This window comes from Lepidothrix coronata, unplaced genomic scaffold, assembly GCF_001604755.1.
Source record: "Lepidothrix coronata isolate B3197 unplaced genomic scaffold, Lepidothrix_coronata-1.0 Scaffold66, whole genome shotgun sequence".
NCBI classification, from domain to species: domain Eukaryota; kingdom Metazoa; phylum Chordata; class Aves; order Passeriformes; family Pipridae; genus Lepidothrix; species Lepidothrix coronata.
In genome coordinates, this window is record NW_016690246.1 from 3,393,679 (window position 1) to 3,465,767 (window position 72,089).

The window sequence follows — 72,089 nt, forward strand, 5'->3', positions numbered from 1 at the left end:
CTTTTCACCTTCTAGTTTCTAAATCATAATTTCCCACAATGATCACTACTTCTTCGCACAGGAAAGTATTGTCAGAGATAGTCTAGCATCTTCATTACTCTTACACAAGAAGTCACTTTCTTTAACACTGTTACTTATACTCTATTTTCTAGGTCTTCATCTCCCTGTTCTCTGATCTGTTCCTTATTTTTCCTTTGCAGTTCTATTTAATCATCATTTACACTGTGTACAGCCACTGGATTCTTTTCCCCCAGCTGTATCATTTCTGCAGGAGGAAGCTATTTCTGCTGCAGCTATCCCTGAAAGGAACCCTCCTTCTACATTGAAATGTCAGTCTCTTTTAGCAACTTAATTAAACTGGAACATTTCTGCCAACAGCACTTAAGGTTTCTGCAAGGGGACATCTTACATTGCATGCAAGTGATAACTTGCTAGAAAAGCTTAATTAAAAATAAGAGAAAACAAAACCTCAGATCTGGCTCTTCTCCCTCCTTCAGCAAGATGAAAGTTATTCTCATTTTGCCTGAGGAAAAGACAGGAGGATATGGCCCCCGATGTGCCAGTAGAGCCTGTAGATCACCTGCACATATACTGGAACACATTTGTTGAGTACTGCAGTTGTAAGTAGTTTCAATTTCCAAACAACTGAGAAAACTGGACATCCGTGTTCCCCTCTCCCCTTTTTCCCACTAGTACTCACTAACAAATGCATCCAGTCATGAGTGCAGGAGCAACTGTCCAGTCCTTTCATTAACATGGTGGGCACACTCAGCCATGTGTATGACTCAGCAATCAGGAGTCTCTGTTTGTGTCAGAAATGTTTCCTTGCTTTTACAGAACATCTCTTTTGCCCAGGATGAATTTTGGTCCTTCACCAGTTTTCATTTATTTTGTTTTAAAGGAGAAGAATGTATTTTGGTAAAAGGCAACATCCTGGATAATGTGGTATGACTTGTCAGAAGCAAGTCAGTTTGCAATCAGATTGGGACTGTGTAGCAGCGGGGATTTTTGTAGTCAGCAAACTGATTACACTAAATTTAAGTTGGGAATAACTACTTAAGAATACATTGGCTACAGTGGGATGAAGCAAGGGAAGTCATGGGCTCTAGAATGAATTAACAGACTGTGATTCCCCTCTAACCATGAGTTGACATAATTGTGTGGCTGCTACTGTCATCACTATTTGCCTCCCATATCAGTAGGTTTGATTTTGTATCTCACAGCAAAATTGACTTTTAGAACGGTATTTCATGTGCTTATGTGTTCACGTAAGCATATCAGTATCTTCATGATTGTTATCACAAATTGAGATCAATTAAAGTCTAAAGCATGTACAAGATTAAGAACTATAGCACCTGACAATAATAGGCATCTTCTGAACTAGGGCCAGAGTCCAGAAATACTTTCTGTTTAACAACCTAGCAAGGTGTAAGTTGAATGAGCAGGTCTTTGGATATCACCCCTCAAAATTTTAGGAAAGTATCAGGTGAGCTGACACTTGAGGTCAGCTGTATTTTTTCAAAATTATTCTCTTATTCTTCATATTAAATTTTAGCAACATAGTTGTTTATTCAATCTTACTTCTTTTATTATAGAAAAACATGGTGTATTTTGAATTTCTTTACAGAACAGCAGACATCTACAAGGAATGTGTAAAATGCAAATCACAGTGTTCAATACCAATAATTCATGGAAGAAACCTAAATCAAAGTTAATTTTAAGGCTGCATCTTTATCTTACATGTTTCTTAAAACTGACTTAGTTCTTCTTCACTCTGCTAAAAATAACTGATGACATGGCAAGTCTCCAGATTTTGTGATTTGTATTTTAGAATATTCTCCGGATACCAACCTTGGCCTGGCTATAAGCCAGACAAATTTCTTTGTGTTTCTTTTCTTTCATTCAGCCTTTTAAAAAATGCTTTGTCTGTAAGTTTTCTGCTAGAGCTGTAAAAAGGCAACTTGATAGAACAGAAATGTCAGGATATGATGTGATTCATAGGAGATATACCAAATTTGAAAAGAACTTTCAGTCTGGACCTTTAACATCTTCAATTAAAAACTATGTTTGAGCCCAAACAAATGGATCATCCTCAAAGATGCTTGAACTCTAAAGCTGGAGAGGCAACTTCTTCAAGAATGCATGCCAAGCTGTATTTTCTTTCTAAATTTAGAGGTTAAAGGCAGCATTTACCAGAGAAGTAGATCATTGGGAGCAGGGAGTAAGATCATACTAATCAACCAGTTGTGATTACCTTGCCTCTGAAGGGCAGAGACTGTCTGTGTCCTCTAAATTCAAATTATTTTACTGGATTCAGAAGAAACTAGAACCTTTTGCCTTCCATAGATGAATTTTCAAATTGCGGAATTTCCCGACACTGTCCCAAACTTCCCTATGGGCCATTCAAAATAGGCTCCTGTGTCACAAGTTGTTGACCACTGGCCTTTGATATTATCAAAGGTAATTGAATTATCACTGCCTAAGTAAGAGGAGTCTTTGCGTGCATAATCGATAAGACAAAATTTAACATTAACTCTTGATTTCAAATGCCAAACACTGTGAAGCATAGGAATGGTGGGTTTATCCTTTTTATGATTCTGTTGTACATTCTACATGTCCCTTTCACCCCCAGCACCAGTGAAAACAAAGTCAAACTTGCACAGATTCCAGTTCAGCACTGGGCAGCAGGCTGAATCCTATGTCCAGGCTCTCATTGGCCTCCAGCAATAGGGATTTGTAACAACTGCTGATGACTCCTTACCAGGGAGTGAAGGGAGAAAGGGAAAATAAGAAAAGCTGCTGAAAGGATGATCATCATTTGTCCTCCAGAGTTTCTTTTTGGGCATTGATTATCCTTTTCGCAATGCTTGCACCAGAAAGCCATGGCCAAGGTGCAGCATAGTTGTGATGAACTTTAATAATGGCACAGTACAGCTGACAGGGTGCGAGACCTCAGCGTGGATTTTGGCTACACAAGGACACGCCAGGTTGAAGTAAAAAATTCCTCAAGTGATGCAAGGGAATTCTTCTTCTGAGAACTTTTATTGCATGTCTGAATTACTACTCATGTTGCCTATGCAAACTTCATAGGTTGCTCATGCTGAGTGAATATCTATTTCAAAAAGCAAGATTACTCTTAAATGCTTGATTTTCTGTGCACTGCTTGAAATCCCAAATTGTTATTCAGGGACAGCAAGCATATTTCCAGCAATAAAAACAACTCAGTGGGAAGTTTAACTATTTTATCCCTGCCTTCACTGTCTACAAATGAGACAAGGTTTCTTCTTTTCAAGACATTGCTCTAATTCAACATGCCTGCAAACTTTTTGATAAGGTGCCTGTATTTTAAATGCTACACAGATCTCAGTGCATCAGAGATCAGAAGTGTTAAAACACAAATTATGCTGCTTTTTAGAGATGCAAAGGAAAGGTAATTGATAATAAAAGCCAAAAATAATAAATTAGTCCTATAGAAGACATTAGTTAAAATAAAACTTATCTTGGTTAAGATATGGCAGGAATAATTTTTAAAATACATAATTTAAAAAATACATTTGAAGAGCAGTATGAAGAGCAGAGGTTTGGCTCTCACTTGCAATTAACTGCCTTTTGGTCCTGGTGTGTGTACTTTCTTGAAACTACAGCACCCAAGCTACTGCTTGTGAACTGCAGTGTTCAGAATGACACAAGTATCAGTTGTCTGACAGCCATGACATGAGTGATTATACAAACATGACGATAAGCAGATGTTTTTACCAGTCCAGCCATGCTGGAAGTTTCCTGATTGCTTTGATCTTTCACTCCCTGCCTTTCTCACAGTTTGATAAAGATGTACAGGCAATAGCATGTGACATAGTCCAAAGATTTATAAGCAGCTTGAGCTCATACAGTATTTTTTCAATTATTTATGTACTTCAGAATGAAGTTCTTAAAAAATTAAGAAAATTTAAAACATGAAAACATTTGTGACTCAATCAAATGAAAGTCTTGATCCTTGCTTGTGCTAATCAAGCTTCATACGCCTCCTGGGAAGCTGAACTCATCAGCAGTTCCATGGTAGAATTCCTGTGACAGTTATGATCCTGCTTATAGAATCGTGCTCACTTCAGCCTGTCATACATAGAATGTCCCGTCAAGACGCACCTACTGACACCATCTCTTCGGGCAGTTCTGCATCTAAAAGTTGCAGCATCTCTAATTGCCCCATCCCTCCAAATGGCCACTGCCTGCTATAGTTTGTCTGCTAGAAAATTGTGTTGGGTGAGTAAGGGGAGTTATCATCCAGTCTGCTACAGTGGTTATCAACCTTCCTCTAGATGAAGGTTATGTGAAAAAAAACAGTGGTGTTCTGCCCCTGTATGAGCCAGATCTCTGTTATTGCCTCCCTATGCTCAGCCATCTCCTCCAGCAGTGTCCATCTCCTCCAGACTATCACTCCTGGCTCAGAGCACACTTCTTACCTATGCTTATCCCACTTCCTCCTGCTCACTCTGAACATGCTTCCCAGTGAACAGGCACTGAAACCAGGCTAGTGAGCTTACCTGAACCTGGCTAATCCACTTCAGAGACTCTCAGTCCTTTCAGTGCTCTCAACGCATGCTCAAAGCACCCAAGGCACACTGCAAAAACAGTTCAGTTACTCTTAAGCTCTCCACTGAGCCACAGCACTGTCCTTGCACCCCTGCAGTGAAGTCTTTCTTGCTTGTTGCATCCCCTTGCAGGTTCAGCAAGACAGCCTGGACATGCCATGTACATTCAGGTGTTACAATGACGGCATGAGCTGCTTCTTGACAGAGAAACAAGGAAGTGAAAGGAGAGAAAAACCAATCACACAAAAAACAAACCAAACAAAACCTGACAAAACAAACTAACAAAATAAAAACAAACAAACAAACAAAAACAAAACAAACCCCTCAGACTTGGAAAAAAAATTGAAGTTTCCTGGCTCAGATGCATAGCTTAATGCAATTGCTTTATGCAAAAGCTTGTCAAATATGAGTACCAAAAAATTTTGTTTAATCAAGTATAGCATACTGTACCATAATATTAGTCTTGGCTGTGCTTGTGTCAGGCATGTTCATATGACTTGTTATGTTTTGTTTAAAGACTTATGGTGAGCAGCTCAGAGTGAGAAACATGTTCTTGCTATCTCAGGAATGTTGTCATTTCTATGATTTAGGCTTCAAGAGAGAAAGTCTCTAAAACTGATATAGAAGTTGGATTCCACGCCTTGATGTGCCCCTACATCCCATGAGATCTTTGCTTGCTTGAAAATTTCCTATGTATTGAAAGTCAGTGTAAAGCTAGATGGATTGTTGCAATAACACTGACCTGTGCCTGGATGGGGATTTAGTCCCTGGCCCATTCATATGATATGTGCCAAGGTTACTGAAAAATCAGACACTGTCAGTAGAGAGGATTTTCTGTCCACAGATCCCTGAGGCCTCTTCTGCCATATATCTTTCTTTTGTTTAAAAAAAAAAAAGAAAGTAAACAAAACCTAGGGACAAAACCCAGCAAGTCAAAACAGCCAATTAATAAAAGAAATAAGTACTCTAGGTCAAGGAAGATGAACTAACCTCTCTCTCCTGACAGACTACTCAGCTGCTAGAATAGTTATCTCAAAGCTTATGCATGACCCAATCACTTTTTGTTTTGAAAACATTTCCTGCTACAATAGACTGTTTGGCCCTGGAGCCTTTGTTTTCTGTGTTTTTCACTGTCAGAAAGTGCATGGATTTGCATTACTTGTATCAGCACACCAGCAGTCAGCAATATTTTAAATATCATCAAGGCACAGGGAGTCAATGGCATCAGTTCTGACTGACTAGAAAATTATTTTTGTTAGCAACTTTTGCAAAGTGCATTTTCTTGAAAAATGCTACGCATTCCTGTACTCAAGTGTCTACTCAGCATAACTGTTACCTGTGAATACCTGGGCTTCTTCTGAATAAGACTCAGTAGCGTGGAGTTCCACATCTGCTAACTAGCCCCACCTTTTCTGTACTGTTTGCTCATCTGCTTTTACTCCATACACAGTGTGCAACACAGATAGGCCCCTCTGGATAAGCTTCCACAGTGAACTGTATCATGGGTTGGCAGCAGCAGCTGTAGGGCTTTAAGATCGCAGTTCACAATACATCCTAGCAACCAAAGCAGGCACAACCAGATATACCAAGGCAATAAAAACTGACTTAGTGTCACATTCTTCATTGTTTGATCTCTCCCTAGAAGCCCATCTTACTCTTCCCTTCCATGCCAGCAAGAGCATGAACCCTTCCAGACTGAAGAACTGAATCCGGACCATGTCACTGTACAGGAGCCAGGGAGTGACTCAACATCAGGGGGACATTCATGGCATGGGGTGAAGGTTGTACCCCTTGACATAGCATAAGGTCTCCTTGAGCAGACTAGGGTCTAAAAATTATGCTTTCATCAAGTGTATCCATTGAGCAATATCTCTGGAATACGTGCTCTAGGTGGTTATGTAGAATCAAAGTTCTCCTTTCGTCTCTTTGACCTGTTCATTCCCCATCCATGAGGACCTTAAGTCTGGAGTTATACGGGTGCAGCAGTGCTCTTAACTCCTTTGTTTGAAGCAAGTCCATTTTGCAAACAAGAAAGAAGTATTCACCAAGAAAAAGAGATAAAATTATTTTAAATTAAAAAAAAAATTGTCCTTGAAGACTTGATTAAGGCAACAGTTGTAATCCAGGCCTGCTACACAACTGAAGAGCAGCTTACTTACCCTCCTGCTTCTTTGATCTTTAAATTCTGTCAGTACAAAACACTACACATTCTGCTGTAGGAAGAGTACTTTCTTCTTCCTGTCCCATCCTGATCCATTTGTACTTCCCTTCCTAGTCCCCTACACATTGGAAAGCAGGGACTGGGACAGTCTTAGACAGTGGGCAGAAATCTAGGATTCAAACAGTAAGTTTGAAGGAAGAATTTAAATCATACTTCTCACTCCTATATGAGTTCTCCAAACACTGAAGTCTTCTATAGGAAAGTGTCTGTTTCTCCTAGTATTAGAAGAAAGAAATTACTTTTTCAGTAACACTTGCTATATACTTAATCCCTGTGGTACTTTGGTACGTAGCTCTTCCTATTGTATTCTTCTTCAGAGGATGAGCACATAAAGGTTTTAGGCATTAGAAAAAGAGAAAGCCTTTTTAAGTATCTGGACTAAACAAACTAAATGGTTTGTATAATCCCTTAGGATGTTTGTGGGAGCACAAGAACTGAATCCACATTTCTTAAAATCTGAGCAACTGTTGAGGTTGGTGAACACCCTTCCTCTTTCTGGCTGTACTGGATGTATCTGCTTGCTATGTGAATTGCCTGGGGCCACGTGTGGCTTCTGGTAAACGAGAGCAAAAGAGCCAGGATCCAAGATGTTCTAAAGGCTGCTTATCTATAGTGATAACTGAAGCTATGATTGCCTTCTCATTATGACTGAGAGTGGGACAGCTGCTATGTTAACGGATCACCAAGCACTTGCAGAGGTATGGAGTATTTTACTTTCTGAAGCCACCTGTCCCATACTTTGCCAAGTTACCTGCCAAAAAGAGAAATAGCAGTCCTTTCACTTGCTCTGTTTTCATCCAATTTATTTATAATTAAAAAACTATTTCTATTTCATAAAAACAGATTTATCTTTAATTTCCTTTCCAGCTTCGATGGGAAAAAAAGGGGGGGGGGAGAAGAAAGCAATAACCTGTCTTCAGTTACTAGTTACTGTTTTTGAGAATTTAGCAACCCCTACAAAAAGGCTTTAAAATCGTGGAAAGCTATTACCTGTGTGCCTTTGCATTACTTCAGAAAATTCACCATAATGACTTCTGGTCACAACATTTCCTGATTGCAGGATTGAAACTTACTTCTGTACAAGGGAGTGCAAAAATACAGTGTTTGTGGTTGGGTTGCCCAGGAAAGCTGCACCTGCAGGGAAAGGCATGGAGCATGTGATTGCTTTCCGGAACATTAGAGCCATTAGCTTTGTGGCAAAGGCCTAGAGCTGGAAAGATTGTGTTCATTGTGTTGGGGGCATTGTTTGTTTGACTGCTGAAGCTTGCCATATCTGTGAAACATTTGTCTGCTTTCCTCTCTGTGATTACAGTTGTTTCATTAAATAAAGAGGGAAAGCTACAACATTTACAGTGTAAGCATTCTCATCTGTGGCCATTTCCTCTTAAACCATCATCTGTCCTATTCCTTCAGCAAAGGGTCACCACTTTATCCAAAAGGCCTAATGAAACTGATATTTCTGTCTAAGCTACAATTTTATGAATTTGTACCTCAGAAAGCAAATGTGAACCTTGGTTAAGGTTTTGTTATTGTTATTTTTCTTTGCTTGTTGAACAAATATTGCTTAACTGTTATATAATTCAGATTGAGCTATGGTTACTGCAGAACTCATGAATGGAAAGCAGGTTACTGAGCCCAATCTCAATAATTTTGTTCCCCATGCCTTCTTAACAATGAGCCTTGCAGGCTATTCACACATACATACTACCACAGCTTGCACTACAGAGGGGAAATCCTCTGCTAGGCAGATCCCTATAGCCATATAGCCTGGATTTTTCAGCAGAAGGGTGAAAAGTAGACATAAGGGACTAAAGAGATCGTGCAGAATCCAGTAGGTCAAACCTCTGCATTCTAGGTAAGCTAATGAGAGAGAATGCATGATCAACACCGCAGTGAGGACTAATGCAAACCAACCCAGCTGTCCTCAGCTTCTTCTTGTCGTCTTCTTTGCCATATGGGACTGTGGGAAACATCTTCAAGGCTTATTTTGGTCTAAGATACAGGAAAGAAAGAAAGGAAACAATGAACAAAAATGTTCACACTACTGGGATGAATATCAAGGAAAGGAATGTCCGGGAATAATTAGGGATAGTTCTTCTCCCTGTTAAAGCAGACCTACTGATAGCTATGCATACATGACTATAGAAGGAAATAACTGAAAATAGGGTACTTTTGAAAGAGAATCCAGCCTTTTTATCTTTAATTTTTAACAAAAAAAACATTTACTGGTCTGCACAGGTTTTTACATAGCTGTGAAGATCTGAGCTCTGTTGTAATTAAGTTTTGTAGTGCAGTATGAATTTGACGTACAGTGAGTCACTGGACAGTGGGTTTATGGTTCACAAAGAACTCCTTCTTGTGCTGTTTCATGTCTCTATGTCATGATTTAGCTTTCCCTTTCCTTTGTCATTTGGTCTTTTGCTTGTGTGACTTGTAATAGGAAAGTCACTGTACTGGGAAGGAATCTCACAAGTTAAGTCTGTGCTCCCCCGTCATCAAATATTGCTACAACGATCGCAGTTGTTGCAAAACTGTGCAGTATGAATGCTTTGATGGTGTCCAGTCTTAACAAATGGTTATCATTTGTGGAGTGAGAGTCCTGCCAGCTGAAATGAAGCTAGAATCCTCAACTGGAAATGAGGAAAAAGGAGAAGCCAGCTGAATAAAACTAAAAAGTCCTTATCACATTGCAGCTGGTGCAATGTGAGAAAACCACTTTTCTGGGAGGTAAAAAAGTTTCAAAAGGCTGGACGCTTGTAAAAAAATCAACTGCTCCACACACATAAGGAGTGCGTGAGTTCTAGTAGCTAATGACATAATTTATTGATTTTCTGAGACTAAAGGAGCTACTCTATAGCTGGCAATTTCTATAAGTCAGCACACAAAATAGTGCTGAGATTTAATGACTTTTCAGGATCACCTGTCCACAAAGCCATCAGTGACTGCAAGGCTCTTCTGCTGCCACAGCAGAATCAAACAGAAAGTACCTTATTTTTCCAGCATGCAGCTGGATTAAGAGTTTGATGGGACATAATGAGTTTAGCAATTCATCATACCGAAGCAAGGGGCAGAAAATGCAGCAGGAGTAACGTGGGCTCTTTTCAATGGTGCACAGCACCAGATGATACAGAACCAGACTCTGAGAACTGTGGCGTATCTCGAGGGAGATATCAATGACATTCACAGGTACTGGGATCTCACTGGGTTCAAAACCCAGTAGTCTCTGTTTAAAGACAAAACATGATCACTCCACTGAGCTCCTGCTCACATGTGTGTTATCTAAATTGGAGGAAAAAACAGTCGAGCACAGGCCTTTGGATTGCTGCTAATCCTACTTTCAAAATATATGTTAGTGTGGGAAAACAAACTGAAGCAACTCCAGACACTGATTTCAGCCTCAAAAATACATTAATAATTGCTGAGTCATGGAAGAGACCTGGTAAAGCTGCCAGGTAGGTGCAACAGCATCACATAGAAAAACAAGATACAGATCAGACACAAGGAGTAAATGGACATTCTGCAAGGGCATCCATTAGGTTAAGGAGATAGGAAAGAACTTGAATTTAACAATACATAACAAAACCCACTTTCAAATGAAGTTTAATTCCAAGTTTGCTGCATCTATATTTCAAAGCAGGAAAAGTTGTGAAAACCAGTAAAAGAAGAAAAGTTAGAGAAAACCTGGTGTTTCTAAAACCTCTACTGGGAAAAGCATTCTACAGAACTTTCTAGGAGAAGAATTAGCTAAAACTGATACAATATTTGCTAAACCTCTATGTTATGAAATGAAGGGATAAAGATTGGTGGAGACAATTGGTTTCAATGGTCATGCTTACAATCAATCCAAGGTTTTAAAAAAATATTAGGCTCTATCCCAAAGTGAAAATTGATGATACTGCTGGACAAGGCAGTTGGATGATGTCCTTCAGATGGAAACTGGTATAGGTTGGAACAGATGAAACCAAAACATACTTGAAGAAAAGGCTTCTTAAAAACTCGTCCACTGTTTCACACTACTGCAAAAAAGAGACAGACCACTAGATGCATAAAGGCAGCTAACTAGTGTAAGATGGAACCTGTTACTGTGGCAGTAATAAAAGCTGGGCTCACACCCATCTCTGTAATTATTTCAAGACATAAAGAGCTCAATAGACTTAATCTGAATGCTGCCACAGACACACTTGACATCTAGAAATAACACTGGGGAAAACAGAGATGCCAAGGAAAGGCCAGAGATGAGCACTGGCAAAGCACAAGTATATATTGGCAGTTTACAAACTAGTATAACTTTTCTGATAAGGCCTGTGAAAATTAATTACTTATTAATTGGCACATAGTAAGTTTGTGATGGCAAATGTAACACCTGTAACTCAATGACCTGTCTGGGAAGTAGCCTCCAGTCTTACGTTGTTCATCACTGTGACAACCTTTCCTTGAAAACTCTTCAACACAATTCCCTTCACCTTCTGTGTGGTTACATGCTTGCTGCAGTTAGGATCTGTCTCACTTATTCCTTGCAACTGCTAATAACCCCACTCCTTTTCAGGGCCTCTTATCTTACTGTGATTGAATATTCCCTTTGTTAAGTTCCAGTTTATAAAAAGGACATTAAAGGGCTTAAATCCTTAGGTTCAAGTCTCTCAATTAGTTGTTCCTTAAAAGCACCTTATATCTGCCATTGCTTTTATTCATTGATTTAACTGTGCAAGTCAGATACAATTATATAAAACAGGTAAACTGAGGCAATGTCTGATATTTATTTCTGAAATATTAGTAGATGTATATCATATGTCTACACAACTCTACATACAAAGGTTTATGGCTTTATTTGTTCTAGGAGGGCAATACATATATAAAAAGGTTGCTTAAGCTGTGGGCACTGCTTATGTAGCTCAGTTCATAAGAACTCCCATAAGTACAAGAAAAACAAAGGAGTAATAAGCTACTCTTTCACAGCATAGAGACTATGTAGGTTCATTAATAGAACTATGATTAGACTTCAGTAGGTACATGGTCGATACAGCCTGAAAGAGACAATGTGCATCAAACACATCCTGAATTATGATGAAACTGTGAAAACTTGTCCTCCTTTATGTATGGCAGGTTCTGAACAGAATGTGGATCACACAGATCACAGTTTTTATCCAAATGGCTGTTTGGAATTATTTGAACAACATCATATTATTGTCCTACCATCCTGCCATAATAATAACAGAAAGTTTGATCCAGATATTTAGCAAGCAAGGTATATTGTGAGTTCAAATGTGCCAAATAACAGCCTGCTAAGCCACACAACAGTCATTTCCCTGGGTAACAGCCTGCCAAGCCACACAACAGCCATTTCCTTGGGTTTATCAAGCCCCTGTGAAGCTCCAGTGGAGGGCACGCCGCCATCAGGTCCATTACTGTCCACACTGCTCAACATCTGCGGTGTAATTTGTCAACAGTCACATTGCAACCACTGTTTGAAGCCTTGCTGACACATTTACTTTGAGAAACCACAAGCATATTCAGCCGAGTCCAAAGACAAGTTACTAAGTCAAAACCAAGAAGGTGACATCAAAATATCAGTGAGAAAGAAAATGTTATTGAAGCAGAAATTCCATTTTTCACCTTAGTGGAATAGCCCACTGTGCACTGGAGTCATGCTGGTGGAACAAAATACCCTTGCAGATGGGTTGGAGACATTCATATACAATAGAACAACTGAATTTGTACCATTTTTCTCAAACAACCTGAGTTGCATCCTCACAATATGTCAAATAATGACTGAAAAACACAGCTATGAAGAAGGATACAGTATTTTCAGTAGGACAAGGTTGAATGTAACTGCTTTATGGGAAATGAACAGCACCAGATTGAAGTACAAAATTCTGTAGATGAGTAGCAGATGGCAAATGAAGGCATGCAAATACATGCATCTCATACTAAGTCAGGCTGATAATTTACTGAAGATGTCTGTTCTGCTTTTACAAGGTTTTGCATTGGTAACAATTTCCTGTAGATGTTCATAAAGAGTTAAAGCTGAATCAGATATTGGTCTCATATTGTTCTCCCTTAACTGCAAATATTTGCATATTTTTAAAGCACCCTATTACTTCAAAGCTCACAAGAATCAGGCAGAGCATCCCTACAGATGTAGGTGCAAGTTTGTACACACCTACAACCCCACAGTATTCAGAAGTCCTGTAAGAAACAACTTCTCTTCATATTGACTTTGTGGGCAAAATAAGCACAATTTTAGCCAGATTGACATAAATATTTTTGGATTGTGATTACAGGAATTCATGATTAGGAATGCAAAGCCATTTTAAAGATTCCATGGTGTTTTCTTTGGAGCTAAAAGAGACAGCACAATAGTCAATTAAACAGTCTTCCTTGAGTGTAATTTCATATATGCATCAGAAAAGCACAGAGTTTGGTGTAAGTGGGCTCTTACATCTGCATTGGCTTTTATCAAAGAAATTTACAACTGATGTTTATTCAGGACATAAATCCAAATTAATGCATTTGGAACAATGTGTTCTTGCTCCCATTCACATAATGAAATTTGCCTTTTACTTCAATGGGAGCAGTGCTCGGCTCTCCAAAGCTACTGATTATACATGTCAATATTAGACTGTGTTTGAGTGATGCTGTATTATGCATAAGAATAAAGCATCATGGAATTGTTGTGAGATAGCAAGCAGCATAATTACATGAATTGCAAGTGAAATACAAAGCAAAATATAGCACTATATATTAATAGCCCATCTCAGCCTTCTCTCATAACTGGACCTTTGTTTACTTAATTAGGAATTATTATAAATTAAATCTCTATTTGTTTTTCTGATGATGGCCTTGCTCTGAATGTACGTACACTGAGAAGCCCTACTTGACATGACTCAGCAGGATATTTATTTTATTAAATTTACTTTGGAGACTTCTGACACCAATTGCTAGCATGTCTGCAGTCCTAATAGCATTGAAAATCTAATAGCAACATGATCTTAGATTAATACCAATATGTTGTTCCTGCTTGAAGAAACCACTCCTACCCTGTTCTGGTAGACTACAAGAGGCCAAGATACTATGACTTGCTATCTCACTGTAATTTCAGGTAAGAGAGACTGATCTTTTGGCAGAACTACATTCCTTTAACAGGATATTAGAAAATATCGCCCACCTTGTATCCATGGGAGTATGAAAGGAATATGTGAAAAATGTTTTTATCAATGTCTGCAAATAATAATCACAGCTAGTACAAGTGCTATTGCTATCTGAGGGATTATCAATCTTATATACTTATCCTTAAAATAAGGAAACAGTCCTAGTCTTAGTTCATCAATGTGGAAAACTGGCACAAAGATACCTAGTGACCATCCCAATTCTGCGTAGAATGGAGAAGAAACAAAGCCCCAGCTCTGAACTCAAACTATATTAGAATCTCTCTTCTCATAAAGAATAAAAACCTATTCTTGCCATGTAATTATTAGGATATAAGCCAGGTTTTACAAGTCCTTAATCAATAGCAGAATTTCTCATCTGATTTCATAGCTCATCACGGGTTCTTTCATGATCAAGCTTGAGATTCAAAATCAGTAACTAAATTTTAACAGCTTGCTCCAATGCAAGATCCTTCATGTTCTCACAAGATATAAAAAGTTTCTCCAGTTTAAATATCTAAGCTGTAACGGGACATAATAGTCTCAGGCTGGAGCAGATCATCTGAGTCAACCTTGATGTTCTAGAAGGCTTCTAAATAGGTATTTGGCAGCAAAGAGTGCTAAAAGCCGAAAAAAAGAGATACTATCTCACAGGCATGTGCAACAAGTGTCTTGTGATTCGGTAACAAAGATACAGGGTCTCTGGCAAAGCAAGCTCGTGGAAACTACATATTAGGACTAGCTAATGATTGACTTGCTATTTACAGAAGGCTTCATTAAGCCTTTCCTGCTGCCTGTACTTTGTCTTTTCTGTCGTTATAAAGTGACAGCTTTCCTATGTTATAAATACATATTCGTAGATGTAGTTTCAGAAATTCACAAGAACCTGCAAATAAAACTAGCACCATAGCTAATTACCACAATGTTTTATTATTTACAGAAATGTATATAACATTCCAGTATAAATGTTTATTTTATAAATATATTATATATTTATTAAAATATTTTCAAAAGAAAGTGGCACAGGAAGCACCTTCACAACATTGTCACCTTTAGTTTACTATTGTTAACTTCAGTGGACATGGTGAAATCTATTAATGGGCATCTCTAAGTTCAAAATGAAGTCTGAAGCAGATATAGTGACAGAATCAAGGTGACTCATCCTAAAATCTCACTGATACTTGGCAGATTTTAGTCAGAGCTACCCTGCATTTACAGCAGTTGCATTGAGAACAGTCTGAACTCTGATCTGCAAACAGTCTATGTTTTCCAAAGTCTTTTTTAAATCAGTGCCAGGTTTACAATAATACGATTATGTTTTCAAGCAGGAAATTATATGTTTTCAGTACTAAGGTGGCATTTTCTTTCTTTGAGTTTTCATGTGTATTGTTAATATGAAAGTTGCAACTTTTAAACTGCATTATGTACTAAATTTGTGATTCCTAAATTGGAAATCAAAACAGAGGTAGAGAGAGAATAAATGAGAATTTAAAGGAGCCGGGAGGAGGTTAGCAAAGATGTGCAAGCAATATATCAAACAAAAAAAGGAAATAAAATCATAGAATATAATGAGTTGGAAGGGACCCATGAGGATCATCAAGTCCAACTCAAAAAAAAAAGTGGAATGAGGAATAACTGGAAAGTAGTAACTCACAAGTGGCTAAAATAATAAATTCCTTTGTTTTCATTGAGGGGTTTTTTGAGAATAATCTGGGGTTTGACTATGCAATGTAAGAACAGCCAGAATAGAAAGGTAGTGCCCTGCCACAGAGTTTTCTTCCTCCTACAGAGGGACTGTAGGGGCATGGCCTCCTCATGTCTGCATTCAGGGCTCACTCACCAGGCACGAGGCTCACACAGCTGATCCTCCCTCACAAGGCTGCCTGGTGTCTCAGCCTGCCCCGCTGCAGCACACGGGCCTCCCTCCCATGCTGTGATGCCATATGCGAAAGGCAGTGAATCCTGCTGCCCCCTGCCCTCCAGCCATCAGCACTTGGCTTGGTGAGGAGCTGTCACAGAGGCTGCGAGCAGGGCAGGATGGGAAGGGGTGTGCAGTGTCCACACCAGTTTTATGGCCTCTCAATGTCAATGGGGAGCCCCAGCAAGCCTCAGGCTCAGTTTTATGTAACAGTATTTCATGTACAGGCAATGAAAGTTCCTAAAGAGGCAATGTACGTACAGAGGAAGCTGTGACCTTATCTCTTCTTTATGTCTTCATACCTCATCAGAGTGCACTCACTGTCCCCGTCCCCCCCACCTCCTCTCTCTCCCCCCCCTCACGCTCACAGACTTAGCCAACCTGTAAAACTGCAACTAAAAGCAAGAATGCAGCTGACAAGGGAGCTGCCTCTTCCTCTTTCTCATGCATCTTCACGGAGCTGGCAAAGATGGATGAGCTGCCTCTGCCATGGGAGGAACAGCTGTCAGGGCTTGCTTTATGGGACACTTCTGGAGATCTGTAACCTGCCTAGCTCTGACACAACTCAAATCTGCTGTCCTCCATCCTTGGTGTTTTCCGTTATCTCCCTCACTACATGTGATAGAACACCATATATGTAGTATCCAATAAAAGAAAGATAACAAGCGCAATCTGAGAGTCATGATTGCAATACAAATAACTGACAGAAGCTCACAGAAGGCAGAAAATTGACAGCAATAGTAAATGTCAACCAGACAGAAAATTAACTCCTGTGGAAATTGCATGATTAAAAGCTTGGGCAAATATGGACAGACTAAACTTTCAAAGATCATGGCTGCAGTTAGAAAGAAATAATCTAATACACCAAAACATCTATAGAGATCAAGTTTAATAAGTCAGCAAGTAGAATAATTTGCTTCATTTGGCACTGGAAATTATTTGGGGCTGCTTACTTTAGGTATGAGGAAGGTGGGGGATGGCAATGACAGAAATATTTCTTCTTGGCTTGGTGTAGAGTGACTGCACTCTTATTCAGTTTTTACAACTCAAAATGGTGGTGCTGAGAAAAATAAGATAAAATAATGGGGTTTTTTATTTTTCACACTTGCCACTTCGTTCAAGTATTATGCCCTCAGCACAGAAATTCAGTTGGGACCAAGAAGCAGCCCAAAGAGGATTGGAGAGGTCTGCTGCACTAGAGCAGGGTAGAAGTGAGAACTAGGCTACAGCTTTAGGAGCACTTAGTACCATTTGAGCGGATGGCTGCGGATAAATGGCTGTAGTAGCATCATTCATGTATTTTTTAATTTAGTTATATTTTAATTTAGTTACTTAGAGGTGGTCAAAGAAGTATAAGAAGTTATGTAAGGAAATAATACATTTTAAAATAGTATACTGGTAACATTGCAGTAGTGCTGTAATGATTCCAGAGATGGTTGAGATATTGTATAAGGTACACTTCGGAGAATAAAAAAAGAAGTCAGAGAACCTTTAACTTTAACTGGTGCATGAGTTTTGGAGTTTTAAAGTTTTCAAGATTGTTTGTTATCTTGAGGGGTCAAGTCTTCTTTGATGAAAAGGGAGAAGACTCAAATGAGGAGTGGGAATCAGCATGTGGGAGTCAATGTTGTAAGGGGAAATTGTAGGCACCAGAGGACTCCCAGTAAATGCCAGACCTGCCCGGGGCTCCCTCAGTGAGCGGGGGCCGCGCTGGCCCCGCAGGCCATGCCCGGGCTGAGAGCCCAGCGCAGGGTCACCGCCGCTGGCGCTGCAGCTCGAGGTGGAGGGGGGAGCCTGACGGGCCGAGGGGGAGCTTCAGGTGGCCTTGGCAAAGTCAGAAAGGTGTCAGCAAAGCTTCAGAAAGCCTGAGAGATGCCAGGGGAAGGGCCGGCTGACCGCGGGGAGCAGAGGCGGCGGCGCGGGCCCTTCCCGCGCGTCCGGGCAGGGGCGGCCGATGCGGTGCAGCCGCCGCTCCGGGCCATCACCGCCCCAGCTGCGGTGCTCCGGGTCAGGATCGGCGCTTCGCCACTCCCCGCACGCCCCGGGCGGCCCGGCGGGAGGACACCAGGTGCCGCCCCGGGGCTCCTGGGCCTGTGCGCCGAGCGCCCCTCGCCCCCTCCCGGGCTTCCCCGGCCCCGGCCGCTGCCCCCACCCCCTCGGCCTCCGCCTTCCCCTCCCCTTCCCCTCCCGGTCCCTCCTCCCCGCCGGCGCCAGCCGTGCTCGCCTCGGCTGAGTGGCGGGTACCGCTGCTGTTGCCGCTGCCGGCGGCGGCTCCGGGAAAATGTCCGAGCGCGGCGGCTTCTACCGGCAGGAGCTGAACAAGACGGTGTGGGAGGTGCCCCAGCGCTACCAGAACCTCACCCCCGTCGGCTCCGGCGCCTACGGCTCCGTGTGGTAGGTGCGGGGCGGCGGCAGCGGGGCCGGGAGCCGGCAGGTGCAGCCGGCGGGCGGCGGGGCCGGACAATGCTGGGCTGGCGGGAGGCTCCGTGCCCCGCCGGGGGTCGTGTGCGGGGAGGGGGGAGCTCGGCGGCGGCGGCGGGCGGGGGCGTGTCCGCCGGGCACCGGTGTGAGCGGCGCCGGGGCTCCCGCTCCCCGCCGCGGCCCCGCGGGGCCGGGAATGCCTCGCCGTAACCCGGGGCAACCGCGCCCGCCGCCGCCCCGGGGCGGCCCCTGCCCGTCCTTCTGCCGCTGCCCCGGGGCCGCTCCTCCGGAGCCTCTCCCCGGGCTATGAGGGGCCCCCGCGGCCGGCAGCGCCGAGTGACCGCCCGCCGCGGGGCCGCTGCCGCCGGGTGCTGCTCCTGCCGGAGTGGGAATTGCCCCGAAGCCGGGAATCCTGCGCAGTCATGGCGGGTCCTAGCGGAGGGGACGGGGAGGCAGCGTTGGGGCGCGAGGAAGCGCTGTCGGAGCGGCGTCCACCCGCGGCCCTTTCAGCCGGGGGGTGAGCGGGACATCCCGCGGGGCCCGGGGCATCCACGGCGAAATGGGGGAGTTCTGTCCGCCGAGACAATGGGGGCAGCCCCTGGAGCGGGGCAGGCTGAGGGAGGACACAGGGGGCTCACCCAGTGGTTTCGGGGGATCGCAGATTAGGGCAGAATGCCGCCCAAGGGCTTCGGGATCTTAAGGTTGTATAAGGGTTTACCACATCTTATCCTAAAACGTATCCCTTTCTTTGATAATTCCTACGTCAGGTTTACGCTCTCGGGAACTCCCAGTGCAGATTGGGCTGTTACTTTAGTATTTGATGCACAATTTACTACACTTATAAAAGCTTTGAATCAATTTTTTGAAATACTAGTGATGTTTAAGGGGTTTCTGAAAAAGAGTTGTGTTTCTTTTGTAAACTGGGTAAGTGAAATTATGTAAAACAATTCATAATGGGCCTTTAAAAAGAAGTACTAAAAAAAAAATTTGTAGAACTTTACTTTTTTCGTGCTCTAAATTCATGCAATAGTTCTCTTTCTCTCTTCATACTCTTCGTAATTGGATAACAGAGAACATTTATGGAGTTTTATATTTGTTGTTTCATTCCCTAGCTCTGTGAAATGTCCCAGTTACATGTGAGCTAGAAATATGCATTTAAAAAACCTCCAACAATCAGCAGAAACACTCAGGACTAGTGTGAAGTATCTTTGAATTCTTCTCTTTTTTTATTATTTTTGATTTATGCTTGCACCAGGGAAATCTAGGCAAATACCATGTGAGTGTTGGTACCTGCCATTGTAGTTAAGCATAGAGTCCTCTGACAGTGTGCTGTGAATAGTCTCACAAGGACCTAATTTATTTAGACTATAAAAATCTTAGTTTGTGCAATAAAAGAAGAGAAAGTAAACTAAGATATACAGTAACAGAGTAACTACTTTTGTGTTCCAATTGAAACTGCATTTCTGCTTATTTTTCCTATTTATGCTGACATAATTTTAAGGGGAAGACCAACTTCGCTGAATTTTGTAATGAGATGTCAAGACTTTTGAGAAATTGCAATGGAAATAAAAGCTTGTCATGGTTCACTTGCAGCACAGCTGGTGCTTTGGTTTTTGAAACTGTCTGCAGAGACAAGGAAATCCTAGTATTTTTATCAATTGCAAAGTATAGGAAGTGGGATATAAAATGGAGACTGGAAGATGCTGTGGGAAAGGTTTGCTCTAAAATAGACATTTAAAAATAAAATATAGCATTAAATTATTGCTCTATATTAATAGCCTCGTTAACATCAATGAACTGTAAACCCAAAGAGAAGCTTGAATATGAGGAAAAGGTAAGCATCTCTCTGAGAAAAGCCATCTATTTTTAGTGTCTATTGAAATTGATTTTTTTTCTGTCTGTGTGCATGTGCTTTACCCAGGAGACCCACAAGACACAACTGTTCCCTTGAGTAATATGCTATATTTCTTCTGTGAATAATTGTACTCCTATTCAGTAAAATGTCTAAAAACATACTCAAGTCTTACAGAAACCACTGGAATTAAACAAATTCTTAAGTGGTTTGATGAATAGAAGCCAAGGTCCTGAACTCTAAACAGTGACTTTAAAACAGGAACAGTTGTAACAAATTTTTTCTGCCTCAGTGGAACTGTTCTCTAGTTCTACCCTTTTTTTTTTTTAAACAGTAAGTTATCAGTCATGTCCAATAGACTTGGGTAACTGAATTGATAACTGATAATAAGAAACATATTGTAAATACTTGCATTTAAGCATCCTTTGCTTGCAGCTCAAAATCAATAGGAGAGTTTGTGTCGGGAGGCTGTGTTTTGGCCCAATTTATTGATATTTTGTAAGTCTGGTAGAATTAGTGTTTGAGTTAATTGCAGATGCATCAAGCATGCTACTGAGATAGATATTAGCAGTTTAAAACAGATTCATTTTCAGAGAGTTATCTATACCAAGCACAGTGCTTTCACATTTGTTTTTCTTAGTTTTTATTTAGATGTGGAATATGCATAAAACCAAAATCTTCCTTAGCATTAAGAGCTCTACTGCTTTTCTCACTCTTTTAATGACATATCACAAAGAACTTTTTTTTTTTGGAAATCCTCCAGACTCAACCACAATGCTAAGATGTGTTGCACTTCAGCATCTACGTGAACGGCAGAGAGACCTCTGAGGTCTGTCCCTCAAGGTCTTCTCCCTTACAGAACTTTTTATGTTACTCATGTTTTTTAACTCCATGGAAGGCTTCCTCTTACTTGAGCTCTTTCCTATGACCATTCAAGCTCATGGATGTTCTGTCATTTGCCACTGTCAGATCTGACTTTTTCTAATTTTTTAGGAAAAAAATTAACATCCTGTGGAAGTGTGAGCGGTGTGTGGTAGTTTAGTTACATGTAAAAGTATCAACGGCATCTTCAAGGTTACATTTTGGTTAATTTCACTCTTCTCTGGGTGTTTGTTTGTTTGTTTTGTTAGAAAATTTACACATAGAACTTGTTTGTTTTGGAGTGGTTTTCTTTTTGTGCTATAGCTTTTCTTATCAAGTTGAGTTTTTTTATTATTAGAAAATTATTTTAACTCTTTCTCAAGCCAAAACTCGGTTAAAGTTTTTTTGAAAAGTGCGTTTTCAGTGTCTATCCTCAAATTTGGATTTACCTCTCACAGAAGTCAAAGAGCTGGTTGACTCTTAACAGACCAGGCACCAAACCTTCTAATTGAGAGTTTTGAAAACCTTCTGATGTCAAGTGCAGCATTTAAGATAAATTAAGGCATTTAGATGGGAAGCAAGCTAGCTTACTTTAGGAGCAATCATCTTCATCTACAACCATTTTGTTTCAGTTCTAGAGAAAAGAGACATATTACATCTCAGGTCAAACTGCATTTTAAACTCTCGTTCCTCCAGAATTCTGCCTTTTAAATAAGAATTCTGACTGTGTTTGAGTCTTCCGACTGTCCCAGTGATATTGCTTATAAACTGGGCCTTTAGCCTGAAGCATCTCTGCCTCTCTGTTGTATTGTGGTGGGTCCGCTATGGTTTGGTACATGGCCACCTTTTACTCTGGGAGCTGGCATTGCTACCTGCCTTGAGAAAGAGCTTCTTCTTTTTTAAAGACTACTTATTGTACCACAAATTATGTAATGTGGACAGATTTTTGGTTTGCTGTTGTTTGGGGTTTTTTTAAAGCCTGTATGCTTCTTTTTATGCAGCTTTTGTAAACTGTGTTCTAACCTACTTAGTCCTATTTTTACCTGGGAGGGATTGACAGCATTCTGCAGCATGCTGTCTCTGATCTCTCCAACAGGTTGTTTCACATTAGCATATTGCAGTCTCTGTGTTCTGCCTTCTTTGGAAAGAACAGACGTTGCAAGATGAACCAAAGTGAGTCCAGATCTTCTTCACAACCAGAAACTCCAGCACTGTTTCCTCAGAGGCTGTTTGCATCAATAGCACTTACACTCACTCTCTTTTGATTTTGAGTATACAATGCCTAACACCAACTTAGATGGCATAACACATTTGTAAAAAGAGGCCTGCTAAGTCAGAGTGTAATGGCACGGGCCTCAGTTCAAGAAAAGCAGGAAAGCAAAGCCTGCCTTAAGTCATTTAGACAATGCAACATGTCAGTATTTCTCTATCCTGTTAACTTTACGTGCATGCTTAAGATTCACTAAGTTTGTGTCCTGGCTAATTTTGGGTAGAAACAGGACAAGGTGGATGCTGTTTAGGCTATTGTTTTGCTTCGAAGAAGTACAAGTGGAAAAATAGAAGCAGAAGACTCTATTCTTGAAGTTTAACCCCTTCTTTCCTTTCATCCACTCTGTTCTGTGCTTCTGGTTAGATTGTACTCAAAAGTGTTTTGAAGGGCAGTAGCTTGCAATACTGGAACATAGCATTGCTGATGCTGTCCTTTTCACGTCAAGAACCTCTAAGGAGATGCTGAGACAACTCAGTAGCATCTGAGCAATTCTAAAAGCTGATATAAATTGTCTTTGACTGACAAAGAGAAAAATTTCTTCATCCAAGGATTGTATTTGATGACTTGCATATTTTTTTAAAAAGGATCTTTTTACTTAGCTGTAGTGATACTAAGTGTATGATTTCAGTTGTGAGATCAGGCTGCTGGAGTTATGGTGTGTGTCAGTGTAACACTACATGCTACTTTAAATAGTAAATGCTGAGATAAACTTCTAGAGTAGTAGTAACACACAGCTGCTGTGTGTAAACACAGCTGGAAAATGAAGGTGGTATAGATCTCTACAGGCTAAACACAATCCCAAGCATGTGTAGATTTCAGCGTACTCCCTTTGGACTGTTCTTTTGGATTAGGTCTTTTGTTTCCAATACAAATACAGGTGCTGAACTTCACCCTACATATGGTTATGTTGATTGGAAACTTTTCACACAATGTTGTTAAAATATTGTTGTCCAAGGTCTGTTAAGAGTTGTCTAATTTTGGTATATGTCATTCAGAAGGAAGGTATTGAACCCTTTCATTAGTTTTGCAAATATTTACAATGTGCCCTTCTAAGCATATTCAAAGCTTGAAAACTGAGTGAGAGATGAAGGCTGACATGACAATCCAGTCAGAAGCAGGACATTTCTTAAAACTGAGTAAACGTAATAACGATACTTAGAAACAAGGCCTTGAAGGCAAGGTTGCAGCAGGGAGAAGAGCTAAATAAAAGGAGTTGCATGACCAATGTTACATCTTAGAAGGAGAATCTTTGCAGCAGTATTGCTAGAGTGAATGGATGAAAATAAGTGAAGCAACAAAAAAATGTTGCAGAGTGAGACCTTTAGAAAAATGTAAGGAAATAGCCATTAGGAACAAAAACACGGTGGCATTTGCAGCTACAAAGCCAAGAGAGGTCAAGAATTCAAGAAATTTTGTAAAAGTTACATAAAAGAAGATGGAAGAGTTTTTCTGAGCACTGACCAGGAAGACATCACTAGACAGTTTGTTGAAAGTGGTTTTGTTAGAGTACTAGAGTGGAATGCAGATTGCTTGTCATTCCTTTGTCTGGTTTCATCCTGAGTATTTTCCAGCTGTTGGAACAGTATAGTTAACTGACTTTGGAAAGGAAAGGGAAATGGGTTGGTAATTAGTGGAGTCAAGGTTCCTATTTTAAATGAGAATGTCTTAGAACACTTAATGAAGGAGGTGTTTGTGGAGAAGAGTGAGAAGAGCTAAGAATTGCTATGCCAGAGATTTCTATATAGGAGGCTGTCACTAAGCCTGTGAAGTAGTTTTGGAGTAGATGACATCTGTGCGTGTGAGAGGAGGGTGATAGAGGGTCTCGTAGGAAAGGTGAAGAAAAGGCAAGGTTAGGAGAGATCCTTTTTAGAGAAAGGGGAGGCATGGAATGGAAGAGAGATAAGAGGCACAAGATGACTCAGTTGTGGCAGAAAGACAGTAAGGGTCATGGAATTTCAGCCTTCTGTGTGGCTGTAGGGATACATTAACAGAGCGTATTCTCTGCAGAGGGACTCCTCCATCCCGCCTTTATATTTTTTTGTGATATGCACCCTCCTGACTACATGAGGCAGCAGTGGCATAGCTCCCTCCTTTCCTGTCCTGCTGTCAACCAGGATTGTGATTGCAGTTGCCTGATGGACACAGTCCCTGTTTCAGAGACCTGAAGATCTTAGGGCCTGGTTGCTTTAACACTGCTTCCCAAGGAGCTGTTTGCAATTTCAGAACCTATTAGTTAGTTGATACCAAAAATATATTAAAATAGTATATTAAAAAAAAAATCTTAGTTCTGTCCATACACTTGGGAAGGGAGAGGGCATTTCAAAACCTCTATGTGACCTGGTTAATTGCTACCATTTAAAATTTTGGCTCTTGTAGAGAGAGGAAACAGGAAATGTGAAGTGGGGGGAGGAATAGGAAAAAGAAGAATGTGAATGTAAGCGAGATTTTTTCAGTATAGGTTTGTGTAATATATTTGAAAGCACTGATATTTTTCACGTTAAACTTTATTTCCAGATTAACCACACGCATTTCTAACTGAAGCTTCAAAGCCCACAATGTGTAACTCCCTGTCAGTCTTTTTTAATGAAATGATGAATGGAACACATTTGTCATTAGCAGTGTACTGGCTTAGTGGCAGCTGACTGATTTTCTTGTTTACATACTGACATTGGGCTTGTAGGCTATCTAAAATACATGATTATTTTAATATCCGTGAGTTGGTTGTACATGCTGAGGAAGCTATGAGCTTATGACCCCAACTGTCTCTATGTTTTTCTCACAACCATGATTTTAAATACATCACTCCCGCTGGTTTAAGCTGTACTGTCTGTAGCTTCACCTAGAAAAGTGTGACTGCTCCTCTGTAAAGTTATTTGAATGTTCTGTGCCACTGTGGAGGCACAGAAAACATATCAGAAACTGAAAAATGGCTTGTGAACTCAGAGGCTGATACAGCACTTTTATTATCATGTTGTTACATTGAAAGAAGATTGGTGATGTATTCAATAACATATGGAGAGCAATTATTTTTTAATATTTTTCAGTGTCTGCTTAAAACATAAAGCCAACGTATTTTTATCTTGGTTATAGAACAATTATGTTGCCCATGTAAGAGATAATTTGTGGTTTTATATTTAGATTTAGTGGTAAATTAATCTGAGATAATTAACAGTGATTGTACTAAAACCAAAACAATTGAGGCTAGCACTCAGCATAGTGTGTTGGAACAATATCCAAGTGATGGGATGTAATTTTACAGTACAATAACCTGTCATCATCAAGCAGGTTTGGGGTTTTTTTGTCTATGAGGAGATTAACTCTCTAGTTTCAGAGTTGGCCACTAGTCATCCTCTCATATTTTGTCTTGCTATGGTCTAATTTTTCTTTATGGTTTCCTTTTGAGGCACATATTTTGTGATTTGTGTGGTTTAGCAAACACACTCTTTGCACTTTAGAGCCAGCTCTTAGAGTGTGCAAATCACCAACATGAACTTGTAAAAAAGTAACAAAACATTTATAAAGAACAAACAAAACGAAACAAACCATTTCCTGGTACTTTTAACTCAAATCGGCTGTGGGTGGCTGTTTTGTGTTGTTCCCTTGCTGCTCTGCCAATAGGTATTATGGTCCATTTTCTAGTATTGGATGGGTGGTGTGTGTGCTTTTTGCAAACTACTCTATATCTCAAAAAATAGCTCTGTTTATTTCAATAAAAAAGAAGAAAAAGATTCTGGAGAAGACCCAGAAGACAAAGTTCACAAACTAAACCTTTCAAACAAAAATCAAAATCTGTGTTATTAATGTGATTAGTTTCTTTTATTTACATGACATTTATGAGAAATGTAAAAAGGGTTGATATTCACTGTACTTGTGAGGAACCCTAATTACACAATTGGATACTAGCAAATGTCCCAGGGCAAGGTTCCTATGGTCCCTCTTTCCTGTCTTTCTTGCCAATGCATGGTGCAGTAAGGGCTGTCCCCTCAATGATGAGGTTTTCTGTGTATTGACCCCTATTCTGTTCCTTCCTCTTCAATACTTGCTCACATATACCCTCCTGCTGCTGTTGCTTGTTTTTCTCAGGAATTCTTACAAATTAAGAGGACGTGTCCACAAGGAGGTTCATGTCTCCTGTAATAGAAAGAGTCAATGGGTACAGAAAAGGGTGCCGAGGTCTGTGGATAAGCGCTCAAAATTATGAATCTGTGTTTTGAGCATCAATTGCCTTTTTTTGGAGGGAGGGGCTGTTGGTTTGGTTTGGTTTGGTTTTCGGGAGGGGGTTTGTGTCCCTTAACACTTACATGTAATGGGGGACTCTTCCCATGTTCTGAAGGAATGTGACCCAGGGAAGGTAAGAAGCTTGTGTTATGCTGCAGTGAAAGAAACAAAAATAGAAACCTGGAACAATATGGGGAAAACCCAGACCCAGTGTCATTGTCACATGTGCTGCTTACAGCATTCTCTCCAAGTTTTGGTATAGTGTGTCCAATCTGTTTCAAACTTCTGATGGTGTAAGGGTAACAGCCTCCTAAGCTGAGACACCGAATTATAAAAAAGAATGTTGGAAAAGTTAGTCTTCTGCATTTTGCACTTAACCTCAAATCAGTCTCTTAGAATACATATATCTAATTAGTTTGTACAGCTATATTTGTGAAAGCATAAAATCAGACTTTGTAGACAACCAAAACCTTGTGGTTATCTGGAGTGATGGGGATGGAATATTGTCTGATTCAGGTAACCTACAGCAGGTGAGGAGGTTGCTGCAGGCACAAGTCTGGCACCTAGTACAGCCAGCTTTGGGTCATGCCTTCATTCTGCATCAGCTGGACCTGAGCTGGCTTCAGGAATGAAGAGAACTCACTAGACTGAACACTGCATTCAAGCTGAACTTTTTCCAGGCATTGCGGGTAGTAATGTGCCCAGCTGATAAGCCCTTGCCAAGCCCAAAGTTTCAGGGACTGGCTGTAGTTCAGTGGGACCAGCTGATCCCAAGAAGAATTCTTCCTGCATTATATACTAGAGTTTACTAAATAGGATAAGAGGTGGCTCTATGTGTGGTTTGTTAGATCAGATTCCCACAAACAGCCTCCAGCTATTGAAGAAAATTCGATCCCAAAGGCTAAGTAGCCATAGGTGAATGGTGTACTTCTAGTCCCAAAATCGCTGAGAGATCAGAGTGGGCTGCACACATGAATGGACTGTCTGTCCACTATTACTGCTCTGCAACCACAGGGGATAAACTGTCCATGGATACTAGGGAAATTACTGTAAGTACAGCCATAGTTATAAGCATCAGCTACCAAAACCTGTGTCCCATCAAAAGTCATGAAGTTAGCTTGAAGCTGTTAAAATCTTGTGTTTTCCACTTCTTAAGTTTTTAGACTGCAGTAGCTTCCTACTTTCATATTTTTCTCTAATACCTTAAGAACTGGGTAAATGTGCATATAAATAGAGATTCGTATTTCATCTAGTGGAACTTCAATAGAATTCCTAAATATAGGAGTTGACAACACTGAAAAGGTGGGTCTAATTTAAGCAATGATTGAAAATAACACTAAACAAAAGTCTCTAATCTGTGTGAAAATGATGCCATCCATGTAAGCAGAATAATGTCTTTTTATCCTTGATCTTGGAAAGAGAGACAGCAAAAAATGTGTCATAACTCTGATGGGTTCTTGGTCAAGAATGATCATATCTGAAAAAGCTATTGCTAAGATTGTTACAAAGTTGTTTCTTGTAAATTAAAGCGATATTAATAATTGTGTTTCTTTTTAAATTATGATAGAAAGTCTGTCTAAAGTGGTGTTCCCATATTCTGTTGAGGCATGTGAGCATACCATGTAGTGATGGTGACAGAAATACTGACAATATGTAATTAAAAAGTCACTTATTTTCACTGCGTACAACAAATGAAATGCCAACAGTAAGGAATAGATTAGAGATGGGAGACGATATCCCTTTGCAAATATCAAAGTTTATCTCCGTCGCACTATTCTGTCCAGCTACATGAAGTAACAACATAATCAGAGATAAAACACTTCAGAAGAAGTAGTTTCAGAGAAACCCAGGAAACAGTAGCTGAACCATTGGAAGGATGATTTGTTTCCTTGTGTGAGTATAAACCAGATATAAACACAGGTATTTGGCCAAAGCTGAAGTATGTAGAAAATAACCTTGCAAAAGAAAAAGTCACTGTAAGTTGCTGGCAGTTGTTTGTGAGGCAATGCAAACACCAAAAGACTGGCAGAGAAGCCCTCTCCAGTCTCAGGGAAGAAGTGGGAAGCTGTGAGTCAGACATCATGCAGGGTAAGGGAAGGTGAGGATGTCCTGCTTACTGCTGGGGCAGAGTTCATTTTCTTCTTAGTAGATGGTACAGTGCTGTGTTTGAGATTCAGTATGAGAATAATGTTGATAACAGTCTGATGTATTGGGTTTTGCTATGTAGTGCTGACCCTAAGTTAAGGACTTTTCAGTGTCCCATGTTCTGCTAATTAGGAGCTGCGTTGGAAGCTGTGAGGGAGCACAGCTGGGACAGATGACCTGACCTGGCCAAAGGGATGTTTCATACCATAGAATATCATGTGGTTATTAGAATTATTAATATTGTTAACATATTTGAGATTATTATTATTATATTTTGTTTCAATTATTAAATTGTTCTTCTCTCAATGCATGAGGTTTACTTTTTCTTTCTGAGGTGGGGGTGGAGGGGAGTGAGCAGGTAGGGCAGCTGTGTAATTAGTTGCCAGCTGCAGTTAAACTGTGACAGAGGGCCTCTAACACTTTTTTCCCCTGTTAAATCAAAGTAGTTAACAACATAGGTTTGGGGGTTTTTTTAAGAAGCTGTTTTCAGTCATTTTACGCTGTTTACAGGCCCCCAAGGAAGGGTTTGCAAGTGCCAAGGTCAGGTGGTCCCATATTTTTGCTCTGATAGGCCCAGAGATGTCCTATCCAGGGACTAGTCTGAAAACTGAGCATTTTTGGGGATATCACACAGAAAGGGAAGCTGCTCATCCTGCCATCTGATAGTTTACTCAGGGGCCAATGAGGGATTTGAGGGACAAACCACATTGCAGCTATGATGATGTAATATCGAGACAGAGAGACCTAGTATTAAAATGTGATCACAGAGGCAGTAGCAGAGGTCACAGATGCAAGTCATCCTTGAATCTGACAAACAAGACAGTTCAAACATACTTTTGAATGCTTTACTGTTAATAACTTGAATTACAATGATGGGAAATCAGGCAAGGAAGGAGCCTGAGGCATTGGCTCTGATTATCACTTGGTGCACTTAGTTGAGTGTGGAGGAACTCATTTAAACCAAGTCAGTCACTGGCCTGTGCAGCTTCAATACATGATATTTCATGATTTCCCATTGGAGGTCTCAGGACTCAAGTTGCCTTTTTTTTTTCCTCTTCTCCTTACATGGTTCCATCCTAGGTCTGAAAAGCTGCTGTCATAAGAATTATTGAAGCTAAGAAGATAGTGCTTTGTACCATCTGAAAGCTTCGTAGCCTTGAGTCATATGGAGGATAAAAAGTAATCCATCTTAAAGATCAGTGGTTTTTAAATCACTGAAACGCACATTTGGACTTAGAATTGGAGGGAGAGTGATGTTTATCATTATAATGGGATTTAAAATCTAATTCCTCCTAGCCTTGTATAATGTATACAGTATTTCACAAACCAGTATAAGCACGAGTGGGAAGGCTTGTGAGTTGCCAGAAGAGCTGAAATGTTAAGCAGACTGCTGTTTGGGGCAGTGTTATTTATTTATCTGGATAAACATTTCCTTTTCAAAAGAAGTTGGAAAGGATATAGAGAGTATGCATCTGTGCGACTTGGCGGTGTTCTCCAGTGGCTTCACTGCCCATGATTAAACACAAGGCAATTACATCTAATCTTTGTTGCCTTAACAGCCAAGTATTGGCTTCCTTTTTATTTCTTTAGATTTACTTGTGCAACCTTCATATTGTTCCTGTGGCTGGTCATGTGGAATTTTAAGATATCTCTGTTGTCAGTTCTTCTCACACTGTTTGTTCCTTGAGCTGCTCCATGTATTTGAGCAACACAACATCCTCATATCCTGAATAACTCTGTCCCTGCCCTACTGTCGGGACAAGTATCTCTATTATATCCCTTCCACCCACTTGTCAGAGTGATATCAGTCATCTTCTTCCTATGCATTCTTTCTGCTGCTCAGGGAATGCCCTTCCTGAGGTGCTCAGCAAAGCCACAACACTTTACACCTTTAAAACTTCCCTGAAGATCAGCTTCTGTGATGCTTGCAAGGAACTAGCTATGTAATCTACTTATCTGTTTCATTTATCTCATGAGTGACTCTCTCCTTCCATGATGCATGCAAGAAACTTGTTAATTAAATCTACTTGCTTTTACTCTGGTTTTTATGAAATTCTGGATTGACCTTCACCTGGTTGGGTGAATTCTAGGGTAACTGTATCACAATCACCTTTTGGGTGCCACACTGATCTTCCTGGCTGTTTGTTGCTTGTATCCTTTGTTGCTTCTCATTAGAAATGCCACCTTGCCCTGTAGATAATGAGGCTTTGCTCTTCACTTGACTCTTCATGACTTGACCATAGCACCAAATATGTGTAGGAGTTCACCTGCTTGGAGCTGATTATAGGCTCAGTGTATTAGGTTGGGAGCTACTCCAGGCACAATCAATGTTTTTTGTCTCTAGCAGATATCTCCTACAACAATTTGCAGGAATGTCTAAAACACTGTGCAGAAGGAGCTAATAGCATTTGGTGTGACTGCTGATTGTTGTCATGCTACTCCCTGCATTTTTCATGTTGTCTAATTTTTGTGTTTATAACTCCAAAAAAGTTCTATAAGATTAATGTGTGTAAAGGTTCTTGGCTTGTTACTGCTCTCTAGTAAGCATAGATAGTGTTATCCACACTTCAAACAGAGAATTTCAATGTATTTTAATTGAACACAATTTTAACTCAATAGATAAGAGTAACAGCTGAAAGATTTTTTTTTTCTTCCTAAGAGGAGGTAAAAAATTGAACCTTTTTATAATTGTACTGTGTAGTCTCATGAAATAATACATGCAGAGATCATTTTTATTTCTGTGCTACTGATCAGACATCATTTATTTGTGGCTTGTTGTGCTTGTCATGTCTCTCTAATGCACAAAAACCAGTGGGTCTCCCTTGTTTGCAAATTGTGACTTGTATATTTAGTGTCCTTTTCAGCAGGGCACCTCCATCTATGTGACGTTAGGCACATGCTGTGTGTCAGCAGGATCTGTAGGCTGAAGTGTAAGACGTGCCCATTTTTCACTTGCTGCCAGCCTTTCCCAAGGAAATGGTATGGCCTTGGCTATGTCAACATCCTAATTTAATACCAGTTTTAGGGCATTATCGTCTAGCAAGCTAATGGTCGTGTAGGTAATTAATATTCCTAGACACAATGGCAGCATTCCTCTAATTAGTGAAGATTTCAGTTTGTTCAGTAAAAACAAACTTCAGAGTCTGAATCTCCGTATTCCCTACGAGCCTTGCATTGGAGCTGGAGGCTGGAGCTGCACTAATGGAGCTAATTTTCTGGTTATTTTTTCTACCATATTGGGAAGGGTTATGCAGGGATAAGTTCTGAACAGTACTGTAAGCATTAGTAATTTCCTAGATGGAAAACAAGGGAACTTGTGTTTGAATACTCAGAGTTACTGCTGACTGGCTCCTTGGGTGTAGTCCCTGAGTAGAAGGTGAAAGAGCCCCCAGGAGAGTACAGGTTTCTTCATTGTATTACCTGAGAGCTTTGAAGTAGAACATGCCATCAAAATGGACTTTTTCTTTTCCTCTTCCAGTTCAGCTTATGATACCAAAACAAGACAGAAGGTGGCAGTGAAAAAGCTTTCAAGGCCTTTTCAGTCACTTATCCATGCACGGAGGACCTACCGAGAGCTTCGGTTGCTTAAGCACATGAAGCATGAGAATGTAAGTGGACAGTGAGTTCTTTCCCTTAAAGTTTGCAAAATAGGCTTAATTTCAGTTAGGTTCAATCTTTTTTGAAAAGTATATGCAACTGTCTAGCTACCCAAGATACCTGGACCCAGCCATCTGGACTTTAGAGGCTTTCAGTAACAGGCTGCATTTTTATTTTAAAAATATCTAATTAAATCTTGAAGATGAGGTTAATGAAATCCAAAACAAGTGGTCCTACTTTTCCCTAACTAAAGTAATAAAAGTATTCTCTTGAAAAGTATACTGTTGAAACATCTTGAACCATAAGTTCAGGGGGAAAAAACCCTGCTTTTTCTGGTTTTGGATTCTGTCAGACACTCTTTAGGCCCCACGTAACTGAGTACTGTTCTAAGTTTATGTGGTAAACAGTTGATTTCAGTGTGATATCCACCTGCTTAAAGGTAATTTGATGACCTGAAGCCTGAATAAAATATGGTGGATTGAAAAGTATCCTGGAGAAAGGATGCTATAAAAGTTAAACAAGAACAGAACAAGAAAACCCATGAAACTGTGCATAATCTTAAGTATAACAATTGTATAAGACATGTGTCAACTTTTCTGTATTGAGACATTACTTTTCCTGCCTTAATTTTTGTTTGTCTAAAATCTTGTAGTAATTATTTTTTGTAATTAATATAATTTTCTGTTGATCATGGATATAGCTGAGGTGATACCTGTATAGACCTATAGACCTATAACATTGTGCCAGTTTTCAGGATGAACATGTCATATTTTTGTAAGTTTCATCCCAAAAATGCTGAATGCTGTCAATACTAATTATATACTGCTTTGCAGATTTCTAAAAATAAAATGTCACTTCCTTCACCTTTCAGGTTATAGGATTGCTAGATGTTTTTACACCTGCAACATCAATAGAAAATTTTAACGAAGTGTAAGTAAAATTTTAAAATCATTCTGACTAGTTACGAAGTAAGTACATACCACTCTGGTTTTAAAAAGGAAGTACATACGTTTCTATTCTAATAGACTTACAGCAGAGTTGACTTTATAAAAACCTTTTTGCAACTTTTCCACAAAAGAGGTTGCAGGAAGATGGACCTCATTTTTGTACATTTTAAATTATAATTAATAAGATTATAAGTATATGGTGAGTGGTTTAATGCTGCATAAGTTCCAGAAAGCTTAAAACTTTTTCAGTTCAATTGTGTGTTAGCTGTAGATTATCTTTTCACAGATAGACAGGATAGTTCAGGAATGCAGGAAAGTATTCTGTTGCTTAACAGAGATAAGGTAAATTCAGGCTAGAGTCCTGACTAACCTAGGATTAGATATATTTTGATCCTACTCAAAGACACAATTTATGCTGAGTTCCTCTTGGTTTACATAATGTATAAGCTCTTAGGTAAACAATTTAGCAGAAGAAATAGTAATTAATCTGTTTTTGTCTCCATGGAAATTAGTGGCCAAACCCCTTTGACTCTGGGGAAAATTACACAAATAGGAACTGGATATGACAGATGCATACTTTTGTCCCAGTGCTGTTTTTGGAAAGAATCAACATTTCTGCAAAATTTGTCAAAAAATAAAACTTCCAGTGGGAACAGGGAAGGAAGTTACACAAAACACTCTTACTTCAACCAATCTAATGTTAATTTCCATCCTCCATCATCAGATACTCCAAGGCCTTGCAGGTCTAGTAATGCTCCCATTTTGGTCTTGAGTGAGGCTTCTTCTTCATCAAAAAATACGTTGCATCACTGGTGTATTGTGTCATGGAGAAAACAGAGATAAAAGCTTTTAATATACTGTAAGGACTTTTCTTTTTCATTATACCAAATCTCATAGCAGTGATTGCATTATTAAAGCTCATAGTTGATTTAAAGGATATAAACTGTGTTATTAGACAGAAAAAGAACCTACATGAGCATATGTAGATACTCTTTATATGTGTTTCTTCTAGAAGGATTTACATTCTGCCATTCTTAAATGAGGTGTGTTTCTTTGTTTTCTTCTCCCTGTTTTATTTTCACAGGTATCTTGTGACAAATTTAATGGGTGCTGACCTGAATAACATTGTGAAGTGCCAGAAGTTAACAGATGATCATATACAGTTTCTCATCTATCAGTTACTTCGAGGTCTTAAGGTACTGGCTGAGTGCAAGAGTTTTAGAGTCCACAATCTAAGTGTTGTAGTAATGACTGTTTCATTGCAATGACAGTACGTAAGGACTTTTTTTTGCATGTCTTAGGACTGCACAGGTAGCAGCAATCATTTCAGAAATTATCAGATAGTTTTTCTAACCAGAAATAGACCCCCAAGCCTGCCAATGTTTATATGCATAATACATGTGAATACTCCTCTTGAATGTTTAGATTAGTTCTATTTAAGTTACTATTGCAGGACAATCACTTGCTGTATAGTGTCTCAAAAATTCTGAAAAATGTGAAATGGATAAAGAACAATATGGCAAGTAACTCATATTTTTGCTTTGAAAGACATAAGCCAGTTTGAAAAACCACAGTCCTGATTTTTGTAGAGAGTGCCACATAGATGAAGAGCTAACCAGGTCAGTTGGGTCCTTTGGGAAATGTCTGGAAGTAGAAATTTATCCCAGCCATGTACAGTGTTGCACACAATCACTTGGGATTTACTCTGCCTGTAAAGTCATTATTTTCCTTTAGTTTAAATTTATACAGTTAGATAACACAGGTGACTGGCAATGAAAATGCATCATGATTTGCTTCCAAAAGAATCAAAATATGTATAATTTTGCTGATGTTAAACATATAAGTGTCTATAAACAGGTGAAGAAGTAGGTAATGTTTCCCTTTACTGGGTGCTAAGTTTTTTCTCAGACCAGTATAGATTTTCCTGGGTATAAGCAAACAGAAAAGAGAGGAGTCAGCTGCTTTAGTAGCTAACTGAACAGTAATTGATATTTTAGACACGGAAAATAAGTGTATGTTTGAAAGCAAGCCATGGTAAATACTGGTTCTGAAATATACTTATTACCTGATTTTCATCAAGTCACCTTGTGCCTGAGACAGTAGTTCTTATTCATGCATGCAGGTTTTGTCAATTTAAGTGCAGATTTTAGTGAATAAAAATTGCAAAACCTAGACCTTAATTATTTTGTCTCATTTACATGAGTTAATAGCTTAATTATGAAGATGGATTCTGGCATTAATTATCCAGCTTGAGGTTTTGTTTATAAGTCTATCTTTTGTGTAAGAGCTAAATCATAGTAAGAATTGTACTCTAAGTAAATATTAATTTCAGAAATGCATTCAGGTGCATTTCTGGCTCTGTTTCGAAGAGAAGTGGCTTGTCTCTTCCGGAATTGAAATTCCAGTTGGAGAACATTTGATCATGTATATCATGTATATCTCCTCACATCTATGCTGGAGTCACTGCAACTTGTATTCACATACCTGAGTATGCTTTGGGCCTGCTGGTGGTGGTAGGTGCGTTCAGCAGTGTGGAGCACAGGCTTTGCATCCTGCAGAAGCCAAATGAGCAATCAGTGTCAGTGTGGAGCTGCAGTTTTCCAGGCTTCTGAGCTGGCTGGTAGACCACTGCTTGGTGGCACCGAGAGGAGCTCTTGTGGTCGTCTCAGCAGAGCAGGGGCACGGCCCCTTCTGTCACAAGCAGTAGTTCGGTTTCATCTTCATTGAGCCGCTCGCAGCTGTTGTGAGGAGCACTGAGAGGTGGCCTTGCCTTCTGATAAACAGTGCTTAGGTCTGGAACACGGAGAATGCCCTTGTGTTTTCTTTGGGTTTTCCCAGTTGCTATACAGATTTTGCATATAATCACTGCTCCTAAAAAAGGTGAATTCACCTCTAGAGAATGAAACAGAACATTTTCAAGGTCTTGCTGATGTTGATAAGTAATATGATAGATAAATTTGCTGTTAATCCTGACAAGGGAATGATAGGCAATGACAGAATAAGCTTTTCTCAATCTTCGATTTTAAATGTTTTATGTAAAATAGCAGAAACACTAAATAGCCGTGGAAATACTGCTTTGAGTCTCTGCTTTGAAAGTGGACCTGAGGTAATGCTATGGCCTAGGTAGGTATTTTGGTCTCTTACATGATGTTAAGTCACCTTTCTGTACTGTGACTTCACTGAGACACTAGCTGATCAACATGTTCCAGCTAAAACTGGAACAAATTCCAGATTGGGAAGAAATTTTCAACAGAAGAATCACTGCAAGTACTTTCTTTTGTGGTGGAATCTAGTAACTCATGGTTACCTTTCTTGAAATATCCAGTTCTGGATAAGACAAAACAGGGAGGTTTTGAAGTTTGACATACCTCTGATCTGAAAATGTGGTGTGACGTAAGTATTTTCTGTATATAAAACAGTCAGTCTCAGAAACAAAAGAATAAGACAAGTGACTTCTACCTCCCTTCACCTCTAAATTCAAATCTTACCTTTTTTTTTCTTTTTTGTCTCACAGTATATTCACTCAGCTGGAATCATCCACCGGGTGAGTTCACTCATTGGTGTAATAAAAATGAATGGAACGTGTCCTTCTGTGCATCAAGTGTGTTACTAAGAAATAGTTACAATATACTTTAAAAGGTTAAAATAGTACTTGACTAACTGTGTTCTACCACAGGACCTGAAGCCCAGCAACCTAGCCGTAAATGAAGACTGTGAATTGAGGGTAAGTATCATGTTGTTGTAATGAAGAATGTTGTAAAAAAAGCTCTCAAGATGACAGTTTTCTGAGAAAACATTAGCTACCATTTTTATTTCTGAATCCATTAATTTCAACTGTTTGCTACTGTTCCTCCGCTGGCATAAAATAACCATTTCCATGAACATGTGTTTTCTCCCAAATGCTAATTTAATATGAATGTAAGAATCTTTGCAAAATGTTCATCCCTATATACCCCACAGATGGTGGGGGTAATAATTAGCTAATAATAGCTAGTAATTTGGCCCATGAGTGAGTACTTAACTGAGTATATCTTGGAAGCCTGACCTGTGATATGTATCTGCATCTGCCATGTTTAGACGAAACCTTACAAAAACTTTCATTTTTACATCTGTAGAACATATAAGCCAAATTAAGTAATGATGGCAAAAAATATATCAGTATTACCAGTTATAGGCAGTAAAAAACCAACCAAAAAAAAACCCCAACCAACCAAAAAAACCCCTGTAATCCATGCTTCTCAGATGCTATTTTTAATATACACATCTAAATAAATACATCTCTTTCTGTGTCCGTGTGATACAATATTGCATCATAAGCATGAGACTCAGGAAAAGGAAAAGATGTCTTGTAGCTTTCTAAGCCTTTAAACCTAAGAATGAGAAATTTAGCATTTCACCATGACAGCCAGAAACATCTTTCTCCCTGTTTCTAATACTCTGATGTAATCACTTTATTCCAGCTGCGAGAGATTTAAGAAAAGACTCCAAATACTACAAGATCAGCAAAAAATCACAATAGCGAATAAGAGTAGTGCAGTTAGGTTCTTGCACTAATCCGGATTTGTGGTGAGAAACTGTAGTTCCTGTTTGGTTCAGTGACACTTGCAGATGCTCAGCAAGTTTCATTATTATCTCTTTAATGTCTTTATGCATATATGTTCAGCATCTGTGAAATTTTATGGGTCATCTGTTTCTGATCATGCACTCTAAAATGTGTGCTGTATTTTTGTACTGTAAGTAAAGGAGGTTTTTACTGCTTTTCTTCTATTATTGTGCTATCTGTGCACCTCCCTGCCTAGCATTTGTTACACCACTCTCTGCTTTGTTTATATATATAGCTTTACTTCCTCAAATTATTTTTAATAGAACAAACTAGTAGATATTTCCAAGTACAAACAAAAACGAACTAGAAACAGAAAGAAGGAAAATGTGTGTGTACAATACTTGATAGAAGGGATCAGCTGTTAGGGAAAAATATTGCAAAAACCCTTATAAATATAAGAGCATTAGTGTTTAAGCTTCACACCATTGTTTGTGCCTCATTTGCCTCATATATTTTTCTTTCCCTATTTAAGAAATACATTATGCTTTTAAAGTATATTATAGACAAGGATGTTAATGTCTTATTTATATCTTAATATTTTTATTTAGGCTTTTCATATCTTTTAATTGGATTATAACAGGAATTTTGAATGAACCTCTTGAAATTTTCTTATTGCCAATGAAAAGGATTAACCATCAGCTTAATAAATAATCCTGGATCTCAGCACAGGAGATATTCAATGGTCTTATTCACATTTTTATGTGAAGAGATGCTAGCTAGCTCAGATGACTGACTTAACAGCACTGAGGCTCAGATGGTACACTTTCACAGCAGACTCTCTTAGAGCTAGGGTCCATAATTAGTGGGACATAGACTAATCAGAGAATAGAATAGAAAGCAAAGATGAACAGAAAAAAATCAATTGAAATAACTTCCCATCAATGTAAACTAAGCAAGGAAAAGCATATGGAGGGGAACATTTTGCAATCAAGCCTATCTGTACCTAAACAGAGCTCCTTTGTTACTTTGGTGTGCAAATTCTACCAAAAACAGATGGTATATGATTTGAATCTATCTTTTTATGCAGGATATGTTTCTTTCCTAGTGGCATTGGGTTGATGTGTGATTTGGGTAAATGCTTAGACATAAGAGGGAAACAACAGGAATTCTGCAGATTTGTGATCAGCTTGTATGATCTTGAAATGGCTACTGGCACTTGCTGTTGGCGTTTTACACAAATATTCCCAGTTGATAATAGTGTTTCATTTTTAATAGCAACAGTGCTTATTTTTAGCAAATGAATGTCAATGGAAAATGTAAAGTTTACCTTAGAGAACAAAGGGCCAGGCTCATTGTAGTGGAAGCATCTTTATGCAGACCCCTAGGCTACAGGGATACAGCAGGGAGAGCAGATGAGCTCATCTGCAGAGTGCTCCTGTTTTACTTCACCGATAGTGAGGGACTATGGTAAACTCAGAAATGAGAAATGGGGAAAAGCAGGGCCTATAACAAAGGTGAAAGAGGATTTTTAAAAATTATTATTTTATTTTTATTCTGTAGATTTTAGACTTTGGTTTAGCTCGACAAACTGATGATGAAATGACTGGATATGTTGCAACAAGATGGTACAGAGCTCCAGAAATTATGTTAAATTGGATGCACTACAATCAAACAGGTAAATTGTGAAGGCTTGCATTTTGCTACAGCTGGATGGAGTGATAGTTTTAAACCAAGAGGAAATTGTATTTAAGGGTCACTTTGATTCATTGTACACATTTCTCTCTCTGTTTTTGGCAGTTGACATATGGTCGGTTGGATGTATCATGGCAGAGCTATTGAAAGGGAAGGCTCTATTTCCAGGAAATGATTGTATCCTTAGTATAAAACTTAAAATGCAGCTACAAAAATACTCTCTAATTCTTCCTTTTTTTCCTAAGGAATTGAGTGCTTCTATGGAAATGTTTTTGAGGTCACAAACTGGTAAAAGAGTAAACAATTTGCTAATCTTTCAGTTCAGTGTGTATATGACAACTGAATATGAGACTCACTGCTAGGATAAAAACCAGTAACAGATGTTCCAACAATAAGTTACATTTATTCTTTGTTGTGTATCTGTATTTAAATAATAAATTAGTTACAACAGAGTAGACTTCTTCCATGTGTAGATCTTATTGAAATAACACATGCTAGAACTGAAGCTGAGTAAAGGCACTATTTTTTCATCAGCTAATACAATTTTTAAAAATAGAACTGCTTTTAGGCTGGAAGTTCCTAAAATGCAAATGAGTTAACTTTTAAATAATAAGTAAATTAATTGGCCTACTGTGTCCTGTTATTAAAAAAAGCCAGAAAGTTCCAGAAATGTCACAGGAGCAACAAAACCCTCTCTTTTCCGCAGCACTGTGCTGTGGTCCCTGATGGAGCATCAGGGATTTCCATTGGCGTTTCCTGTGCTGGCAGGAGAAAAAAAAAAAAAAAGAGATGTTGCTGAGGAGAGCAGTAAAATAATAAAAGAAAGCAAAAAAAAAAAAAAGAGATGTTGCTGAGGAGAGCAGTAAAATAATAAAAGAAAGCTGAAGAAAAACACATAGTAAGGAATGAGGAAGCAACTGCATCAGAGGAGAAAAGCTTTTAATATAAGAAACAAAGGCACATTCTTCTGTACTAAATATTGGCATTTCTTGCAACTCCAAAACCCCTCAAAAAGCAAATACTTCTGCTAAAACTAAGCTATTGCCAGGTGCAAAACATCATGACATTAGAATTGCCTGGAATACTGTTAAGAGAGCTTGAGACCAAGTCTCTCCGCTGACCTTTCTATTGTGCTCAGCATCATTAGACTCTATTGTAACCACAGGCATTCTCCAGGTGTTCATCATATGGAGATGGCTGTCCCCCAGACTGTTTGATTACATGATACATGGTATTTGGAAAAATCAATACATCTAGTTTTCAAGAACTCAGATTTTTTTTTTTTGCTGTTATAAAATATTGTCTGTAGTTGTATGATTACATCAATTTAAATAAAGCTGTAAAATAACCTTGAGTCTCTATAAAAAATGTATTATACAGGTCACCTATGACAATGAGAAATGAACATTTTCAAAGTTTTAATCTTGAGAACAATATAAAACAGATTTTTAAAGCTACAAAATAAGAACTTTTTACTCGCCAGTCTTAAGATTAGTCATCTAGCCCTGCGTGCTGTGTCATACTAGACTGATCTTCAGAAATCCCTCAGATTGCTGAAACATAAATGTTCTATTAAGATTAAGCTTAAGAATATTAAATTGAGAACTAGGACAGAAAAGCAATATTTTTCATGCAGCTGACGTACCTGACAGATTAATCTGGTACAGTAGAGAATTTGATACTCCACAACTAGGCTTAAGCAGGTATGAATTTGTATCTTTCCATGGCCTGTGGTAGAATTTTCTTGCTGAATACTTTTAGACATCTTAGTTATGTACATGGAAGCTCATTAATTGTCTAAACCCAGAGGGACCATATGCTGTTTATTTCCCTGAAATAATGAAGATATCGATCAACTAAAGAGAATAATGGAAGTTGTGGGCACACCCAGTTCTGAACTTCTGAAGAAGATATCATCAGAACATGTGAGTTCACAGCTTCATTTGGTTAACTGACATTCTTTCCCTAATTGGCATCATATGTCACTGACTGTGTTAGAGATACTCTGATTTGGAAATGAGCAAACACCTTAAAATTGTCTGTTTTTTGCTGCTAGAATGCCACCATTAAAAAAAAGTTCTTTTTGGAGGTATCCAGATCCCTTGACTGTCAGCTGGATTAATTTTAATACTTGTTCTCATGTACTCAGTTTTTGAAAGGAGTTAAGCAAATAGTCCTGATGATCATTTAATTTGTTGCTATTCTTATAATTAAAAAAATTCAAACTCATGCTCAGCTCAGAGCATTATATTGTTGTTATTAAAGCTGATGTCTGTAATTTTCATAGTTTCCATTGTTGTAAGGATTCTAAACAGAGATATCAGAATCCAATAATGTGTGTTCTGCATGAGTTAGATCCCTGATTTGAAAATCATATTTATTCGTCTCTGAATCCTTGCATGAGGTCTACTTCCCTGATAATATCCGTAGTTAAGAGTGTGCTTTTTAAATCTGCATGTGACTTCTTTAGAATAGTAATCTAGTAAATGAACAATTTCTACTTTGTTTCTTTGCTAAAGCTGTACTTGAAGGATTCACTGTAAGCAATAACCATGGATATCCAGCTGAGGAATGACATGTGATATTGATTGATAAAGGCAGGTGATGAGCACAGTGTAAAAGTTCAGATAAACAGGAGCACGCAGATACCTCCCTAGCTGCAGCTGTTATCTTACACCTTTTCTGTATACGCTTCAGACTAATACTAATAGCTATTTTTCACCTTGTGTGTATATTGATGGGTTTCCTTTGACCTTAGTAATGAGTACATTAGTGGGTTAAGTAAGCAGGAGCAGTAGGAGAGCCAGAACAATGCTATATTTCTGAAAGGTCCATGCATAATGAAACTTCATCAGCCAAAGCACAGTCCCAGAGGTTTTGGGTACACAGCACCTGGGAATGGCTGGGCAGGAGGCTAACTAAGCATCCATCCTTTTGCCAGGGACTGCATCAAACAGCAAATCTCATACTGTGCTGTCCTAAGCATAGGTCCTTTTATAGTCTTGTGGGTCCTTATGTAGCCTTTGTGTATTGTTATTAAGATACTACAGTTTTTCAGAGTAGTGTATACAAATGTGTGATTTACCCACAACTAGTAAGATTCTGAACTTTTGATCATGGGATTAAGCACTTTAATTATTTACTGGAAATAGTATCTGCTTTTGTCTTTTAATTTGTTGTGTTTCAGAGCATACCTCAGTGAGCTACAGGAGTCCTGAAACTGTTTGCTGGGACTAATTATAACTTTAAAGCACAGGGAGAATACAAAAAACAGGTTAATGAATGGGAGTGCTGCTAGGTCACCTCTGGGCTGCTGCTGCCTGGTTAGAGGAGCAATGTCAAAGGAGCTGCATACCTTGCTTGGAGGTAATTGCCACTTGCAAGGAGGTTCCTTCATTGTAGCTCTTCTTTACCATGTAGTTTTGCCTTATTGTTTAGATATTTCTTAATGCAGCTTGCAGCCATGAACAATTCGTAACATTCCTCTAACAGCAAGGTCAGAGATTTGCTGAAATGTCAAGCCTATTTTTAGTTATAACTAGAGGATTAAAGAATTGGAAACTGAACAATCAGCCACATGGGATGTTTCAGCACAAGTTACTGAGGTATTTTGTATTTCAGAGTAATTTAAACATCTGGATTCTGTTGGTTGGGTTTCTGTGGTGAATATATAAGCAGAGGGGACAGGTTGGTAAGTATACTTTGATAGGTCTATGTTGTTTTCAAAGGACTTCTGGGCAAGGTTGGAGGTAATTTTCACGGTATCTTGTTCAATCATGTTTGGATTAATGATATTGATTGATGTCCATAGAGAAACAAATAATCCACAAATCCACAGATATTTGTGATAAGATAAATCTACCTTGTTTCTGCCCTAATTTATAGCTTTCATGCGAGAATGTGTGATAGCTCTCTATTGCCCTGCTGTTCATATACATATATATATATACACACATATATATATACGTATATACATATATATATATATGTAAACTAATGTCCTGGAAGACTTAGCTCTAATAAGAGCAGCACACCTTGGCCTTCTAGGAGGTGTTAGCTGCCTTTATGAACCTTAGGGGCATAAAGTGAGTGCAGCAAAGCCTCTGTTTGACTTTTAAGTGTTTAAACATCCTCCTCTGCCTGACAGGCTACAGCTGCTTAGAAGAAATCATCCTTTAACAAAGCCTGGCTGCTGTCAACCCCCATAATAGAAAGGGAAAATACTAGTATCATTTTAAAGAGTCGAGGATGTAATGCATAAAGGCTTTCTTCCTTTAGTAAGACTCTGAAATATGTCTCTAATGGCAGTCTGGAGTTTTGTTAGAATATGCTTACATCTTACAAGAAGCAGAAAAAGTAAATATATCTGCCTTCTTAAACAAGAACACAGTTTGAAAAGAGTCTTTGTTATGTAATGATTTAAAATATCTTTACATCAGTTCGTCATAGCTGCAGAAATAAAGATGATGGCTGAGAGACAACAGTGTAGGGAACAGGATCTGTTTCCCAAGTGTGGTTGTAGGATTGTACAGGTGATATGTCACAGTATTTTATAGTCACTTCTTAATAGTCCAGAAGGTAACTCCACAATTCTGTTATCTCACTTGAAGCCGTGGAGCTGCTTAGTATGAACCACTTTATTTCCATTGCTGTCTTGAGTAGGCCAAGGATGCTTAGTTAGCCTTCTGCGGATAGTGTCCTTCTAACAGGATTGCTAAGTGAGAGAGACATCTGTGTAACACAAGTATGTTTTAAAAGGATTAAGGCTTGTTCAAATACCAGCTGGGTTTTTTTATGGATTTGGAAATAGCCATTTGCTTTTTTTTTAACTGTTCAATTTCAGAATTCCCTGTTCTGTCTGATCCCAACCCTTAGGGCCAGCATTCAACCTCTTCTCTTGCTGCCCTGTCTGCCTCAGCCTAGAAATTTGCAGCTTACTTAATGTCAGGCTCCACACTGACCTTATGTGAGCTGTGATAATACAGTATTGTACTGTAGTATAGTACAGTACAGAATGCGGATCTGGCGTGCAGGTAGGCTTTTCCTGGCTGAGTTTGGATGAACCTTTCACAGCCACAGTGACAAGACAAACTGTTAAATATCTGAAAATCTATTCCAGGGGAATAGACTTTGGTTAGTGAAGCTACTGTTGAAAAAAAGGAGAGGAGGAAAGGCTGCAGTTTGAATGATACCATTTTGCTGAAGGTAACTGGAAGATGATTTAAGTTGAAATTTCTGATTGAACGTTACATGCCTATGTTCCCAGGGGATATTTTGCAATAAACCGGTAAGCGCAGGTGATAACAAAAGTGCTAACACACAACCCTTATTCCAAAATGCACCTGCTTAAAACTCTCTTGCTTATTGTGCAGTATACAGGAGTGATTGCTTAAAACGAAGTCATACATTATGGTTTTATGTAAAGGTTTTCCATGTATAAGAAACATAATGTTGAGGTTTTTAGATTTAATGTAGTTACTATTGAGCAAAATTTAACCTCTCTGCATGTGGTATGTATATTGATTTTTTCCTAGGCAAGAAAATATATCGAATCTCTTCCACATATGCCTCAACAGGATTTGAAAGCAGTATTTCGTGGTGCCAATCCATTAGGTAAGAAATTCAGACTAATACAGATGAAGTTTTTCACTAACATAGGAACACAAGCCTTCCTTTGCTATATGATCCCATATAGTAATGATCAAACCAGTGAGAAGAGCATTTCTTAACCTTTCATCCTGAGACTGTTTTCCCTTCATGAAGCCTGTGTCTTTTGTTTCTGGTGGAGGTTATGGGAATCTCCTGTGGAAACGGTCCATGGATGAAAAGCAAAAGCCAGCTAATAGCAGGAATAAATAAAAATGTCATGGGATCTAGATTAGAGACATCACTTCTAGCTCAGGAAGGCCATGAGCTGTAAATGGCTGGCAAGCAGAACATACCAGGAAGCATAGCTGTTTGAATGATCCTTTTGAGTATTATTTCCTAGGAATATATGAGCCATTGTTGGACACAGGATACTGGGCTAGGCAAACCCTTGGTCTGATCCTGCACAATTGCTTTTATGTCTAACCAATTGGTTCTGCCTGTTGCAAAAGAGATGTTTCTGTGAAGCTTTTCTTGTGGCATGGCAAAGGGCCATGAGTCACCAGAGTCATTTCCCTACAGCGCCTGGTCAGTTCCATCAAGTGCACGTTATAGGGAAGTACTGTGAGTTAAAATGTTTTCACAGAATCACAGAACATGCCGAGATGCAAGGAACCCACAAGGATCATCAAGTCCAACTCCTAGCCCTGCACAGGACAATTTCTTAATTCAATCTGTGTATTAATGCCAATTTTATTCTTACAAATATAGGTAGCTGTGAAAACTTTCTTACAGAAAATGAGATTTATTTGCCTGAGGTACATAACAGCATGTCATGTATTAATATGATAAGGAAAAACTAATGCCAATGTTTATGAAAGCGCTAACATTTTTTTTATAATATTTTAAATAGTTAGGATAAAATTTCCATACAAAACTAATTTCAGCCTTACAGATATCTCTCATTTCTAGTATTCTTCAACGGTCAACTTCAAACATATTTTGTTTATTCTGGGTCCTGTAAAGTTGCTTTGGGGTTTTCATCTGATTGTTTCATTGGTGCCGCTAATTAAAAAAGTAATCTCACATCCACATTTTATTATTCACAAGTTACTTAACTTGATCCTGATCACTGCAAACTTAAGCACATATTTAACTTACAAGCACACACAGATCTTTTTAGAATTAAGTCCTTGGATGTCTGAAGAGGTGAATCAGATCTCAAAGGGACTATTATGAACTTTTGTGCATACCACAAGCAAACCAGAAGCTTCCTTCAGCTCTGAAAATTGTACTCACAGTATAAAATCTTTAAAACTTATTTGTTATCTTGCCTGAATTTTGTGAGTTTACCAGTAATGTTAACCGTGTTTAAGGTGAGTGAGGATATACTGTGTGTCGATAGTTGCCTTCTTTTTTATTTCTAAATTATCTCTTCTGGCTTTGAACCGTGTTTCTCTTTTTCCCTTAGCTGTAGATCTTCTTGAGAAGATGCTTATATTAGACAGTGATAAAAGAATTACTGCCTCGGAAGCGCTTGCACATCCATACTTTGTCCAGTATCACGATCCGGATGATGAACCTGAGGCCGAGCTGTACGACGAGTCAATAGAGAATAAGGAGCGAACCATAGATGAATGGAAAGGTATCAGAATTGCACACAGCAGTTAATACATGCAGCAGAACAAAACCTTATTTAAATTGCAGTTTTCCTCCATTTCTAACCAGAGGAATTTGAACTTCTAAGCCTCAGGCAAACAGGTCCCTGTATGTACTTGTGGGAGTGGAGGGGTGGAAAGGCTTGTGTTTCCTCTCTGGACTTTGCTCCCTTCCCTCATTCTATCATCTCCTCACTAGATTCCCTGTACCAGTCTTCAACTTAACTAAAAGCTGATGCTATTACCAGGTAATCACACATTCTGTTTTGCTTTTAGTTTTCTAGATCAGATCCCCAGCTGAAGTAAGTGTTCTAGGGCAAGTGACACTGGGATTCTGGTCTAGCTCTTTCAGAACCAGAAAGTAGTATTTTCCCCGTGGATGTGTATTTTGTTAATAATTCTTTAGGTAGCTAAGAAATTAGGATTAATAACTAAACTATGCTACTGCTCCTGTTTGAGATGAGAGTTGATGATTTTACTTAGGAGTCACACCCCAGAACCTTTCTTTGAGAAATACCGCAGCAATCTTTTATTAGTTAATTCCATGCTTGCATCATGATCATATTGCACTGCAGTATCACAGAAGTAAGGTGGCCAAACATTCAGTTGCAAGTACACTGAAAAGTACAATCCAATTTCATCACTGTCTAATGGGGACATATTATGCTAAAAATTCCTTACTAGAGATTTTAAATTGAGAATAATGTTGTAGAAAACTAACAGTTTTTGTTTATCAATAAAGGTCTTTCCTTGACTTAAGATGTCTTTTATAAAATAAATGTCTTCTGTTTCTATTTGTATATTCTATAACTTTTAGTCTGGGAAGGTTCAGTAAAAATGTATTAGCATAGTGGTTAGGTTTATGATGTCTCCCTTGTCTTATTGTTGCCCTTCCACTTGTGCCATGTTTTATCCTGGGCGTTGCAGGGGAGACAAACAGACTGACTACAGCAAATACATCTTAAAGACAGGTAATAGTGGGGTCGTGGCTCTCTATACAATAAATCAACCTCCTCAAGCCCTGGAAAGGCTTTTCTAGAAGTCTACTGTGTCTGTACAAACAAGGAGGATTGGCTGGCATTGCTCACTCATGTTCTCTTCCGCAAAACCTGGCAGCCTCCAGCACCACCCATACATCTTGTTTGTTTAGAGCTGAGTTCAATTGCCTGCTAGACTTAAGAGTGAACTATTTCTTTTTTCCTTCTGCTTTTTCAGTTGACTGAGTCTTAAACCGGAAATTTTAACAATTTCCGAATCATGAAGCTGATTTCTGTTTGTGATGAAACTCTGTTGATATTATTTCAGGAACAATCTTAGCTTAACAACTTCTAAACTGAAATGAAAATGTGAAGGTGAATTCTCTAGGAAGAGCAGTATCATATCATTTATCATTACATTTATCATGTATTATTTTCTACATCACTGTCCTTGCTGGAACTACAGGTCAAATTCTTCTTTATAAAGGGGGAAAAAAAGGCCTGAGACAAAAATCTAAAAAATTACACAGGATGTGCAGTGCTTCCTCCTTCCTTCTGGCCATATTTTTATCTTAGGGAATAAACTTTTTATTTTCACGTACTGCATGGTGCCACATTTAAGTAAGATGGCGTAAAATGTTTGTAGTGTTGATGAAATATTGACCCAGTTTCTCAAGGTATCAATGGCGTAATTCTCCTCTTTTTTTCTGTTCAAATTAAAAATCAGTGGCACTTGATCCCAAGAGGGACTTAGCACCAAAGTAAAATGATATTTCAGACACTTTGTCTTACACATTATGTGCTTCAGAGTTTCCTTGACCTACACTGCACACTGCTGAGGTTTGCAGCCCAAGCTCATAGATTTCTTACAAAAGTGTTTAATCGGTTAGAAAGTATTTCAAAATTTTAGAGGCCAAAAGTATGCTATTCAGAGGTGAATGCTACACATTCTCTTAGCTGTTGCTCCAGTTGCACATACCTCTGCTGAGCAGCTGGCACAAGAAGCAGGTAAGGAGCTTTATAAGCATACGATGTACAGCCAGTGAGAATAATTTCTAATAACAGTTCCAGGTGTCCAATCTGTGAGGACTCTGGCTTCCTCCAAGTTCACTCAGGACTGCTCTAGCTCCTCCCTGGATCTGGCTGTTACCAGATGCTATTTAATATCTACAGCTCAGTCACTGAAAGAGTCTCCTAACAAATCCTCTCACCTCTGCAGATCTGCACACATAATTTCTTTCAGAGAAATCCTTCACTGAAAGTGGCATGTGGGTCACTGTGCACCATGATACAGCATAACACAACTAGAGCACAAGCATAAGATTTTTTACTTACTTTTTAGAGGAGTTGTAGGTACACTTGCAGGTGTAGCAGCTGTCTCAGAGCTATTTAATAAACAAACTAATAGGCACGAGTTTGATATGATCTAAACATTACTGTTTGGAAAACAGAACCTGAAGTAATGCATTGTTAGCTATATGTTATATGTGAACAGGATAAGGTCTTAAAATATGGTATCAAACTTGAGAAATTACGTAAGAGGCAACCACTGACGACATATTCCATTAATGTCCAAGGCAGACAACACAACATGACTGTCAGCATGAAAAGATAAAGGATTATTCCTAAATCAGAGTAAAATAGTAGGGAACCCATGGTCTAGCGAAGCCCTTCTTGATGAAAATAGAACTGTTACATGCTTCTAAAACAAAAGAAAATTTTTTTTCAGAGGACCTTAAAATTATATTAGTTACAGTAACACATAACTCCTCACCCAAAAAAACAGAAGAGATCGTAAGGCATTAGCACAGAATTGCAAATGATTTATGTTGAAGGCAATTGACTGAGAGATGATAAAGAACATGCTCTACAGTTAAAAGTGTATATTTGAAAACCTCTTTGAGTGCTTTTAAAGATTCCATTTTCCATTACACTTTGTCTTTTACTACATCATTTTGGCAGGTCATCTGACAGCATAATTGATGTTTCCATTTCAGGGCCTGTGTGTTTTAGTAATTAGTTGAAGGGGACAGTCATGTTGTACAATAACAGTATTTGTGAGTCTAATTTGCAATCTGAGGTTAAGAGAAGGATTCCTAGTGAATTCAGTCTATTTTTGGATCTGGACTCTTAAAAAGGCTGGAAATACAAACTGCAAGTCACATGAGTCTATAGAACTGTTTTATCTAGAATTTTTCTTTTTAAGAGAATTTCACCTAATTCTTCTGTCTCCCTTACCCCCCACGTTTACAGAACTTACCTATGAAGAAGTGATTAGCTTTAAACCACCCGACTTGAAAATGGACAGCCTGGAGATAGAACAGTGAACACAGGCAGCTCTGTCTTGCCTTGCTGCACTATGAAGACTGTTAAAATATAACCATCCAATTTAACCTGTGGTCAGATGTAGATTTTACTATCCAAAGATGTTGGAGAAGATGTGGAAAAGAAGATGAATTAAACAGAAGCCAGATGTTATCTGTTTTGGGTGGGAGTTTTTTTGCCTTGTAATATGAATGTATTCCCAGCTCACAAGGGGTGATAAAGAACTGCTTCATTCTGACAAAATTATGCACTGAGTTTTGTCAAGCTGTGTGGTCTGCATGTTTCATTTTATCAGTTGTACTGCCAAAATAGAGGTGATCTCATAAATTAATTTTAAAATTGTACATTTAAAGCATGAATGTATACAAACATAGAGGTCCATACAAGCAATCCTTTTTTGTTCTGGCATTTTATCTGTTTGTTTTCATACTATTTATAGTTAGTGCCTTTATAATGAGAGGGCGTGGTAGCAAGATAGACAGAATATGCCTATGTAGTCACATCTGTGGTGGTCTTACACATTTACTGGATGTCTCTCAAGCAATCTTAACACCAGTTGAAAGCCAGTAAAAATAAATCTTTGTCTTCTCTTGCCATCCAAGTGTCTGTTTTCATTATTTTCCCCATATACTTTTCCCATCTACACAATACCCATTTCTGAGATGATTTTACTTCCTGATGGTATTTCTAACCTTGCCATCACCGGAGTGCTGGTGAATTTGCCTGAGTTTACAGGAAGGTGCCTTGAAGGTATTGTGACAGAGCTCTGTAGACTTGAGCAAGCTTCAGTAAAGGCTGTCACAGATGGCAGTGCAAGAGTACTCAGTTCAGTTCACAGCGTTGAATTAAATATTTCACATGGTCTTAATTTTCTTCACATAATCCTTGGGAAAAAATTGCCATTGGAAGACATGACAAAAAAAGGAAATTTAAGAATTTGACAGACTCTCATTGGAGTTTCTTTTTAAGCAAAAATTAAAAGGCTTTCCAGCTCTGAAAAGTTGGAAAATTAAATAATAAATTGCAGGATACACCAGATACCAAGATTTTTTAAAGAATTAAACTTACCTAATTTTTCTGTTGAAGGCATAATACTGTAGCAGGAACATCCTTTTGTCGCGAGGCCTCTTGTGCTGTACTGGCTGTGTCTTTCTACACACTTGTGGTCCACAGTTGTTCAGTGTTGTTCATTTTTGTGTTTCGCTCTTGCTCTGTTAGAGTCTTATTTTGGAGGTGGCTTTTTATAATATTTAGGTTTTCTGAAACTTTTGTCATTAATATTCAATTGTATAGCTCTTACATGAGGTAATGAATTCTACTGCATTAACTTACCTTCCTCTGTATCTTTTCTATGTAAAAAGAAAAGCCTTTTCTTAATAAAAAGATTTAAAAAATAAAAAGTCTAAGAACTTTGATTTTTCAGAAATAGAAATAGGCATCTGTCTAGAAAACGGAATTTTCTCATTTGTGGACTAAGTGATGGTCTGCTTTGATAATGTTGCCCAGTTATCCAATACTTGTATCCAGTGGAATACAGCCACTTGTATTCAACTTTCTGCAAGGTGTATTAATCTGAAAGTAAATGCCTGCATGGATTGCTTGTGAATCCTCTGAAGTGCTGTCTGACCATCATTTCTTTGGCTTCCTGTGAAGCTGGATGAGGCCTGTAATGATCATGCAATGACTGAATTTCATGCTGACTAAAATAGTTGGAAAGGTTGTAAATCCTTAAACTGTTTGTCTGTCTACATAATGAAAATAATCACTCAGTCATGTATTAAATTTTTTTTTTATTTGTTTGTTTGCCAGTTAAAAGTAGCTCAGTGCTTTATTTTCTCTGAAATCTGATATCGAGACTATGAGCCTGTTTTGCAGCTCCATACCAGCTGGAAGGGCAAGGATGAAGTAAAGAAATTTCACAAGAACTTTATGCACCCAACAATAATTAATTTAGTGTGGGATTTGTCCCATCATTTCTTTAATCTGATTTCCCTGCTGTGAGGGTAGCCATTGGCAAATGTGTTTCAAAGGGTGTATAAAACTCTGTTGGCCATACCTCTGATACTTGAGGTAGAAAGTTTTATATTCCTTACAAAATTTGTTCTTCTGCCAGTCCTGAATCTTTGTCTGAATATTTCCTTTGACATTCAGAGATGCAATTTTTTTGTAGGAGATAAATTATGTAGGAAGAATATGGTCATACCCACATTTAAACTAATCAAAGGTGACAGTAATGGACAACAATAGCTCAGTTATTTTTAATGAATTACCATCAAAACCAATAAATCATCTCATTTTAATGTCAAGAAAAACAGTAGGGAGACAGACATCTTTTTCCTAGATGTGCAAAATGAAGGCAATTACTTAGACCTCAAAAGCCACTAATTAAAGTATTTTTCTAGGGCAGGTAACCAGCTCCCTCATGGCAATCCAACATGGGACTGCTGTGTGGTAACTTTATCAGTTTACAACAGCAGGAGAGGGTAATTGGAAAGCCACTAACCCACTGGGACAGAAAGGTGGAAGGCTTAGCACTAACAATGCTTATCATTTGAAAACAGATGGAAAAAACCATTTGTCAGCCAATGCAAACAGGCAAATGGAGGTAAACATCGAGGAGTGAGGGCTTTGTCAGGCTTGGTGAACCTGTAGGGCAGATGGCTTAAAAGTAAATTTTCAAGAGTAAATAAATATAGAAGTAAGGATTTTATTTCATAAAAATTTATTTGCTAAAAATGTCTTTAATGAAGGCATTGATTACATGGCCCAAATGTTGTTTTCAAAACTTGTAGTGGAGCCTGCTTAAACAGTGGGGTTTTAATCTCCCGACAGCACTCTTAGTGTCATTAGTACAATTGTGCTTTTGAAGGTCCTCTATACATTGTGTGTACATTTGAGGAGAGCAGCATAGGTTTCAGGCCACGCTAAATTAGGGTGCTCATCATCCCTGACCACCTGCAAAGCACAGAAGGGAAGCTTGGAGGAGCACGGCTGGAGAGGAGACGGCTTAGGATTCCACTGAGGAGAACACAGCTCTCCAAGGGCTTTCTCTGGCTAATTATTGACATTGTTAGCAATTTGCTTTTAATCTGAATTTACCTAATTTCAGCTTTCAGTCACAAGAGCTTGTTATCCCTCCACCTACTGAATTGAAATCACTTGTAGTATTTATTATCTCACTCCATAATCAGTGTTAAGTGCAACCACCAGTCTAGTAATTTTATCATCACTGACAATAAAAGGTCTTGCAAAAGGAAAATCTTCATGCGTCTCAATCTTTTGACATGTGTAAAAATATACATTACAGTTTTAAAATCTGCATCTTTATTTTTTAAGCTCTCTACCTCACAAGCACTGAAGGCCAGGAGCAGGAAATTGATATGCCACAGCCAAAGCAGACAAGAATAACAAAATTTCGAATTTTCAAATGGACTAATGGAAAGAAAAAACAAGGATGGTTTAGAGGAAAAGCACAGTGTTAGAGGATATCATGTGCCGTACACTGAAGATACAAAATGGCTACATGAGTATGAAACAGCGGGATTACTAATAACTTTCAGAATTTATGAGGGAAAAATAATGGGAAATTAGTTAATCAACACTGATACATGAAAAAAAAAATATCACGTGTCAGTAGGTCAAGAGTCATCATTTAGACAGCATTGCTGCAGAGTTCCAAGTAGTGCTCTTGGTGTGGTTTTGATATGGTATAAAAGATGAAAGCAAGAGGGAAGGAGAGTCAGTATGCTGCAGGATCTGACACAGCAAGCTCACTCTAGGGTCAGGAGGGGGACAGCCCTTTCAAGGACAAAATGTTGGCAGCAAAAGCACCTTTGACAGAGGTGGGGAGCTGTCAATACAAAAGCCACTTCCTTCCTTTCTTCCTGTCATGTGTGCTCCTGGATCATAACAAGAAAACAGACCTCTACTTTCCTTGGTCTCTTTCCCCTGGTCAAAGATGAATCTGTTCAAGAAGTACCGTATTGAGCTGCCGGCACAAATTACTTATGTAACCTTCGCTACATCTGTAAATTGCTGGCTTGGCCCAAGAATCCCCGACCGAAGAGCAGTGGTCAGGATTTAGCTCTCAGTAAAAGAGAATTACACTGTAAATTGGGTAAATTATGTCCTTTGGTAGCAGCAGAAAGGGATTCAGCTTCAACAAGATCAATCTCCTTAGGAAGAAATTATTACCAACATCTTTGTTTACTTTAAAAGCAACTGCTTGTTTCTCTTACATTGCTGCTAGTGCTGTTTATGGATGTAAAGACTGGTTCTTAGAAAATCAGCACACTTGCACAAGTGAGAGTACCAAGTGTCATTAATTTATGAGTCTGGGTAAAGGGGTTTTAAGGGACTAGTACCAAGAGACTTAGAAAGCTGCATTAGTGTCACTGCCATTGCCCTTCTTTCTGCTGTAAGATAAAATATTGAACTGATATGCCTAAAAGGGTCTAAGTTTTCACTGCAAGGACGGAATATATTGTGAGTTTTCTATGTGAACACTGATCTTCCAACCAATCTGACACTTAATCCATTAGATGTGAAATTTCCACATAGCGAGCGAAACTCTTCAATTAGGCTTCACTCTTGCATGCATACAAATGCTTCATTTTGAGCTCACATAGTCCCCCAGCTCCAATTATTGTCACAAATTAAGATGTGTACCATAGCATAGAGGTTTTATCTAGTCCTTTTAGGTTTCAATTTGATCGCAAGTAATATTGAACACAACAGAAATACTGAATCACAGTGGCAGCCCTGAGACGACTATACATTAAATATGCCACAACTTGCAGCCTCCACTGAGCAATACTTTGTTCCTTACAGAATAATATCCTGTAGATTAGCAGGAGAGGACCTTTTGGTGGATTCTGAGGAGAAAAAGTTAGGAGAATGTTAAAAGCAGTTGATTTACACGTAGCTGTCTGCTGCCCTCTACACCTGACCTCTCTTCCTCCACCACCCTGCAGCAAGCAGGGATAATGGGCTAGTAAATAGTTACTTAGTAAGTTCTAACTTGAACTCTTGAGCAAATGAAACATATAGCTTTTAAAATATTTTTTTAGTAAAAAAGCACTTAGGCGGTGCATATTTATTCCTTTCTGCTGATGGCTGAGTGCACCTGCAGCATGGCAAGGTCCCCAGGAGGGCTCCATGACACAGAAACTGTAACTGAAGCACCCTGCTCATGGAGCAGAGAGACAAAACCAGAAAAGTTGCAAAATAGTAGGCAGTTACTCCAGTGGGGGAGGGTGGGAACACAATAACATGAGAGTATTTTCAGATTAAAACTAAGATTTTTTTTTATTTAATCTTTGGTTCTTGTTGAAATAAATAAAATTAACTTACTTCCTCTACAGCAACATGTCTAAGTAGACAAGCACAGAGTATTTTTTGAAGGTGGGGATATAGAAAACTTGTTTAAAACAATAATATTCTAGGAATCATATTTTAACAATTCAGCAATATTTTATGTTTATTGACATTTGAGATGTGTTTTACACAACTAAATTATTCATATATGAATTAATGTATTGAGAATAAAATGATCATGTAGAAGACACAGACATAAACGGATAGAAATGTGGGAAGATGCTCGATTTTTCAAAGGACTTTGCATGATCTGCTTTCCCCCCATGTTATCAGTGCCTAGACCACAGAACAGGTCTCAGTCCCTCTCTCTGCTTATACAGATGCACTTCTTCACCCGAGATCCAGCAGCTCACCAGCAGTGACAAACAAAGCTGTGCCATTTTATCATCTCTGATTAACAATTTGTGGTGAGCAGCATTGCCATCAAACTCTCTCAACAGAGTTCATACATGCAGGATTTCTTAGGAAAACATTGTTAGCTTTCTCACTTCTTTCTTGTAGAGTTCCTGCTCCAGCACCAAAGCCTCACCTCCAGGCTGGAGTATAAATTCAGCTCTCAGTTCCCAGAGGAATTAGAAAGAGTACTGTACACATCCCATCTACCTCATATGCTTTGCAGCTGATGGCAACCTTCCAGCACTTCAAAAGTGGCTCTTAAAAAAAAAAAACAAAAACAACAAACCATGTTCTGATACCTCTCAAGGCTTCCCTTTATGGAATGAGCATTGGAAAAGTGGGATTTTTGCACCATTAATGCATTTTTTATCTTTTATTTATGACGCCTGAAGAAGGTCCCTTTTTTTTCTACTAACTTTACAATAAACATATGCCAAAAGCAGAAACATCTGATGACATTCCTTTCTTAATTTATCCTTTCAAGCACATGTTGTTCAGGAGAAGATATGGCCACAGCATCCTATCGGTCTTCTTGCAAAAGTCTGTCTTTGGGGAAACACATCTCCATATCTCCATGTATCCAACTGAGCCTAGCAGGATGCAGAGGCTCATGTGGTTTGTGACACTGCTGTAGGATCTAGCAGCTGTGGATGGATCCAAGTTTCTCATCTCAATCTATTCATAGGCACTTTGAACAGTTCATTAGACAAAGCTTCCCTTGTTATAAGAGTGATAATTTCCTAATCTTTTCGGTAAGCTTATCAGTTCATCTCCTGTATGTGTGACTCAATGGGAAAAGGTGGTCTTGTGTTTGATGTATGCTGCTACCTCATCTGTCTCTAGCTATGTATACCTAAATAGTTACGTTAAGTAAAAACATGGGAAAACCGGCATTGGCTAATTTCATCAATGAATTTAAAATATCTTATAAAATTTGCTCTGCAATATTTTTAACTTCTGCACAAGAGTGATCTGCACTCTCCTGTCTTGGTGCTCCCTTAGTACTTTCATCTACTGTATCAAAATCTTTCTGCCCTGATAAAAAACAAGCAGTAAGAAAGTATCACTTTGCCACAGCTGAGTAAAGGAAAAGTAGGCAAGGGATCAAAAGCAGAACTAATCCTCACTGTATTAGAAATACATATATTTGTCATTAAAAGTAATTTAACTAGTGGACTGGCTCAAAACTGAGTGGAAGCTGCTCTATCCTTCACCTTACCTATACCACATTTCACTTCAGCCATCATCTGAATGGCAAACATAGCATTAAAGGGATGTCAGAAAATCTGGGGCAGCAGATTTTTAAAAGTAAACATCTACCATTCATCTAACACTTGTTACACACAAGCTTTATGTTAACTGCCAAATGTCAGAAGGTTGCTCTCCATTCTCACTAAACCAGGGAGTCAAACAGGTCAATGGTCAGCAGAGAGCAGCGCTGGAATGCAAGGCTGTTGGCTGGAAGGACATGTTCCTCCTCTATCCTGGGAGGAGAGAGGGCAGGGTGGTTCTTCCACATTCAGTAGTCAGGCACAAGAAGGGCTAGACCCATGGCATCTACCAAAAAAAGCATAGGGAACCACGAAACTTTGGCCAGATTGTCCCTTTATAGCTAAACCACGAACTGAACTCTATCGACAGCAAGTCAGAACTATCTAACCTCAGCGACATTGCTCAGGGGTGAAGTCAGACAAAACAAAGGCTTTACCAGACGTTGAAGGACAAGAGTTTTAATTACATTCATGCAGAGAACACACAAAACACATTTTAAACCAGGTCTTTGCCTTACATGTGATGCCAGCCGAGGCCCATTTACTACTGAGCTACTGAGAAGGTCGCTGCTGTCCACACTGCAGCACTGCATTTGTTTCAAGCCACTGCTTGAGCAGTTCCATATCACTCCAGCCACGTGTGGGACCACTTGCTCTGAGCTGCTGAACCAAGTGTCCGCTTGTTTCTATTTAACTTTATGAAACTGTTGTAATTTGGGGTCTGACTCCGGGATGATCTGGGGAGCCCCCAGCTGTTCGCCCCAGTGCAGAGGCCATACAAAAGCTTGCTTTTGTACTCCCAGGTCTACCAGCTGCAGCCTCTCGTACTCCTTAACACTTTGATGCACCAGCCAGTAGCACCTCACCAGATCCTGATCACAAGCGTAAAACGGGCACCGGGTGAAAGGGGGGGAAGAGACGGCCGGGATGGGTTTGCTTCCTACTGCGAGGACTCGTGCAGCCAGCGAGAGCCTCAGCACCTGCCTCCCTGCCTGGGCAACCTCGGCCGCCGCCGGGACACCGCGCCGTCCGCTCTCAACCTCGGCAGAGCACAGCCCCGGGTGCCTGGGCTGGAGGGGAGGAAGGGCACAGCCGGTCCCGGTCCCGGCGGGAGTGATCCGAGGCGAGTGCGCGGGGCGGGGCGGTGCTGCTCGCCCAAGCCCAGCCCCTCTCCGCGGCCCGACTCGGCGGCGCTGGCCGCTCCCGCTCCCCCCGCCCGGGCTCTTTGTCGGCGGGTGCCGGTGGGGGCCCGCAGCGCCATGTCCTCCCCCAAGAACGGCTTCTACCGGCAGGAGATCACTAAGACCCTCTGGGAAGTGCGGGACCGCTACCGGGACCTGCAGCCGGTGGGGTCGGGCGCCTACGGAGCCGTCTGGTGAGCGGGGCGGCGGGGATAGCCCTGGGACAGGCGGCGGGGGCGGTGGCCTCTGCCCCGGCCCGGGGGACGCGGCCCGGCCCAGCCCGGCCCTCTGGCGTGTGGCTCCCTGACAACTTTCCCCGGTTGTTGCGCCGGCCCCGGGCCGGCCCCGCCGGGGCTGAGGGCCGGCCCCGCTGCTCACCTGGCCGCCCGGGCCGGGCTCTGCCGCCGGGGAGCGCGGCCCGTCGTGGGGACCGACAGGCGCTCCGGGCTCCGACCCGCGCGTGTTCTCGTCCCCGGAGCGAGCAGAGCCCCGGGCGCTGCCCCGGCCCTGCCCAACCCTGCCCGGGGAGCGCTGTCCGCGGCTGCTGACCCTGGCCCGCGGCACCCCGGAGCGGCAGCGACCCCGAAGCCTGTGGTGTTGTAGCCCTTGGGGCGGGACGCCTGGTGTGGGTCAGTGTTGGTGGTGGGTTTGGGGGTTTGTGGGATTTTTTGTCTTTTTTTTGCCTTTTTTTTTTCCCCTCCCCAGATGTTCCTCTTTAAAGCTTTTGAAAACTTCTAAGTTTCATCACAGGGTCTGGCAGCGTTTTAAACGAATGAAACGAGACGGCTGCTGACGAGGTGCTTCGGGGAGGTGATCTCCCCCCATGGCACGGGGGGTTCCGAGCCAAGGGCCAGGCAGTATGGGGCAGAATGAACCCGCTCCCCAGTGCCGGCCGGGTTTGCGGGCTTGCTTCGGTCCTCGCTAACAAAACTCTTTTCTTCTCCCTTAAAGCTCAGCCGTCGATGGAAGAAGTGGTACCAAAGTGGCCATTAAGAAATTGTACCGCCCGTTTCAGTCTGAACTCTTTGCCAAGCGAGCTTACCGAGAACTGCGTCTCTTGAAACACATGAAGCACGAAAACGTGAGTTAGGTCGTTAGCAGATATCCTTCCCCAAACCCGCAGCTTAAGCATCCTAAAAACAAAGAAAATACGTAGATTTGGACAGGGTGGATGTGTAGATGAATGGAATTTGGGAATCTTTCAGTCTGTCTTTTGTCTATCTGTCCTACAAACATCAGTTCACACAAAGTAGAATATCCTGTGGGAAACACCACTTAATTTCCATCTGGGAAAGATTGGGTGGGAAAGGTTAGGACCACAATGCAATTTGTGCTCAGAGCTAGTGAAAGATTAAAGACCAGAAACTACAATCACCATCACTACATTCCTGTGAGGTGCAGGAGAATGTAGAGCATGGGTCTGTGTGTCTCAAGTTGCCAGCATATTTGTTTTGTTTTGTTTTTTATTTTTCTGAACTTGAATGAAGATGCACACGTGTGTGCCTTTAAGAAAGGGGGAGGGGTTTTGTCTTTTTTTTTATTGTTCATGAAGCATTTGAAAGTTTTGGGCTCATACTAATGTGAAACAGGAAAAGTTCATGAATGGCCAAACAAATTGCTTTACTGGGAGGCAGAGAATAAGATATAGAGCTCTGCATGTAATTCCCATGTAACAGGAAAGAAGAATAGCTATAGAAAGAAGTGTTGAAAGTGTACTTGAGAGAAAGATACTTAGTCCCAATAGTGTTTAGTGATTTAAGAAAATAAAGGAGAAAAAGTTTTTGTGGAGTCAAAGCATGGATTCTATGTAAGAAGGGTCCTAGGGATGTGGGAGATAAGACCATAGATTGGGAGCATGTGAGAGATTCAGAGCACCTTCACAGAAAGCTGAGAGATTGAAAGAAATTATGAGAGAAACTGGTAATAACAATAACTAGTCATTGCTATTTTAACATTACAGTATTAATGTTGTGAGTACCAACAATATCTAGATTCATTTGAAGAATAATCTGTGGGATATCCTGACTGTCCAGAAAGAAAACAGAGCTTTCTGTAGGCTTAAGAACCTATCTGCTTGTAACATTTTTATCTTAATCTTTTACTCTGATTACTTCAAAGTAACTGCCTCGTAACCACTGCTATATATGTTAAAGAGTTAATGTTTGCAAGGAACTTCTGTCTCATGTGTGGGCTTTAATACTCTCAGCATTTTCTTTACTGAACATTTGGGAGCAGAGCAGCCTGTGCAGTTGCCAAGCTCATAACTATGTCCAGAATTTTGAGATTATTTTTCTTCCATTTCCCAGAATAATCTGTTGGGTAGCATTTTCCACTCCTAGGAAGTTTGATGTGGTGTATGCCCTTCAGGATAATACTCTGGAACTCCACCATGGACTCATTTGGCAATTAAAGGGTCTAGAAGAAAATGGTCACTGGGGAACATGAGCACAATCTATACAAGTTACAAATCAATATTTGTGAAGGAAGGGAATGATTTACAGTCTTAAGAAACAGTTTGGGCCACAGAAAGAAGAGTCTGGTCTGTGTACTAAGGAAAAGGTTTACCTTGAATAAACCATCTAGTCATTAGAGAACAAAGACTGAATAAATGAGCCTGCAGGGATTCACAGCAACATGGAGGCAGAGGGTGGCTACTCCACCCATCCACATTGAGACCGACATGGCTGTACAGCCCATCAAGGCAATATCTGTCCACCAACCCAGTCTCACATCCTTCTGTCAGTTGTGTTGCCCATGGTGAATTAGGAGCAGCAACAATGCCTTTTAGGACTTTTAGTCCCTGAGATGATCTCAGGATACTCCTTTAGCCATTCCACCCACCCAAAATTAAACCAGAATGGCAGTATTGCTCATCATCAGGATTTTCAGCCCCACCCCTTTGGCCCACCACCACTCTGCCAGAGACCCTCTTTTTACATATTTCATAGAATCATAGAACCATAGAATGGTTTGATTGAAAGGGACCTGAAAGATCATCTAGTTCCAACTCCCCTTGCCATGGGCAGGGACACATTTCACTAGATCAGGTTCCTCAGAGCCCCATCCAACCTGGCCTTGAACACTCCAGGGATGCAGCATCCACCAGTTCTCTGGACAGCAGGGAAGAATTTATTCTGAATACCTAATCTAAACCTACTCTCTTTCAGTGTTAAGACATTTCCCCTTGTCCTATTCAATACATGTTCTTGTAAGTAGTCTCTGTCTTTCTTGTTTCCATCAAAGGATGGATTTACAGGCAGAAGGCAAGGTCCTTTCCTGTTCACATCAGCAGTTCACACTGTGCTGTGCACACCTTTAATGATATGTACAGTAGTGGCAGGAGAGCTGCCTGTTTTCTGTCATCACCATTGTCGCTTCCATGAGTTGGACTATGGAGTTTTACATGGGCTCCACTCAGATGGGTGCCTATCTCTAATCCAAAATATAATTCCTTATAACAGGAATTAGTAGAATAGAACAGCGATTTGAAGAATCTTTCTTGATTTTTTTTTTTGCTAACTAACATGTTATAGTATGCTTCTATAGATAGCAGTTATCTATCTTTCTGCCTGTACTATAAATACAACTGTTATTAAAAAATTTAATAAAACTGAAGTAATTTTTTAAAGACTTCAGTAAAATAGCAATGCCACTGTTATCTCTGTCTTGGGTGTTAATAATCTAAGTATGTAGAGGATGTGGTATGTGATAGCCAGTCTAATGGTATTGCCACTATGGATTAGATTTGGAATAGTCTTCCAATGTCACATTAATCTGACAGTGCAAATCCTCATCTCACTTTTTTCCTACTTCAGCATATAAAATGTTTCAAGGTTCTGTTAACTTGATAGTTAAAATTACATCCAGTTCTCTCTTCTTGTTGGTTTTTCTTTCAAAATTACTTCTGTAATCATGAGGAATTTGATGTTGGCTTTTATGAAAAGTGTGATATTTTGTTTGTTTCACTATGATTATCTCTCAATAGACCATCTCTGCCCTTCATAGCTTTCAGGGAAGTGTTGTGTTAAGCATGTAGCAATACATTATCATAATTTGTTTAACCTTATGCTGTATTCAGAATGATGGAAGAAATTGTAATGGTCTGACACATTGTGTTAAAAATAGCACCTCTGATCCTCCATTAAGGTAGCAGAAGATATCATTAAACCCGTGCCACAGTGATATAATTCATTAGTGTGTTGTGCTTCAGTGAAGAAAAAGGGAGGAAAACTTCTGCTTAGTAGCCTAGATGACCTCCATTATAGACCCTTTGAGGAATATGCTCATCTCTTTAATGTGGAAGGGTTGTAGGATGACCAGGAGTCCTCTAAAAGCAAATATAGGAGTCATTCTACTGAATTTTATTGGGATTGTATTTTGCTTTGTAAGGAAGCTAACTCACAGGTCAATTTGCTTGTCTGTTTAGACATTTTTCAGGAGAAGGTGATTGGTTGCTGGCATGACCATCTTTCATTAGACATTTGCTCTCCCTAATGGTTCTCAAGTAAATGCAGTGAGAAATATTTCTATATAAACCATGCAGACTTGATAGCATGGGACTTCTCATCAATACTTTGCAAACAAATCCGGAGGAGTAATGGTGTTGAGGGCTCAGGGACAGAGGCTGTGTACGAAGAGGACGAGACCTTGCTGTTAGGAGAAAAATCAGTCTGTAATGGCACTGATATCCATATTTTTTTTGGTAGGCCTTTTAATTCAAGAGGTTCTGAGATGTTTCCCAAACTTTATAAGCTACTTCTACTACCAAGAAGCAGTCTAACCCAGATCAATTCCTAAGACACTGCCAAAAAGAAAAGTTCATTTCCAGTGATCCAGTTCACTCTGAAGCTGCATAAACAGCTGGCACAAGGGAGGGAATGGTATGAAAATGAGGAATAAACACAGCTAAGGCAGAATGAAGAATGCATTTCTTGGGGTTGTTTTTCTCCTTCATTTAATCATGCTAGCTTGTAGTATTCATCCCACTACAGCCTTAGCAGCTCTTGATTATTTCTTTGATGTATGCTGAATCTTGTATAGAAGAACAGACTTTTTACCTTCAGAAAGTTTCTTTTTCTAGTAATACTGCTTTTGTTCCCTGTTTCTTTCCATTTTGAGTTCATTTAAAGGGAGGACCTTTAAGACATACCTATGATGGCTCTTAAAACCAAAAGCAGTGAGAATATGGCCAGCATGATAACTTTGGCCCTGGCTTTAGCTCTCAACTATTTGCATAGTTCTGTATTTGTGTATTCTTCTGAAGTTAAGAGAGATGTTTGTGCATGCAAAGCTAAACCTAGGCAAGTAAGTAGAGGTGCAGGGCCTTTAGTTTTATTTGGCAAATAATTTTATTATGCATTTGGACTGGAAGTGATACCTTAATACCCACTTCAGTTGAAACAACTGCAAGTTGCTTGTAGCGGTCCAGCCCTGGTGCCTTGCTCACCTCACAGTTTGCTAACAGAAGTTTTCAAGTCGCCAGCAGGAGTGCAGAATAGCTGGTGAGGGGAGATGGCACTGGAAAGAGGAGGAAAAGAGCAGCAGCTCATGCTAGTGGCTCATGTCAGAACAGAGTGTGGATTTTAGCAAAGTGTGGTACGTGCATGTGTGTACATGTGTTTATACCTACATGTACATATAGGCACCCACGGGAATTCTGACGCAATTCTACCAATTAAATTCTGAATGTGTTTCTGGCATAAAATTTCTGACAAATGCCCGTTAAACATTTCTTGGGTCAGTTAATATTCTACAGATGTTTTCCCTTCCTGGAAACCCTGTGTGTAAGAGGCCGCTGCAGTATGTGTTCAAAGGTACTCTATATTATGCTCTCATTCATTGCTCTGAGTGGAAATTATTCTCTGGTGTATTCCCATATCTAAAGACCAGTGTGTGTTTTGCATTAAGAGAAGCATGCAGTTTTTTCCCCCTTTTGGAAGGAATTGGATATCCAACAGACACCAAATTGTCTGTCTCTCTACAGTTACATTTTTGAGGATGATGCACTTTTAGGTTGGCTGGTTTTTAATTCTTTATTTTGAAAAGAATTTTTACTTATACCTACACAGTGTCAACCAGGGGAATAATTGGTTCCAGAAAAAATAGTGGGTCACTCTATGTTCCTGCCTGAGAAAATCTTAAATCTGTCACCTTTTGCAGTTCATCTAGCCTGACATAAACATTGGAAGAGCAACAGCGTTTGCAGTGTAGAGAATCACACAAACAAGGGAGTTGCAGATTAGTGGTGACTTAACAGATGAGAGCTCACTGTGTTAGAAGAAGTTTCCTGCAGTAAGTCCTCCAGAACTGCACCAGCTAAAAATTCACATCCTTTGGGTACACATATGCCAGTAAAGTGCAATTCAGGAATTCTGTCTGGAGATGGCAAATTTCTTTATGGGTCCTTATGAAAGCAACAATACAGTTATAACTGGATAGCTTATTGCTATCAAAATGTTGGAAAGAAGAAACACTCCTGTCTGCTTCTCTGAAGGCTGAAAGCTTAGCACAGACAGGAAGATAACAGGACACCAGAGTCCTTTTATTTTGGTACTCAAAAGCCAATAAATCAGTGTAGGGGTATCTGCTGTAATTTCTACTTATTTTCACAAACCTGGTGAAAAGGTGTTTTACGTGAAAGGGTGATAAGCAGGTGTTTTATGGGGGTTGGACTTCAGCTGATAGCCATTTATTTGCATCCCAGCCTTGGTTACTAATAAAGCAGTCTGACTAGCTTATTTCATGAAATGAAAATAAGGAAAGCAGCACTGAAACCCAAACCTTCTCTTTGGTTTGCCATTCAATCCAGAGATAAAGATGAGTGTCTACAGGATTTGAACCTATTTGGTATTACATATGAGTCCTTTGAAAGAAGAGTGTGCCGATGCTTGTGGGTACAGCTTGTGACTGCCGGTGTGCTGACTGGCAGGAGAAAAGGAAAGGAGGTCTTGGTCCATCAGGAAGAGTCTCTCATGTCATGTATCAATAATCTGTGAAGAAAAGATGGTGACTGTGGTGCAAGCTTTGGCATGGATAGTTAAAATTTTAAAAAGTTTGAGAGTTCTTAATGTAGTAAAAGGATGCAGGTGCCCATGATGTAGAACACTGCAGGAACATGAAGTTGAAGCTAATCCTGCAGAAAATTTAATGCAGCTTAATATGTAGTACAGTGCACCCTAGCAAAACTCTCTCTTAAATATCTACTTGCATGTGTAGCCTGAGTGCTAAAGCCACTCAACTTCACTGTGTTTTTGTGCATAACATGCAAGAGAAAGCAGCACTTACTGTATGAGAGACATAACCTACATTGAGAGACATAACCTACCTTACTTATTAATTTATACAAGACTGGAGTCTTTTCTTGATGTAGTGCTGCTTACATCAGAAACTTTTGTTTGCAGAAATGTAGTGGCTGAGTCCTTGAATACAAGTAATCCAATACATGAAAGTATGGGGGGACAGAGATGAGGAGCTCTTCGCCATTGCGCTATTGGAATAGTATTTGGAAAAGTAGGCAGCTGAGAAGGGAAGGGCAGAAACCACCTTACCAACTATTGTTGTTTATTTGTTGACAGTAGTTAGAGTTGGTCAGGGTGGTCAGAGGACACACACATAAACACAGTAGGTTAAAGAAAGGCTGGAGATGCTGCCACCCACCCCCCACTGTCTTCAAAGCAAATATATTGAGTAAAAGCATACCTGAGGAAAACAAGTTAGACCAGTAGGTAGGTAGCTTTCTGGTTTTGCATTTCAGGAACATGGAGCATCTCTCCTATGAAGAAAGGCTGAGAGTGTTGGAGTTGTTGAGCCTGGAGAAGAGGGGGTTCTGGGGAGACATAAGGAAGAAATTCTTTACTGTGAGGGTGGTGAGGCACTTGAACAGGTTGCCCAGAGAAGTTGCAGATGTTCCATCCCTGGAAGTGTTCAACACCAAGTTGGATGGGGCTTTGAGCAACCTGATCTAGTGAAAGGTGTCCCTGCCCATGCCAGGGAGTTAAAACTAAATGAGCTTTAACATCCCTTGCAATCCAAACCGCTCTGTGATTCTGTGGGAGAGACACAGTATTATACCCTCTTCTGCAGACGAAAGCAAGTAAGATACTTCAGTGCAGACTGAAGAAATCCAGGTTATTTTTCAGTCAAATTTACAGTAGGAAATAAGGTGCATTTCTGTGGTCTTACTTATTTGAGAAATTGCCTTCTGGCAGAGTTAATGGGGGTAAAAATAAGACCCTGAAAAAGCAGTGCTGCTGCTGGTTTCCACAAGTGCTTTTCATGCATTTGTTCCTCAGGTGGGCTTCCATCTCTGATGCTGTCAGTTACTGTGCTTATAAACACCAAAAATACATCAATTGAAGGTTTTGCAGGTATCTCTCTTACATTTCATATAGGTAACACTATGAAAAATTATTGATTCTTGTAATTGTTTATGGTGTCTTACTTTTGTGCTGGGACATTATCCTTAAGTATCATAAAGTTTCTTTACAAATACTGTCTTTGAGAGCATTTCAGACAGACACAGGATTTTCCATGATATCATAAAGGAGGGAGTTGCCTACTCTTTGTCCAGTTCTTCCCTTTTCCTGAATAAGTAGCTGCAGTTGTATCTTCCTCAGCGGATTTATTTTATCCTGTACCTCCTTGTGCTTAATATAGCTCCAGAAATCTCTGGCCTAAATGGAAATATAAATGACATTGTTCCAGTATAGGAAAATAATCCCAAAACACAGCTATTAAATAAAGATCACTGAGGAAAAGGAAATGGGTCCTTTGCTTTTATTTTGGAATTGATTAACTATTAGTATGTTTTACCATTTTGGATACTAAAATCTATCTCAGGATTTTAAGAAAACTTTGTAAAGCAAGGAAAGAAGTCTTGTGAAATCCTTGTCATGTTAAAAGTGCTTTCTGGCTCATTATTTAAAATTCCCTTCAGCAGGAGCTGAGCATTCATCTCAGTGGCATCCTTCACTGTAGAGGATTTGCAGCAGTGATAAGTTTGTATCCATAAGTTTGCAACCTTACCTCGGAAATAAAAGTGTATCAGGCACCATTAAGTAACTACTGGAAACTCTGTTTACTTGAGTGGATACGCAGTAAGATGTTAGTGAACTTCATTAGTGTATTTGGGGGGTGTTTTGTTCTTTATGGAAACATATTCTTCATGCTGTTGTGTTTCACAGAGGATACCTCATAATGCCTTAGTGCACAGATGGATGTGATACAGCAGCCACGGTATTTTATCCTCTTCTGGGTCCCTTCTTTATATTGTGGTGTCCAAGTGTCTTTCACTGCTACATTCAGATGTGATGGGGGTTATTTTCTGAGGGCATGGAAATATCTGCTTAAGGAGAACAAGCAAGACTTCTGAGAAAATGGGGCTTGATAAGGAAAGATACATATTGGATAAGATTACTGCTAAAATGTTAACTTCCTTCTTTGCAATACCTAAATATGTGGAGAGAACACAACTTTGCTGGCTGTGTATGCTCTGTGTGTATGGATGCTGCCTCAGGAAATGCCCGTAGAGCTGCATTATGCTCTATTGTTGTCATGTACATCTTTGTAGTCCTGCTTCCCTCTTTTTTCTCCCTGCCTCCACAGAGAAATGGAAAACCTTATGTAAAATTGTCATTAAAAAAAATATGTTATTGTAATGTTAGCACTAAAGATATTACTTCAAATAACAACTACATCCTCTGTGGGTTTAATTATTGTTTTATGGTAGTTATTCTTCTTTAATTGGTTTCATATAACAGTCCTCAGGAAAACATTATTAGCGACTATTTTCAGGGATATATATGGTTACAAAGAAAGGGAGTTGTACTTTTCTGCCTTCATTTTTATTAGCTTTTCTGCCTTGTTCATCGTTATGACATTTTGATAATATCCAGGTTAACTGTAGTAGTTTGTCCTGAATGTGGAAAGACTAAAAATATGTGCAATAAGAATTTCATCACAGTTGGGATTTTTATTTAAAGCTTTGCTTTAATGAAATATAATAAAAGCTTTGCATTTCTTCCCTTCATTTCTGCTCATACTTCTCTTTACTTTCACATTCTTTTTTATAAAGATATCTGTTTTGGACAATAGTTCTTGATGTATAATCTGATGTCAGTATGGCCATGGAGAAAGGTCTGAGCAAGATTATAAAGGTTGTTCCTCTCTTAGCTTGCCTTCTAGCAAACCCCTGCACAACCTCACTGGCACAGCAGCCTGCACCATGAGCACTCTGGGGCTTGGGAAGCTTCCTCTGAGCAGACAGAAATGGTCATGAATTAGGGGCAGAAGTAGAAAAGAAGCAGCTCTAAAAGTCTGTGCTATTTAGGTACTGCCTGGATTAAGCAACATGTAAAACTGAAGTCTGGCTTTAGACAATTCCAACTACTTCTTTTGGAGCATTGAGTTCTGTATATTTAATTTTCTAGTATTTAATGGGTTTGAAAGAAGCATTGGCAGTCAGAGTAATGCACTTAGTTTATATAGTTTGTCTGAAAACCATAGTAATAGGAAAAGCTGTGGTGGAAAATCTGTTTTACTAGATTGTTATTTCTCTGTTGAGTGATGGAATGCTTTTGTTTGACAAAAAAAGCTCTTAAGGAAAACCTAAGGTATAAGCCACAGTAAATCATACAAAGTTCTTGCTAATTTTTACCCCCTATAAAAGCAGTTTAGTTCTAGTGTTTTCTCCATACTCAATTATATATTGTAGTCTAAGTACTAAATTACCCTGTTACTGAAATTAGATGATGTTTAAAGTGTTATTCATTGATAAGCAGCAGGCCCAGGTAGGTGAAGAGCACTTATAGGTGCTTCATGTTAGGGACTGATTTGCCTGGTTTGTTTTCAACACTTCAGTAGTAAAAGTGCTAAGAATGCTGTCTCCCCTTACATAAAACTGTTAGCCTCTGAACTTTTTAGGTTTTGTATCACAGGGTCAAGAAGCCTGCAGAGTTATAAAATTTAACACATAACAAATCCTGGTGTTGCTAGGCACTACTTTAGGTATTCTTTCTGCCGTGTTTACACCTGTAGCTAATGTTTCACTGTGGAAAGTTTTTGATTATATTTTTTTCACTTATTAGATGATCCAGGATTTATTATGCTAAATCAGTTATTAATTTTTCTTCTGTCATTTTAGGTCATTGGAATATTGGATGTGTTCACACCAGATGTAACACTGGAGAAATTTAATGACTTGTAAGTTCTGAGTTGTTTGTATTTTGAAGCAGGGCATTGTTGCCTGTGTGTGAGGAAGGGTTGTTACTTTTTCAAACAGAGAATTTCAAAATTGTTGCTTCATTGACTTTTTTTTCTGAATTTCATCTTAATTTGACTCTTACATGCAACTTCCAAATTGGTAGGCTGGGGTTTTCAGGGTGTTATTAGAACCAGTTTCCTGTCTCACAGGGTGTATACTTGTTTCAGCCCTTAGTAATTGGCAGTTTGGTGTATTTCCTAATCTGCCTTTCAAGTATTGATTTTTTTACCCTAAGACCCAGGTTGCTCAAATGATAGGATAATTCTTAACCCAAACAGGTAGGCTGAAAGTGATGCCTACTACATTACACATCTCAGTGGGGTCTGTCCTAATTCAAGGATTAATTAAAAACTGCTGATGCTGCTAAATTTTTTAGTGATTATCTGCACTGTGCTCTGTTGTGCTCCCTGAATGTTTTCCCAGTCCAGTGGTCCAAACAGATGTGGTTCTACCACATCTCCCTGACTTTTTAGCAGCATCTCAGACACAAGACGCTTAGCAAGTCTGCCATTTTACTTGTGGATCCTGCTGCAATTCTTATAAATTAGAGTCATTAGAGAAACAGCACCCAGAAGTCCTGTTAGGCTTTGTGTAGATTTCCTGTAGAACTGTTCTGGATTTCATCTAATGCAGCTATGTTTCCAAAACAACCTTGCATATTTATATCTTAGCAAAGAAAGCTATCTGACAGAAAAATGTAGAAAATTAAGTACAGAAAACATAGAACATGTGTTCATATTGATCATTGAGCCAAAAGGAATGTTGTCCATATTGCCTATTGTGCTAGCATTTTATGTAACATATGTAATAGAATGCACATTTATGGATTAGCATTGAAGCACTGTGTTTTAAATGAGGCCCTAAAATCATCTTCCAAATTTTGGAGGTGCAAGTCAAGTAGAAAAGATATTTTCATTACTGAAATTGCAACAGGTGAGCCTGTGGCAAAATTTGCTTTCAGGCCCATGGGCGAACTGTTAGAGGTGAGCCAGAGGTAAATGTGTGTACATTTAAAACAAAAGTGAAGAAGCAGCTTTTGTGACTAAAGGTCAAATAGGGCATTTGAGGGATACTTTCTTTTTGATGACTAGTCATGAGATGTTCGTGACTTCTTCTGTAATGATCAAATTCAAGTGGGTCTGTGTGTAGAAACAGCAGAAACAAGGTGTATGGTTTCACAGAGCCAGTCACTAAGGTTGATCTTGTCTGACACTTGAGGTTTCTTAGCTGACTTCTAGTCCTCCTGTCTAGAGGCAAGCATGTTCCTCCTTAATCTGCCGTTCTTCTCTCCTGCTCCTCTGCTCTACCAGTCAACAAAGATTGTATTAGCAAAGATTGAAGGCAAAGTCTTGCTTACTTTATGAAGAAACAGTCCTTTCCCTGCTCATGTTTGTGTTGAAATTCCTTCAGGTTTAAACGTTCGGTTTATTGAAATGGTGTACTGAATCAGAAATGCATAAATCTTTATCAACTTAAGTCCTTTTCTACCAGCTGCTGTTCACCCCCTTCATTGCTATTCCTTGCATTGTCCATGCTTGTATCATACACATGGTGCCAGAACGGGTTGCTGCTCCTTATTTTGTAAGAATTTGAGCTTTAAATGAAACTTACTGAAAGATAAATGCATTAGGCATCAATTTCTCGTTGAAGTGAACTACTAATCATGTGCCTAACCTCCTCAGATTATTCAAGGACTCCAACTGTGGATTGTAAATATATTTTTAATAATAATAAAAATAAGATTGCAAAGTTTTAAGTAATAGACAAAATGTTGAAAGTGAGTTTGTAGTGTTTGATCCCATTGTTGTCCTATTCCAATATGTTGCTTATAAATCATTACTACAGTTTGAACTTTCAAACTCAAAAAGAAGTGGACTTTTCCTCTCTTACATTTTCCTCTCTTACATTCGACCCACCTAGACTTCTCTCTATTTGACTGTAAGAGATTTGAAGTCATCACTTTGTAAACATAGCAAATTGTGCATATGTAAAACTGCAGTCTTATTTCTTCTTCTCTTCCGGCTCTTTACAGTGCCTAATGATTATATATTGGTTTAAACTTTGTCTATTCACACAAATCACAACCCTTAGCCCTGCACAGGACCATTCTCAGGAGTCACACCATGTGCCTGAGAGTATCATCCAAATGCTTCTTGAACTCTGCCAGGCTTGGTGCTGTGACCACTCCCTGGGGAGCCTGTTCCAGTGCCCAACCATCCTCTGGAACCTTTTTCTAATATCTTATCTATATCTCCCCTGAGACATTCCCTCGGGTCCTGTCACTGATCACCACAGTGAACAGATCAGAGTCTGCTCCTCCTCTTCTCCTCACAGGGAAGTTGTAGACTGCAATGAGGTCTCCCCTCAGTCTCCTCTTCTCCAGGCTGAACAGACAGGAACATGAACAAAGAAGCTGAACTCCATTTTCCAAGGCACTTGGTTTGTTGATGGGAAACATTTTGTGTGTTATTCTGGGAGAGAGATAAGAAATGTTCCCTTCTCTATGTTTGCGCTGCCCTTATATAGTCACAGAATTAAATTGCTCATCCTTTGTATCCAAAGGTTAGTGAACTTGTCGATGAATGCTGGGACTGGGAGCCTGAGTCCTGATCCCCAAAGCAGTGGGAAAAGAATGCTTGG

The 72,089-nt window shown here is 39.6% G+C and overlaps 2 protein-coding genes across 5 annotated transcripts in view; both read left to right on the forward strand.

Moving 5' to 3' along the window:
* Positions 1-18,064: 18,064 nt before the first annotated feature.
* On the forward strand, positions 18,065-50,561 carry MAPK11 (mitogen-activated protein kinase 11). Of its 2 annotated transcripts, none has more exons than XM_017818220.1 (12): positions 18,065-18,267; positions 32,119-32,248; positions 33,109-33,167; positions 34,269-34,380; positions 36,699-36,728; positions 36,861-36,908; positions 39,288-39,402; positions 39,525-39,596; positions 41,265-41,344; positions 44,954-45,032; positions 46,477-46,650; positions 49,894-50,561. In XM_017818220.1, the coding sequence occupies exons 1-12, from the start codon at positions 18,155-18,157 to the stop codon at positions 49,965-49,967; spliced, it is 1,086 nt and encodes a 361-aa protein (XP_017673709.1). In that variant the 5' UTR covers positions 18,065-18,154; the 3' UTR covers positions 49,968-50,561. The 2 variants fall into 2 exon arrangements, with proteins under 2 accessions (XP_017673709.1, XP_017673710.1); XM_017818221.1 differs by having other exon boundaries at positions 18,185-18,271.
* A 7,633-nt stretch (positions 50,562-58,194) lies between these two features.
* The window catches only part of MAPK12 (mitogen-activated protein kinase 12), a 37,757-nt gene continuing 23,862 nt past the window's right edge, over positions 58,195-72,089 (forward strand). For 2 of the 3 annotated variants that reach the window (XR_001875348.1, XM_017818243.1), the window contains exons 1-3: positions 58,197-58,383; positions 59,141-59,270; positions 69,330-69,388. Coding sequence is in view for 2 of the 3 variants with exons in the window: in XM_017818243.1 (XP_017673732.1) it covers positions 58,268-58,383; positions 59,141-59,270; positions 69,330-69,388 (305 nt within the window). In the remaining variant the exon portion in view is untranslated. Of the gene's footprint in view, positions 58,384-59,140; positions 59,271-69,329; positions 69,389-72,089 lie in introns of all 3 variants that reach the window. The other variant, XM_017818244.1, reaches the window with a different exon arrangement.

Bases quoted from the DNA above. Each gene is read 5' to 3' on its own strand.
- MAPK11 (XM_017818220.1), top strand. From the start codon at position 18,155: ATGTCCGAGCGCGGCGGCTTCTACCGGCAGGAGCTGAACAAGACGGTG. The intron at 41,345-44,953 runs GTGAGTTCACAG...ATTTTTTCCTAG, and splicing joins AGAAGATATCATCAGAACAT to GCAAGAAAATATATCGAATC. The intron at 45,033-46,476 runs GTAAGAAATTCA...TTTTTCCCTTAG, and splicing joins TCGTGGTGCCAATCCATTAG to CTGTAGATCTTCTTGAGAAG.